This window comes from Rutidosis leptorrhynchoides, chromosome 5, assembly GCF_046630445.1.
Source record: "Rutidosis leptorrhynchoides isolate AG116_Rl617_1_P2 chromosome 5, CSIRO_AGI_Rlap_v1, whole genome shotgun sequence".
NCBI classification, from domain to species: Eukaryota; Viridiplantae; Streptophyta; class Magnoliopsida; order Asterales; family Asteraceae; genus Rutidosis; species Rutidosis leptorrhynchoides.
In genome coordinates, this window is record NC_092337.1 from 65,964,231 (window position 1) to 66,036,319 (window position 72,089).

Below are 72,089 nucleotides of genomic sequence, written 5' to 3' on the forward strand. Positions count from 1 at the left end.
AATCTCTGCCGTGATATCGTTAATTGCTGAGGTATAAGATGCAAACTTAGTTATTATGAATAGCGCTACTGAGAGTGACGTCTCTAGTCAGTTGACCGTTGGTCTTTGACTACATAATAATGATTCAACGACATGAATAACAAGTGTCACTGGGTAACTTTGTTTAGTTGCGATATTACAAACATCAACTCTTTTGATTGATATATTTGGTATTAATCAACTTTAAACTGAAATCTTGTGGTCTAATGCTATACTGAACTATTGATTTATGATAAACCTATGAACTCACTCAACCTCGTGTTGACTTTTTAAGCATGTTTATTCTCAGGTACTTAAATATTGCTTTCGCTGTATATCTACTGCTTTGATGATGATTGCTTGCTATGCTTGGAGTCTTCATTACATATCATATCAATTAAAGATGTTTAATGCTCTAAATACAATGTAATCTATTTATCTTTCACTGCAAAACTTAATAAAACGTCTCATATAGAGTCGTTCTCGTTTATACAACTGTGATTTGATATAATTAGTCACAAATACCCAGGCCCTATTTGGGGGTGTGACAGCATCAGTTTCTTTCATGGCTAAGAAGTGTGCAGATTTGGTAAGACGGTCAATAATAACCCAGATGGTATCGTATCCGCCCACCGTCTTTGGTAGTTTCGTAATGAAGTCCATTGTCATCCTTTCCCACTTCCATTGCGGGATTTCTGGTTGCTGAAGTAATCCAGATGGCCTTTGATGTTCGGCCTTAACTTTCGAGCAAGTTAAACACTTCCCAACATAAGTAGCAACATCCTTCTTGAGATTAGGCCACCAATACTACTCCTTGAGATCGTGGTACATCTTACCGGCTCCTGGATGAATCGAATATCTTGACTTGTGGGCTTCGTCTAGAATGAGGCTTCATAAATCCCCATAACTAGGCACCCAGATTCTTTCGGCAAAGTACCGGAGTCCAGTCTCCTTAACCTCGAATCGAGAGACGAGAATGTTCAAATGTTCATGAGAAATATTCTCCTCTTTGAGAGCCTCATCTTGGGCTACTCGGATTTGGCCATTGAGATTTGAATGAATGGTGATGTTCAAGGCTCGGACACAAAGAGGTACCATTCTTTCTTTTCAGCTCAAAGCATCGGCTACAACATTTGCCTTGCCAGGATGGTAACGAAGTTCACAATCATAATCGTTCAGCGTCTCGATCCATCGTCACTGTCTCATGTTCAGTTGCTTCTGATCAAAGATGTGTTGGAGGCTTTTGTGGTCGGTGAAGATGGTACTCTTTGTTCCATACAAATAGTGTCTCCATAGTTTGAACGCAAAGACAACGGTCCTTAAAAACATATTGGAACCCTTTATTACTAAGGAAAATGGTCCTTAAAAACATATTTGGGACCCTTTATTACGACCGATAAATATACAAGGAGTGGAGCGCAGAACGAGTTTATTTGCGGTGACAGATGAGGATAGTAGAGGCAGCAGAAAACACGAAGATGAGTGTAGTTAAGTATTTGTTTGTAGAGACGGGTATTAGGTATGCCATGATCAATGGCCGAAGACGGGAGAATATTAAGTAAATGAGCGGCCATGTGAAGAGCTTGCACCCAATATATTGGTGGTAGATGTGCTTGGAAAAGCAGGGTGCGAATTAGGTTATTGATGATACGGAGCATGCATTGGACTTGCCATTTTGTTGAGAGGTGTAAGGACAAGAGACGCGGAATTGAATGCCGTTAGTTAGGAGAAGTTAATGATAGGCGATGTTGTCAAATTCGCTACCGTTATCACTTTTGAAAGCTTTAATTTCTTGTTCAAACTGAGTTTTTACAAAGGTGCGGAATTGTGCAAATTTTGTGATTGCATCAGATTTATAGTGTAACGGAAATACCCAAACATAGTGCGTATAATGATCTAGAAAAATAATATAATATTCTAAACCTCTAATGCTAAAAACAGTAGAAGTCCATAAATCAGAGTGAATAATATCAAAATGTGCATTAACATTATCACTAGAAACATAAAAAGGAAGACATGTTTGCCAAGTTGAAATGCATGACACAAAACAGGAAATGCAGTTTTATTACAAATAATGTCTTTATTCGAAAGAAGTCTACAAAAAATATCATAGCTTGGATGTCCAAGTCATTGATGCCAGGTTACGGAACTGGTGAGAAAAGCATGCGGAGGAGAGTGCGGGGAAGAAGGCATGATAGGGTAGAGATCTCTAGTGATATCACATCTGAAAGAAGACGGCGCGTCAGATGATCCTTCACTAGAAAAATCAAAGGATCAAATTCAACAGGTACAATATTATCGTGAATAAATTGACGAACATAAATACTACCAACAATAATATATATAGAGATATATTCGATTCCATTCGATTCGTTGAAGTTTCTAGTTATTAGAAACTTGCTTTTTCGGAAACTAATAATAATACAAAAAAAAATACATATTTACATACCACAACTATTAGAAAGTTGTTTTGGCTCTATTTATTGAGGCAACACCAAGCGTCGATTAAGTGGCGTCTTGACTGCCGCTTTGAGCGTAAATTGATTTTCAGGCAGACTTTTAAACCTATGAAAATCTGATTCTACTATTTCCATGACGTCTTAATTTTGTTTTGCTATTTTTTATTTTAAAAAAAAATTCTTAGTTTTTGGCCGGACGTCCACTCGAAAGCAATTTCTTTATCCGCAAAATAAAGAGAGAGATGACTTTCTCTACTTTTGAGATCACTCTTGGTGGAGAAAGGACTTGTTTTTATTCTCGGTTAGGGGAATGATTGTCTACATCCAACCTCTCCCATACACCACTCGGATGGTATTGGGTTTTGTTGTTGTGTAACTATAAACTGATAGCTACGCACGTTACAAACATTGTTTTTGAACATTGCATAATCGAACATATTACCGAATACAATATGTGAACCAACAATAGAACTACTAACACTTGCAACATAAATCTCCAAACTAAAAAAAAGACATCACCAATATCATATTATTCGACATAAACATTCATATCAGTAAATCAAACCACTTAATTAACTATTAAGAGCACCTATGAACTCCTCATCGCATTCAAGATCCATCATACATTCAGGCAAAAGACAAACTTCAACATCCATGCTCCCACCTCCTTCTCGACCCGGATACAACGTCATCTTCCCGTCACCTTTGTTAACGAACCCACTTCGGGCCGCAACCGCTTTCCCCAACCCGAATTCACACCCATACATATCAAACCTTGGCGAACTCCCAAAATGTACCGCATTTGAAAATATCTGCCCACTCATTTTATGCACCACCGGGTTCTCAACCCATGACCCGATCCACTTTTTCACTGATTCATCATCGTAATTTTTAACCATTTCATGCAATTTCAAAGCTGCCCATCCAAGATCATGAGTCAGCAGATCCTCCACAGTCACTTTTTCCATCACCGTACCAATTAGATTACCAAAATAGTCATGGGGTAAAGGTGGGTCCATTTTACGCCTGTTATTAACAAGAAGTCTACACACAGTTTCACTGTTTCGTCCTTGTCGTCTCGCACGTGTAACGCACCTCCATATAAGTGCGCACACTGCTTGTAAACTTGAAATTTCGTTCATATTGGATTCAATATTTGCTTTCTCTTTCAGTCTTGAAACCGAACCCGATGAAAAATGGAAGAACCTCTCTTTAACTTGTGTACGATGTTTGAAACGTTCGATGAACTGATCTTCATGTGTATACGGAATACTTGCAATCGGGTCGGATCCTTCGTGGACCCTTTGTTTGATTACCGGAGGACGCGATATAAAACAACCATCTTGATCTTTGGATCTAAATATTTCACTCCAAGTAGCCATGAAATGCCAAAAAGACGTACCGTCTGCTACCAAATGGTTAACCGAGCCACCGATGAAGATTCCATCGGTCAGCTCGGTTACCTGAATTGACAACAAAGGTAACGTATGACCATCATAGTTTATAGCATCATTAAGATCGAAAAACGAATGAACAAGTAAAGGTACTTCCACAGGGTTAAGTACATCGGATAAATTAGCGTCTGATTTGGCGTATACAAATTTGACACCGGGGATGTTTTCGGGGTCTATGTAGATAACAGAAGATGGTGGACTTTGTTGTTTTTGAGTGGCTAAACGGGCTGCGAGTGGATAAAAATGTGTGAGGGTCATAGACAGTGTGTGCTGAAGTTTGACCAAGAAATCAGTTATCGAAAAATGTAGATTTTCGGAAGGTGATGGTTTAGCGAAAAGGAGACCTTTTTGGCTGTAGTTGATGTTGAGGTAAGCGAGCTCAAAGGGTGTGAAGTAGATTATTGGTTTGTTTGCATCTGGTGAAAGATCATGTAATGGTTTCACTAAGCATTCCGATATAAGGTTTACCGACGGGGAAGTCGTCCGAGATAAATTTAGGAAACTTATTGTTAGACTGGAACAATTTGGATCATAATGGCTCACCATCATCATTTCCTTATTTAAGAGATTTGTATAGCTGTGCAGAGTGCTCCAACGGCTAGGTCTTCATATTGAATACCTTCCATATTTGTTTAGGCTCCTCTCCATAATTAGGATTGTAATCCCTGTATAAATAGCTAGCTTCTCCTTGTAACAAAACACACAATCAATATACAAAAGCTTTATACAATCATCTATATACAATTCTGTTTTGTCTCAATATGGCATCAGAGCTAGTGTAGTGATCTTGATCAAACTACACTTTCTGCTTCAATCATTTGCCTTTTTTTTCTGATTCAAATTAGCTACCATGTCTGATGGAGACGGCAGCTACCAATCAACCAATGATTTGGCTAGTCAATTGACTAGTTTTCTGAAAACCAACATGTTCCAGCAACCAAAACTTTCAGACACCTTGAAAATAAGTTTAAGTCTGAATAGTTCAAATTATGCCCTGTGGTCAAGGATGATTAAGGTTGCCATTGGAGGAAAATCCAAGGCCCTCCTCAATCATCTAACAACCAACCCACCAGAAACTACAGATGAAAAATATGAACAATGGGAGCAGGAAGACCTGATTGTGTTTTCTTGGCTCATTCAGAACATTGAACCAAACTTAGCAAGCAATCTCACTGAATTCCAAACTGCAAAAATGCTATGGGATGCACTGGTAACAACATACAGCTCTGGAAGGGACAAGTTGCAGACTTTTGATCTCCATGTCAGAGCAAATGAAATCAAGCAATCCGGTAAGTCAATCGAAGACCTCTAGATCAGTTTACAGGGTATATGGGGGGAAATTGAAAGAAGAGACCCAAACCCAATGAAATGCTCAATTGATATTGTCACTTATAACAAACTTAGATCCGAACAGAAACTATTTCAATTTTTAAATGCCTTGGATCATAAACATGACAATATCAAAAGAGAAATGCTTAGAATCGATCCATTACCCACTGCCGAAGAAGCATATGCTGCTGTCCGAAAAGAGAGTGCACACCAAAGCATATTTGGTGCTAAATCTGATGCTCCTTCCCACTCCGGCGTCGCAACCGGACTTGTAGCTTCAAAATCAAAAGAATCTGACGGGTTTGGGCTAGTTTCGAAAAACCAACTCCGGTCAGACTATTCTAAGTCATCATCCCGGGATAAAGATCACCTCGAATGTACCAAGTGTGGTATGAAACGTCATACGAAAGAACAATGCTTCAAGGTGATTGGATACCCAGAGTGGTGGAACAACGGACACAAAAAAGGGAAAGCAGCAGTGGCGGCGGCTACCGGAGGTAACCAATCGGCCAACAACTCCGGCGCCACCGCTAGTGGTGGATTTGGATTACTTGCGGCTGAGCAACCTTCATCGACTGAAGGTGAAGGTATGAATGATCGAGGGTTTTTTAACCCTAAATCAGGTACCAATTTTTCTATTACCCCCCTCAAGAACCTGGTTTGTGATAAATTCCCCCAAAACTTGTTAAATAATAATAATAATAATAATAATAATAATAATAATAATAATAATAATAATAATAATAATAATAATAATAATAATAATAATAATAATAATAATAATAATAATAATAATAATTTTTGTAAATTAGACACCACGTTTAAAAACAAATCTAAAAATAAACCTTTTTTGCAAAAAGAACTCTTAAATAATTTTTCTAACGTAAACTGTGTTTCAAATAAAATTAAAAGTGATGAATGGATCATTGATTGTGGTGCAACCGATACCATGACCTTTGATAAAAATGATATTTGCCTAAAATCAAAACCGAACAAAGATAAAATTAAAACTGCTAATGGTGGGGTAATTCAGGTTAAAGGGGGAGGAATGAATGAAATATCACCAACGTTGAAACTAAACAATTGTTTATATGTTCCTGCCCTCTCACACAAATTACTATCTGTTAGCCATGTCACAAAGGAACTTAATTGCACCGTATTATTACACCCGACCTTTTGTATCTTACAGGACCTCAGAACGGGGGAAATAATTGGTCGTGGTACTGAGCGAGATAGGTTAAACTACATTGAAGAGGTGATCCAAAATGGTACTGTTATGATAGCTCATGGGACACCTAACCGACAAGCTTGGCTATGGCATAGAAGTTTAGGTCATCCTTCCGCTAGTTATCTAAGTATTTTATTTCCTAGTTTATTTTCTTCAAATAAAACGCTTCAGTGCGAAACTTGTATTTTGTCAAAAAGCCATCAGAATTCTTTTAAAACTAGTAATACGAAAACTGAACGTCCTTTTGCCTTGATTCATTCTGATGTTTGGGGGCCAGCAAAGGTTAATGGGGGACATAATTTTCGATATTTCCTATTATTTATTGATGATTGTACCCGTATGACATGGACTTATTTTCTTACAAACAAATCCGAAGTCTTTAATAAATTTACTTCTTTTTATACCATGGTTCAAACTCAATTTAATTGTAACATACAAGTCCTAAGATCCGACAATGGGGGGGAATTCGTTAACACCCAAATGAAACAATTCTGCCAAGAAAATGGTATTATCCATCAGACCTCTTGCCCTCATACCTCCCAACAAAATGGGGTCGCTGAAAGGAAAAATCGTATCCTTTTAGAAATAACACGGGCTTTAATGATCGAGTCTAATGTTCCAAAATCTTTCTGGCCGGAAGCTCTTGCCACGGCAACTTATCTCGTGAATAGACTTCCAACCAGAGCCCTTGACCTAAAAAACCCCCCTTCAAGCCCTAACCAAATTTTATAAACCACCGTCAAATTTGACCCTCCAACCTCGGGTTTTTGGGTGCTCTGTGTTTGTTCATATACCTAAAACAGAACGATCCAAACTTGACCCTTGTGCTAAAAAAATGTGTTTTTGTCGGTTATGGGGTCAACCAGAAGGGGTATATTTGTTATAGCCCTAAAAAACGGCACATGTTCACTACCATGAACTGTGATTTTCTTGAGACTGAATACTTCTACACTACCCAACACACGAGTCAGGGGGAGACTGAGTCAAATGACACTGTGAGTTGGCTAGATATACCTTCATCAGAAGAAGTTAATAACAGTACCAAATCTCAGTATGATCCACCCGTCAGTACCACCTCTGAAAGTCCTCCCGATAACACTGGAAATACTGAGGTAAGTACCAAATCTTCTGAAACTGATTCTACTAATCATGAAAATCAAGAGAATGTTTCAGAACAGGAAACCAATACAGGTCAGCATGAATCAAACGGGCCTGAACAACAATCTGAATCTCAACAACAATCTGAATCTGAGCAAACAAACCAACAGCCCGAGCCTGAACAACCATATATGCTACCCCCGAGAGCAAATAGGGGAATTCCTCCAAAACGATATGATCCAGATCGAGAAGCCCTCCGGTCAAGGTACCCAATGGCAAATATTGCTAAAGGAAATCTATCAAAAGAAGCAAAAACTTTCACTTCCGCGATATACTCTGAAGAAATCCCAACAACAGTAGAACAAGCCCTAAAATCAAAGAAATGGAAGGAAGCAATGGAAACATAAATGAAAGCTCTAAAGACAAATAACAATTGGGAAAAATGCATCCTTCCAAACTCAAAGAAACCTGTTGGATGTCGTTGGGTGTTCACAATTAAACATAAAGCAGACGGTATAGTTGAAAGATACAAAGCTCGTCTCGTAGCTAAGGGATATACTCAAACTTATGGAGTCGATTACTCTGAAACTTTCTCACCCGTAGCCAAAATTGATACTATCAGAGTTTTATTCTCTGTTGCTGCAAATAAAGATTGGCCTCTCTATCAATTTGATGTAAAAAATGCCTTCTTACATGGAGAACTCAAAGAGGAAGTCTACATGGAAGCACCTCCTGGTTTCACGTCAGACTTCAAAAACAGGGAAGTTTGTCGCCTTAAAAAATCTCTATATGGACTAAAACAATCCCCGAGGGCTTGGTTTGGGCGCTTTACTTTAGCAATAAAAAATTATGGTTTTAAACAAAGTAACTCCGATCACACATTATTTCTTAAACGAAGAAACAATTTAATCATTGTCTCCTCATCTATGTAGACGATATGATCATAACAGGAAATGATAAAGAAGAAATTTTTAAACTAAAAAACAATTTATTTAAAGAGTTTTAAATGAAAGATTTAGGGAGACTTAAATATTTCTTGGGGATTGAAGTACTACGCTCTCAACAAGGGATCTTTATATGCCAAAAGAAATATGTTCTTGATCTCCTTGCTGAAACAGGAATGGTCGACTGCAAGCCTGCCGACACTCCTATGATTCCAAATCAAAGGTTGTACATGGAAGAAGATGCTAAACCCGCTGACAGAACTCAATATCAAAAAATTGTGGGAAAACTTATCTATCTTGCTCACACTCGTCCAGACATAGCACATGCTGTGGGAGTGGTGAGTCAATTCATGCACCAACCTCAACGTCATCATATGGATGCAGTTTGGAGAATTATCAAGTATTTAAAAGGAACAGCAGGACACAGAGTTTTATTTACAAAGAACAATAACCTTGAAACCCAAGTTTATACAGATGCTGGCTACGGAGGAGAAAAAGGAGATAGAAGGTCTACATCAGGATATTTTACCCTTGTTGGAGGAAATCTTGTCACATGGAAAAGTAAGAAGCAAAAGGTAGTCGCTCTCTCAAGTGCCGAAGCCGAATTTAGAGGTATTGCTAAAGGCGTAACTGAGGCCTTATGGATCCGGAAACTTTTAACAGAAATTGGCTTCCCACTCAAAAAATCTATCAAGATCTTCTACAACAACGAAGCCGCAATAGCTATCTCAGAAAATCCTGTCCAACATGACCGAACCAAACACGTTGAGATAGACAGGCATTTCATTAAAGAAAAACTTGAAGCCGAAATCATATCTCTTCCATCTGTCAGATCAGAGGGCCAGTTAGCAGACATCTTAACCAAATCAGTCAATGGAAGAGCATTCCATGAAGTTCTCATCAAGTTGAATATTGGGAATCCCACTATTCAACGAGCGGGGGAGTGTTAGACTGGAACAATTTGGATCAGAATGGCTCACCATCATCATTTCCTTATTTAAGAGATTTGTATAGATGTGCAGAGTGCTCCAACAGCTAGGTCTTCATATTGAATACCTTCCATATTTGTTTAGGCTCCTCTCCATAATTAGGATTGTAATCCCTGTATAAATAGCTAGCTTCTCCTTGTAACAAAACACACAATCAATATACAAAAGCTTTATACAATCATCTATATACAATTCTGTTTTGTCTCAATACTTATAATTTGACTAAATTATTAAGAACTGTATGGCTTTAGTTGCTCAACATCACAATCATATAAGACTTGTCAAGTCCAATATGTTCAGCGTTACAAAAATAAAATACTATTAATAATGTATGGAGTAATATGGGTACTATATATATATTTTAAAATTGGGGAAGTCATATTCTTCGTGATGTAGGTGTTAGAATTCGTCATTCATGTACCAAAAAAAAATAAGTGATTTAAATCAATTACTAACTCACCAACTGTTATGACAATTTGCGTAGCGCACTCATACCAGCGGAAGCTAGAATATAATTTGTTTGAGACAAACTTGCGAGAAATAATAGAAAGCAAATAAAGTAACTGATAACATGAAGATTTAACGTGGTTCGGCAAACCCTGCCTACATCCACCCCAAGAGTCTCCTTTATTCTTATAATATAAAAGAACCCGGTACAAGAAAAAGTACACTATGAGTTAAACCCAAACCCAAGCCCCTTAGATTTTAGTATAAAATCTAAGTTTCTCGTACAATCTTTTACACTCCTTACAAGAATAAAACTCTCAACCTCACAAATACACACTCTTCGTTGATATTATCGATCAACTGTGTTTTTCCTTTTGTGATCTTATTTTGTGGATGCCTTATGCTCTTCTCAGCTCCATCTATTTATAGTAATTCTTTGACATGTGAAATCACATGTATGAAAACAATCTTACAAATATAGCCTAACTATTCCTTCTTTGACTTGTTAATTTGTTCATGCACAAAATGTGAGTCACCCATTGTGGGCTACCGTCCAACAATCTCCACCTTGATGAACATTTATCTTCGTCACCGAAAATACTAACACCAAGTACTTTCACCGTTGGCCTCCGTTATCACCACTGCACACACCTTGAATCACCTCGGTCCTGAACTTGATTCAAATGAAACGGCCAATAATCATGTGCAACTGACCCTGTCAACTTACCTAGTTGACATTGGAGAGGAGTCTCGAATCACCTCTCCCTTAGTAGGATTTTCCTTCTCACTATCGTCTAACTCGATCAAACATGTCGTCACATGTTCCTGATCAATTTCCCGTGTGCACAGTTTCCAAACCTTCAAGACACGAGTACATTTGGTACTCGCCACCAGATGATATAAACCCTCATACTTCTCTCCCTTCATCAGGAACTTCTTGCCACGTGTGATTTTCATAACTCCACCTACGGCCGAATAGCTGTATCCTTGAGAATCCAACTGGCTTAAGGAAATTAGATTCTTACACATCTTTGGTGCGTACGCCACACCACCAAAAGTGTAAGCAGCTCCGTGAAATAATTTTATTTTCACCATGCCAACACCCTCAACATCACATGTTGAACCATCACCTAAAGTCAGCACCCCCGCTTTCTTTAATATTAGCTTATCAAAATAAGCTTTCTTGGAACACACATGCATCGTACAACCAGAATCTAAAATCCATTCATCTTGAGCAGAAGTAGAACTTTTGGAGACTGTGAGAACATCTCCCAAATTAACCGATTCATTAACTACTACCGCAGCCGATGAACCCCCAGATTTATCTTCACCATTCTTCCAGAGTGGACAATCCTTCTTATAGTGACCCCACTCTTGACATTTGAAGCACTGGATACCCTTCATGCTGTAGTGACCCGAACTTTTCCATGTTTATATATATTAATTGAGATTGATATTTACATGACTAAATGTTTCCAACGTGTTAAGCAATCAAACTTGTAAAGACTTAATTAAATGAAATAAGTTTCATATAGACAATTGATCACCCAAGTTGACCGGCGATTCACGAACGTTACAAATTTGTAAAAACTATATGTTGTGGTATATATAGACATATATATATGGTTCACATGAGATTATGATGAGTAAGTATCTCACTAAGTATATTAACAATGTGTGATATACATAAGAAATGAGATTACTAAGTTAAGAAACTCGAAATGATATATATAACGATTATCGTTATGATAAACGGATTAGAAGTTATAATCAATTGAATTTTCGATATTTTTATTAAAAATGATTATTATTATCGTCGTTTTTTATCGTCATTCTAGTTTTATCTTATTATTATCATTATTATTATCTTTATCAATAAAAGGGATTTATCATTAAAAATTGTTATTTTTTTTATTATTACTATCGTTATTATCGTTAAAGTTATAATTAGTATTATTATTATTATCCAATTATTATTATTATTATTATTATTATTATTATTATTATTATTATTATTATTATTATTATTAGTATTATTATTATTATTATTATCACTATTAATATATATATATCATTATTTAAAAATAGTTATTGTTATTGTTATTATTATTATTACTATATTATCATTAAGATAATTATTAGTATTATCGTTAATAATGTTATAGTAACTATCATTATTAATATAAGTGTAATTAAAACAAATATTTGTAACACCTAATTATTTTGATTACTATTATTATCATTATTATGAACACGATATAAAAGACGATTAAAAGCTATTAAACGAAACGATTAGGAAATAATGAGTAAGAGTATCATGATGAAATTAAAATATTATAAGATATTGATTTTGATAAAATTATCGTTCTTATTATTTTTATCATTACTATTATTATTAAAAGTATCGTTAGTATTAAAACTATCATTTTAACAAAAATTATCATTTTAATAGAAATGTCATTGTTACTATAAAATATCATTATTATTATTATTTTAAATAGAATTATTATTTTAAAGATAATATTAAAAATTATCGTAAATATTAAAGTTATCATAATTAGAATTATCGTTTTATCATAATGTCATCTTAGTAATTATAAATATTGATATTTTTATAATAATAATTATTATTACAAAATAATATAACTTTTACTTACTATCATTATAGATATTATTTTATCAAATAAATATGTGATACAAACATATTTTACTACGTGTAATAACTTACTTTAATGATACCTATCATATTATCTTTATGATATTAAATGAACCCTATAAATTTTATTACTTAATATATATAAAAGTATATTTTATTACATAAATTTAATATAAAATTTTATTTATTAATAAATAAATTATATTATTACTCTAATAAATCTTTTAAAAATATAAAACGACGATATTTAAACTATATATTAATCATGTATAGATTTTTGGAAATTATTTTGAGTCAAATTTACTTTTGTTGACTTTTGCATATTAGTCTCGAGCATTAGGATTGTGGTACACTATGACTTGACCTAATTTATTAGACAAATATTGACCAACACATAATTATATATAATTAATTTAGGTTCGTGAATCCGAGGCCAACCTTGCACTTGTTCAATGACGTTATATGTATTTTTACTACGAAATACAGTATGGTGAGTTTCATTTGCCTTTTTACCCTTTATATTTTTGGGCTGAGAATACATGCGAAATTTTTTATAACTGTTTTACGAAATGGACACAAGTAATTGAAACTACATTCTATGGTTGAATTATCGAAATCGAATATGCCTCTTTTTATTAAGTCTGGTAATCTAAGAATTAGGGAACAGACACCCTAATTGACGAGAATCCTAAAGATAGATCTATTGGGCCTAACAAACCCCATCCAAAGTACCAGATGCTTTAGTACTTCGAAATTTAAATCATGTCCGAAGGAGGATCCCGGAATGATAGGGGATATTCTTATATGTATCTAGTTAATGTCGGTTACCAGGTGTTCACCATATGAATGATTATTTTTGTCTTTATGCATGGGACGTATATTTATGAGAACTGAAAATGAAATTCTTGTGGTCTATTAAAATAATGGAAATAAATGATTATGATAAACTAATGAACTCACCAACCTTTTGGTTGACATTTTAAAGCATGTTTATTCTCAGGTGTTAAAGAAATCTTCCGCTGTGCATTTGCTCATTTTAAAGATATTACTTGGAGTCTTTCATAGCATATTTCAAAAAACGTTGCATTCGAGTCATTGAGTTCATCAAAGATTATTATTAAATCAATTTATAGTTGGATAGTGGATATTATGAAATGGTATGCATGCCTATCAATTTTCAATGTAAAGAAAGTTTGTCTTTTAAAAACTAATGCAATGTTTGTAAAATGTATCATATAGAGGTCAAATACCTCGCAATGTAATCAACTATTGTGAATCGTTTATAATATATATGAACGGGTCCTTTCAGTATATACATGTTGTGTTTTGATATGTATTCTTACACTTTTGAAAGACTTTAAGACACATATCAAAGTACTTCTACTTGACAAAAATGCTTACAATTACATCCTCGTTCAGTTTCATCAATAATTCTACTCGTATGCATCCGTATTCGTACTCGTACAATACACAGCTTTTAGATGTATGTACTATTGGTATATACACTCTAATGATCAGCTCTTAGCAGCCTATGTGAGTCACCTAACACATGTGGGAACTATCATTTGGCAACTAGCATGAAATATCTCATAAAATTATAAATATATTAGTAATCATTCATGACTTATTTACATGAAAACAAAATTACATATCCTTTATATCTAATCCATATACCAACGACCAAAAACACCTGCAAACACTTTCATTCTTTAATTTTCTTCATCTAATTGATCTCTCTCAAGTTCCATCTTCAAGTTCTAAGTGTTCTTCATAAATTCCATAAGTATAGTTTCATAAAAATCAAGAATACTTCCAAGTTTGCAAGTCTACTTCCAAGCTTTCTAATCCATTCCAAGTAATCATCTAAGATCAAGGAACCTTTGTTATTTACAGTAGGTTATCTTTCTAATTCAAGGTAATATTCATATTTAAACTTTGATTCAATTTCTACAACTATAACAATCTTATTTCAAGTGAAAATCTTACTTGAACTGTTTTCGTGTCATGATTCTGCTTCAAGAACTTTCAAGCCATCCAAGGATCCTTTGAAGCTAGATCCATTTTTCTCATTTCCAGTAGGTTTATCCAGAAAACTTGAGGTAGTAATGATGTTCATAACATCATTCGATTCATACATATAAAGCTATCTTATTCGAAGGTTTAAACTTGTAATCACTAGAACATAGTTTAGTTAATTCTAAACTTGTTCACAAACAAAAGTTAATCCTTCAAACTTGACTTTTAAAATCAACTAAACACATGTTCTATATCTATATGATATGCTAACTTAATGATTTAAAACCTAGAAACACGATGAACACCATAAAATAGGATATACGCCGTCGTAGTGAAACCGGGGGCTGTTTTGGTTTGGATAATTAAAAACTATGATAAACTTTGATTTAAAAGTTGTTCTTCTGGGAAAATTATTTTTCATATGAACATGAAACTATATCCAAAAATCTTGGTTAAACTCAAAGTGAAATTATGTTTTTCAAAATGGTCATCAAGATGTCGTTCTTTCGACGAAAATGACTACCTCTTTAGTAATTGACATGTAACTTAAATTTCCTACTATAAACCTATACTTTTTCTGTTTGAATTCTTAAATTAGAGTTCAATATGAAACCATAGCAATTTGATTCACTCAAAACGGATTTAAAATGAAGAAGTTATGGGTAAAACAAGATTGGATATTTTTGATCTTTTTAGCTACGGGAAATGTTTAACAAATCTATACAAATCATATCCTAGCTAACTTATATTGTATTATATATGTATTCTAATATATTATGTAATCTTGGGATACCATAGACACGTATGCAAATGTTTTGACATATCATATCGACCCATGTATATATATTATTTGGAACAACCATAGACACTCTATATGCAGTAATGTTGGAGTTAGCTATATAGGGTTGAGGTTGATTCCAAAAATATATATACTTTGAGTTGTGATCTATCTTGAGATGTGTATACACTGAGTCGTGGATTGATTCAAGATAATATATATATCGATTTATTTCTGTACATCTAACTGTGGACAACTAGTTGTAGGTTATTAACGAGGACAGCTGACTTAATACACTCAAATCTTTAAAACATAATAAAAATGGTTGTAATTATATTTTGATGATACTTTGATATATATGTACATATTTGTATAGGTTCGTGAATCGATTCGTGGCCAAGTCTTATTTCCGAGGAAGGAAATATCTGTGAAAGTGAGTTATAGTCCCACTTTTAAAATCTAATATTTTTGGGATGAGAATACATGCAGGTTTTATAAATGATTTACAAAATAGACACAAGTACGTGAAACTACATTCTATGGTTGAATTATCGAAATCGAATATGCCCCTTTTTATTAAGTCTGGTAATCTAAGAATTAGGGAACAGACACCCTAATTGACGTGAATCCTAAAGATAGATCTATTGGGCCTAACAAACCCCATCCAAAGTACCGGATGCTTTAGTACTTCGAAATTTATATCATATCCGAAGGGTGTCCCGGAATGATGGGGATATTCTTATATATGCATCTTGTTAATGTCGGTTACCAGGTGTTCACCATATGAATAATTTTTATCTCTATGTATGGGATGTGTATTGAAATATGAAATCTTGTGGTCTATTGTTACGATTTGATATATATAGGTTAAACCTATAACTCACCAACATTTTCGTTGATGTTTAAAGCATGTTTATTCTCAGGTGAATACTAAGAGCTTTCGCCGTTGCATACTAAAATAAGGACAAGATTTGGAGTCCATGTTTGTATGATATTGTGTAAAAAACTGCATTCAAGAAACATATGTCGATGTAATATATTTCTATTGTAAACCATTATGTAATGGTCATGTGTAAACAGTATATTTTAGATTATCATTATTTGATAATCTACTTAATGCTTTTAAAACCTTTATTGATAAAATAAAGGTTATGGTTGTTTTAAAAATGAATGCAGTCTTTGAAAAACGTCTCATATAGAGGTCAAAATCTCGCAACGAAATCAATTAATATGGAACGTTTATAATCAATATGAACGGGACATTTCAGTTGGTATCAGAGCGTTGGTCTTAGAGAACCATAAAATTTGCATTAGTGTGTCTTATCGAGTTTGTTAGGATGCATTAGTGAGTCTGGACTTCGACCGTGTTTTCTTTAAAAATGATTGCTTAACATTTTTGTTGGAAACTATATATTATTAACATGTAAATATTATGTGATATATTAATCTCTTAACATGTTTGATATTGTGTGATAGATGTCTACCTCTAACACAAATCTCATTGCCTCACCTAATAATAACGAAGAGTTGAATATATATTGGCAAGATTCACAAGTTCCCGAAGAACCGGAAGAAGAGGAAACGAAACCGGAAGAAGAGGAACCGGAAGAAGAGGAACCAGAAGAAGAGGAACCGGAAGAAGAAGAGGTTCCGGAAAATGATTTTTTATATGAACATGAAACTATATCCAAAAATCTTGGTTAAACTCAAAGTGAAAGTATGTTTTTCAAAATGATCATCAAGATGTCGTTCTTTCGACGAAAATGACTACCTCTTTAGTAATTGACATGTAACTTAAATTTCCTACTATAAACCTATACTTTTTCTGTTTGGATTCTTAAATTATAGTTCAATATGAAACCATAGCAATTTGATTCACTCAAAACGAATTTAAAATGAAGAAGTTATGGGTAAAACAAGATTGGATATTTTTGATCTTTTTAGCTACGGGAAATGTTTAACAAACCTATACAAATCATATCCTAGCTAACGTATATTGTATTATACATGTATTCTAATATATTATGTAATCTTGGGATACCATAGACACGTATGCAAATGTTTTGACATATCATATAGACCCATGATATATATTATTTGGAACAACCATAGACACTCTATATGCAGTAATGTTGGAGTTAGCTATAAAGGGTTGAGGTTGATTCCAAAAATATATATACTTTGAGTTGTGATCTAGCCTGAGACGTGTATACACTGGGTCATGGATTGATTCACGATAATATATATCGATTTATTTCTGTACATCTAACTGTGGACAACTAGTTGTAGGTTATTAACGAGGACAGCTGACTTAATACACTCAAATCTTTAAAACATAATAAAAATGGTTGTAATTATATTTTGATGATACTTTGATATATATGTACATATTTGTATAGGTTCGTGAATCGATCCGAGGCCAAGTCTTATTTCCGAGGAAGGAAATATCTGTGAAAGTGAGTTATAGTCCCACTTTTAAAATCTAATATTTTTGGGATGAGAATACATGCAGGTTTTATAAATGATTTACAAAATAGACATAAGTACGTGAAACTACATTCTATGGTTGAATTATCGAAATCGAATATGCCCCTTTTTATTAAGTCTGGTAATCTAAGAATTAGGGAACAGACACCCTAATTGACGCGAATCCTAAAGATAGATCTATTGGGCCTAAAAAACCCCATCCAAAGTACCGGATGCTTTAGTACTTCAAAATTTATATCATATCGGAAGGGTGTCCCGGAATGATGGGGATATTCTTATATATGCATCTTGTTAATTTCGGTTACCAGGTGTTCACCATATGAATGATTTTTATCTCTATGTATGGGATGTGTATTGAAATATGAAATCTTGTGGTCTATTGTTACGATTTGATATATATAGGTTAAATCTATAACTCACCAACATTTTTGTTGACGTTTAAAGCATGTTTATTCTCAGGTGAATACTAAGAGCTTCCGCTGTTGCATACTAAAATAAGGACAAGATTTGGAGTTCATGTTTGTATGATATTGTGTAAAAAAAACTGCATTCAAGAAACATATGTCGATGTAATATATTTCTATTGTAAACCATTATGTAATGGTCGTGTGTAAACAGTATATTTTAGATTATCATTATTTGATAATCTGCTTAATGCTTTTAAAACCTTTATTGATAAAATAAAGGTTATGGTTGTTTTAAAAATGAATGCAGTCTTTGAAAAACGTCTCATATAGAGGTCAAAACCTCGCAACGAAATCAATTAATATGGAACGTTTATAATCAATATGAACGGGACATTTCACATGCCGTCTCCTAATTTAGACCTACTCTTATCTCTAAATCTCTTCGCGGCAAACCTTCCCCTTCCATGACCAACCATAGCAAACTCATGCTCAAAATGGTCATCAGATCTTCGTTTCTTATCCTGAGATAAGAGTGCCGGTACTACCTCCTCCGTCTTTACAGTAGCCTTTCCGTAAAGAACAGTAGTAACCAAAGTATCATACGAACTGGGAAGAGAGGTAAGAAGAATAAGGGCCTTATCTTCTTCCTCAATATTAACCTCAACTTTTGCAAGTTGATCCACCAGACCATTAAACACGTTCATGTGTTCAATGATATTCCCGCCATCCTCCATCTTCAATCGATAAAGATCACGCTTCAAGTTTAGCTTTGTGGTCATATTCTTCCCGAGATATAACTTCTCGAGGGCCATTCACAACCCCGTCGCGGTTGTCTCGCCACTGAAATTATTAATGATCTTATCACTGATGGATAGGCGAATGGTACTGACACATCTTTCCTCGATGTCATTCCAATCGTCATCCGTCATCTTTTCTGACTTGCCGTCCTTTTTACCCTTCAACGACTTTGCCAAGCCCTGCTGAACCAGGACATCCTTCACCCTTGCTTGCTACAAGGTGAAATTCCCGATTCCATCAAATGGCTCCACTTTAAACTGCATACCGCTATTTCCCGCCATCTCCAAACAAAAAAATATCTGATAAACCTGGATACGCTCTGATATCACTTGTTATGACAATTTACCTAGCGCACCCACACCAGCGGAAGCGAGGATATAATTTGTTTTAGACAAACTTGCGAGAAATAATAGAAAGCAAATAAAGTAACTGATAACACGACGATTTAACTTGGTTCGGCAAACCCTGCCTACATCCACCCCAAGAGTCTCCTTTATTCTTATAATATAAAAGAACCCGGTACAAGAAAAAGTACACTATGAGTTAAACCCAAACCCAAGCCCCTTAGATTTTAGTATAAAATCTAAGTTTCTCGTACAATCTTTTACACTCCTTACAAGAATAAAAGTCTCAACCTCACAAATACACACTCTCCGTTGATATTATCGATCAACTGTGTTTTTCCTTTTGTGATCTTATTTTGTGGATGCCTTATGCTCTTCTCAGCTCCATCTATTTATAGTATTTCTTTGACATGTGAAATCACATGTATGAAAAGAATCTTACAAATATAGCCTAACTATTCCTTCTTTGACTTGTTAATTTGATCATGCACAAAATGTGAGTCACTCATTGTGGGCTACCGTCCAACACAAACGATAAACGAATTAAGTAAAACATAAAAGTAATAAGAGTAAACAATAACGACAAAAGGGCTTAATGTGGTTATAACCCAACTTCAAATACGGAATTAGTCCACAAGCACAAATCAGAGATTTTTTACCAATTAATTTTGTACACACGATTATAGGTTACATGGGGTTATATTTATAGTGGAAAACAAGTTAGACTTACAAGAGGAAAAGGAATCCTAGTCGCATTCCAACTTCATGCGCCTGGCACTTTTTCGCGACCGTAGCTTCTACCCTCACGATCGTGAGGCTTGTCAAGTAAGAACTCAAATTCACTAGCTGCATCTTCGTGACTATAATTGCACCCCTCGAGGTTGCGATCCCTGACCAGTTTCGAATTCTTCTTCTAGTTTAACTCGACTTGGCATTTCAACAATCTCTCACTCGAAGAAGACTTTAAACAATCCCATACCGATCTTCAATCGAAAATTCATCTCAACTGTGAATTATGTTTATACAACCCATAACCACCCCGGATTAGCTAATTAACAACTTCTTTTGATACCACCAGATGAGACACCCGAATCACGCTGCACTTCCATCGTTATGCTACAATGGAAGGAAGTCTTTCGACTTAAAAAAATACCGATGAGCAATAATCCAATTATAACGACCCTCATTTTTCCATTCTATACTTTTCCTTATTAAATGCCCAACAATATAATAAAACTTAACAATTAAACATTAATTAACGGTTGTTAAGTATTAAGAATTATAAATTATATTAATTAACTTTATACATTAATTGACAAGTTAATAAAAGACGAAAATAATAAGTTAATTAATTTTCGTGAACAAAAGGTAATAAATTAAAGTTTAAAGTATATAACTTAATTAATCTTAAAACAAGTTTAGGGATTATTTAAGCTAATTTAAAGTGCAAGGACTAAAACGAAAAAATCCCAAAACTCCTCCCTTGATAATGCCTAGCCGGAAAAAATATATATATGAAATGTCCAAAATACCCCTCCCAATTTTCAGCTCCCATGACCCCCATTACTTCATCTCCAAGTCCAACTTGTTCCCTAAGTAAACCTAACCCTAACCCTAATTCTAGAATTTTCCTAGCACTCCTATAAATAGAGGCCTAAGCTAAACCTTTTCTTTGTACCAAATCTCATTCACAAATCTCTCTCCCAAATCTCTCTCCCTTCTCTCTTGTTTTCGGCTAAATAAATCGAAACCATCACCACCACCATCGAAATCCACCACCACCACCTTCAAGTTCTTCAAGTGATCTTCAAGTCGTTCTTCGCGTTCTTCAAAGTTCTTCATAGATCTTCAAAGGTGTTCATCAATCTTCAAGGTTTTGATCTTCATCTTCAAAGTGTTTCATCTTTTCTTTGTTAATCATCTTCGAATCTTCAAGGTATAACATAAACCCTAAAACTTATTTACATAATCTTTGATCTTTGTTTTAAATTCATGTTCATGATACAATCTTGATTAATTCATAAACATATACATTATATACATGTACACACATAGATTTATATATACATGAAAAAGAAAAAAGAAAAAAAAATTTAATATGTATGTATGTGTATCGACCGAAAAAAAAGGGGGGAAGGAGTGTTTGATCTTTAAACTCTAGATAAATGTTAGAAGATTGGTTTGTGTTTAATTAAGGAAACAAAATAAATACATATATACATATACATATTCGATATATATATATACATATAAAAAAATATTTTTATATACATACATATATATATATATACGGTTTATATATATGAAAAAATAAAAATACTATATATATATACATATACACGATTTATATATACATATACATATTAAAATATTAAAACCTTAACTAATTAAACCTAACCCTAATTTATTAAACCCCAATTTAATAAAACCCTAATACATTAATTAAACCCTAATCATTTATTACTAAACTCTAATGTTAAATATTACTTTAATTATCTAAAACCCAAATACTATTATATAATACTAACACCTATACACTTATGTTATTACTAACACATATAATATACTACTACTTATATTATATTATATTATACGATTACGTTAGTCATTCACGATAACGTGTGATTACTCGAACGTCAACGCTACTTAAGGCCTAGGGTGATCCTTGGTACCACTATGGGACGCTTGTGGATTACGAATGCCAAACTTAGATTTTGGTCAAGAAATCCTGGGCCAACCGGTAACAATTGGTCATTCCGGTGACTCGGCGGTGGAATAGATGTTTGAGTATGGTGCACAATATCAAACCCGACTATAGTAATCATACACCTAGTTATCTTCACACTTAAATGGTGGTAGACTTATTAAGGACAACTCACTAGTGTTCGACACTAACGTACTAAAAATGGAAACTACTAAAAATGGAAACTACTAAAAGTAGAAACTTACTAGGAATGGAACTTAGTAAAATGAAGTATACTTAAAACACTTGCATACTTAAAATTAAATTTGGGCAAAATACTTAACTACTCTTAAATGTCATTAGGTTGACTTTCTGCTCATCCATTCAAACTTTCTATTCCGAGGAATAACGATCTCTCTCTACTTACTAAGGTGAACTCATAGCCCCACTCTTTATTGCTAGCAAATTTATTTAACTTAATTGGGGGTGTGATAAATTGGTATCAGAGCATAACCAGGCTGTTATAGAGAACCAGGATTGCATCTTTATGTGTGCCTTACTTGCTAGCTAGGGTGCCTTAGCAATCTAGGAAACTATAACCTTTCCTGCCTTAGACTTAAAGCACTTAGGATTGCCTTATAATCTTAACACTTATGCTTTACTAAACTTGACTCAAAGATTCCAATCAAAGTCTCTTTCCTAATGTTAGGATGTCAAACTCAAGCATTAATTAACCAAACAAAATGACTCTCTTCAAACCTTCTGAAGAAATGGCTCGCTTTAAACCTACCACTGAAGTAGGTGTTGGACACTCTTCAACTTCGAGACGAGTCCAAAGCCCACCTTATGGTCTTGGTGGTTCTCCCTCACCAAACTATAGTCCGAATACTTTACCTAAGTCTCCCGACTACTACCCAACCCCAAGAATTGAAGACAAGGGGAAGCGCCCTGCTGATTTAAACGAAGATGGCCCGTCTAAGAAAAGAGCTCGATCTCCTTCTTACGATAACCATGATGCCATGTGTGAAATCATGAATCTGCGAACAACTACCGAGAAGAACTTCGATGGTTTGCTTGGCCATGTTACAAGAATTGAGGCTCGAATGGATGAAACGGACCTAGTGATCAAGAAACTTTTGGAGGAGAATGCGGAGTTAAAGAAAGAGATAAAGTTGGTGAAGTATGAGGAAGAACGTAACACCCGTTGGGGAAAGCAATCACTTGATCATCTCAAGGAGAATGTTGATTTCTTGTTGGATATGGAAAGAAATCGAGTCAACAAGCAGCTTGCTCTAAAGGGGTACGATAACAACGCAGTCAACAGCCTCGTTACTAACCTCTATGATAACCTCGAGTATCTCTATGAGATGCAAAAGGCGAGGAACGAGAAAGTTGATGAGTTTATGAAGAAGGTTGAGGACGAGAAGAAGAAATATGAAGATTACTTCAATCTTAATATTTCCTAGATTATTTTTCCAATTCCTTGTCTATGTAAAGGCTATGCCTTAAAGTATTTCTATTTCCAAATCGTGTATTAAAAAGGCTTATTTAATGCCTTGTTCTAATAATATAAAGTGTTCTATTAATATCATGTGATATCAATGCTTTATTTTATTCATACTTATAATTGCCCAAACTTATAACTTGTCACCTTACCAAACTTATGTTCACTTCTATGTAGTGACATCATGGTTCGTCCAGCTGCACCTACTGTTAACAACATCGTATTAACCACTGAACAATTCCAACAGTTGCTTGCTGCCGCCCAAGGCAACGCTCAAGCTAATAATGTTAATCCTCAACCGAAACCTTATTTTTACAAGGACTTTACAAACTGCCACCTTCCCGCTTTCAAGGAAAATGAAGAGGCTGTCGAACTAGTTCGATGGTTCGAGAAGTTAGAGTCCATCTTCTGTATTTGCAACTGTGAGGATAATGATCGGGTCAAATATGCCACTAGCTCATTAGCTGGCAATGCTTTGACTTGGTGGACTGCTCATGCTAAGTCCGTGGGAATTGACAATTCTAATGCAAAATCATGGGACGAACTCAAAAGCATGATGGTTAATAAATTCTGTCCGAGAAGTCAAGTTCAAAAACTTGAAGCCGAGTTCTGGGAACTCAAGGTGAAGGGTATCGATATTGAGAGCTATACCAATCGTTTTGTTGAGCTTTCTACTTTGTGTCCCGAGATGTTTCCTACCGAAGCAAGAAGAATTGAAAGGTATATTGAAGGTCTCCCTGAGGATGTTCAAGGGAATGTTATCGCTGCCGAGAAGGTTACTCTTGATGCTGTGATTCTCATGGCACAAAATCTGATGTTGGCCAAGAGAAGAAGGGCGTCGGGTAATAAGCAGGTTGACACTAAGAGCAATGAAGGTAAAAGGAAGTTTGAGCCATCTCAAGGTTCAACTCAGAATGTTAGTAAGAAGCCGGCGGATAGTACAAGGATGAATTATAAGGGCACTTATCCTTTTTGTATTCGTTGTGAAAGGCATCACCCAGGGCGGTGTACTGCTACTTGTACGTTGTGTAAGAAAGTGGGACACGTTGCTAAGACGTGTAAGACACCTCCAAAGGATAAACCTATTGTTCCTGTCAAAGCTCCTCCTACTTGTTACACTTGTGGAGAAAAGGGACACATTAGTCCAAATTGTCCTAAGAAGAAATATAATCCCGCTAATGGAGCCAATACTACTGCTGCAAAGGGTCGTGCGTTTGTTCTTACTGCTGCTGAAGCCCGAGATGAAGATGAGGTCATCACGGGTACGTATCTTGTCAATAATTGTTATGCAACTATTTTATTCGATACGGGTGCCGATAAAAGTTACGGTCTAGTGAATTTTGTACCCTATTTACTGAAAAGCCTCAACCCTTATAAACTAAATGATTAGTAGAAGTAGCCAATGGAAAGATCATGAAAGTCGATAAAATCTATAAAAACTGCAACCTAATCTTAGCCAATAAAGAATTTAAGATAGACCTTTTGCCGGTCGAGCTCGGAAGTTTTGATGTCGTAGTTGGAATGGATTGGCTACATCCATTACATGCTGCAATCTTGTGTTTTGATAAAACCGTTAACATTCCGTTAGGAAATGGAGAGACTCTAGCCATTCAAGGCGACAAGAGTGGTTCTAATCTCAACATTATCTCCTATATTAAAACCCGCAAATACCTTATGAAAGGTTATCCAGCTATTCTAGCCCACGTTAAGATGATTGAATCAAAAGAGAAGTGTATTGAAGATGTACCAGTGGTTAAAGACTTTCCCGATGTGTTTCCCGAAGATCTTCCTGGTCTTCCACCTCCTCGGCAAGTCGAATTTCAAATTGATTTAGCTATCGGTGCTGCTCCTATTGCTAAAGCGCCATACCGTTTAGCACCGTCTGAAATGAAGGAATTATCCAACCAACTCCAAGAACTATTGGATAAAGGTTTCATTCATCCAAGCTCGTGCCCATGGGGAGCTCATATTCTATTCGTTAAGAAGAAGGACGGTACGTTGAGGATGTGCATTGATTACCACGAACTCAACAAGCTTACTATCAAGAACCGTTACCCGTTGCCGCGTATTGATGATCTATTTGACCAACTTCAAGGGTCAAGTGTTTATTCAAAGATTGATTTGAGGTCCGATTATCACCAACTCAAAGTCAAGGAATCCGACATTCCTAAGACTACTTTTCGCACTCGTTATGGGCACTATGAATTCTGTTTCATGCCTTTTGGTTTGACTAACGCTCCTACGGTGTTCATGGATCTTATGAATCGTGTTTGCAAGTCGTATCTTGACAAATTTGTCATTATGTTCATTGATGACATCTTGATCTACTCCAAGAGTGAGAAAGAACATGAGCAGCATTTGCGTATGATTCTTGAACTCTTACGGAAGGAACAACTCTACGCTAAATTTTCTAAGTGCGAGTTTTGGCTCAAAACCGTACAATTTCTTGGACATGTTGTTGATAGTAACGGAATACATGTCGATCCAGCTAAGATTACCACTATTCAAAACTGGGAGATACCAAAGACTACAAAGCATATTCGTCAATTTTTGGGACTTGCCGGTTATTATCGAAGGTTCATAAAAGATTTTTCTCTTCTTGCTAAACCCCTTACGAAGTTAACTCACAAAGGGAAGAAGTTTGAGTGGTTCGAAGAACAGGAATCTGCTTTCAAGGTTCTGAAGGATAAATTGACCACAGCTCCGATTCTCTCTTTACCTGAAGGTACTGACGACTTTGTTGTTTACTGTGATGCCTCAAAGCAAGGCTTTGGTTGTGTTTTAATGCAACGTGAAAAGGTTATTGCCTACGCATCTAGACAGTTGAAGAAACACGAGGAGAACTATATAACACATGACCTAGAGTTAGGTGTCGTGGTATTCGCATTAAAGATATGGAGACATTATCTATATGGTACTAAGTTTACGATGTACACTGACCATAAAAGTCTTCAACACATCTTTGATCAAAAACAGTTGAATATGAGGCAAAGCCGATGGCTCGAGCTATTGAACGATTATCACTGTGAGCTGAAATATCATCCTAGCAAGGCGAATGTAGTTGTCGATGCCCTTAGTCGAAAAGACGATGTTAAACATGTTCGTGCTTTGAACCTGAAAATCAAATCGAATCTTATATCACAAATCTGTGAAGCTCAACTTGAAGCTATCAAACCAACACTTATCGAAGGTGAAGGACCTATAGGTTTTGAGAACTAACTCCAAGTGAAAGCTAATGGTACATGGTACTTTGGCAACAGAATTTGGGTCCCTCACTTCGGTAATCTCCGTGAACTAGTCTTGGATGAAGCTCATAAGACTAGGTACTCTATTCATCCCGGTTCCAGTAAGATGTATCACGATGTGAAGGAATTCTACTGGCGGCCTAACATGAAAGTCGACATTTCTACTTATGTTAGTAAGTGTCTCACTTGTCTGAAAGTCAAGGCTGAACATCAAAAGCCTTCTGGTCTGTTGACACAACCCGATATTCTGCAGTGGAAGTGGGAATGCATCACTATGGACTTCGTTACTAAGTTACCTAAGACTTCGAACGGTAACGATACTATTTGGGTCATAGTTGATCGTCTTACTAAATCTGCACATTTCATACTGATCGAGGAAACTGATAAGATGGAGAAATTATCACAGCTTTACATTAAAGAAATTGTCTCATGTCATGGAGTTCCTATCTCGATTATTTCTTATCGCGACGATCGATTCGTTTCTAGATTCTGGAAAACTTTAAAATCTGCTCTTGGAACTCAACTCGATATGAGTACAACCTATCATCCGCAAACTGATGGTCAAAGTGAACGAACTATTCAAACCTTGGAAGATATGCTACGTGCTTGTGTAATCGATTTCGGCAAAGGATGGGATATACATCTACCTTTGCTTGAATTTTCTTACAACAACAGTTATCACTCTATCATTAAAGTTGCACCTTTTGAAGCTTTATATGGCCGGAAATGTAGATCCCCTTTGTGTTGGGATGAAATCGAGGACAGACATTTAACTGGTCCTGAAATTATTCATGAAACTACCGAAAAGATCGTCCAGATTAAGCAACGATTAGAAACTTCCCGTAGCTGACAAAAGAGCTATGCCAATAGAAAGCGAAAGGACATAGAATACCAAGTTGGAGATAAAGTCATGTTTAAATTATCCCCTTGGAAAGGTGTTGTCCGTTTCGGTAAACGAAGCAAACTCAGTCCACGATATGTTGGACCTTTCACAGTCACTCAAAGAGTCGGTCCCGTGGCGTACCGATTAGAACTACCAACTGAACTTAGCCAAGTACATGATGTGTTTCATGTCTCGAATCTTAAAAGGTGTCTTGCTGATGACACACTTGTTATTCCTCTGGATGATATTCGCATTGATGAGCAAATGCACTTCGTTGAAGAACCTATAGAAATCATGGAAGGAGAGGTCAAACAAACGCGTAAAAGCAACATACCTATCGTTAAAGTCCGTTGGAATTCGCGTAGAGGCCCCGAATATACCTGGGAATGCAAAGACCACATGATACAGAAATATCCCCATCTCTTCTCAACTGCTGATGCAAACGAGGAATCTACCTAAAACTTCGGGACGAAGTTTTCAATAACGGGGAGGTACTATAACGACCCTCATTTTTCCATTTTATACTTTTCCTTATTAAATGCCCAACAATATAATAAAACTTAACAATTAAACTTTAATTAACGGTTGTTAAGTATTGAGAATTATAAATTATATTAATTAACTTTATACATTAATTGGCAAGTTAATGAAAGACGGAAATAATAAGTTAATTAATTTTCGTGAACAAAAGGTAATAAATTAAAGTTTAAAGTACTACCTCCGTCCCAATTAGATAGTCATGTTTTTCCATTTTGGGATGTCCCATATTAATAGTCCACTTCCATAAATAGAAAGGAAAGAGGATATATTTGATTGGTGGATCTGGAGAGAGAAAATATTTCATTGGTGGATAAATGAAGTTAGTGGAATTTCCTAAAACTGTGTGCCATTTTGTCTGTGGACTATTAAATTGGGATGTGTAGTGACCCGAACTTTTCCATATTTATATATATTAATTGAGATTGATATTTACATGACTAAATGTTTCCAATGTGTTAAGCAATCAAACTTGTTAAGACTTGATTAAATGAAATAAGTTTCATATAGACAATTGATCACCCAAGTTGACCGGCGATTCACGAGCGTTACAAAATTGTAAAAACTACATGTTGTGGCATATATAGACATATATATATGGTTGACATGAGATTATGATGAGTAAGTATCTCACTAAGTATATTAACAATGTGTGATATATATAAGAAATGAGATTACTAAGTTAAGAAACTCGAAATGATATATATAACGATTATCGTTATGATAACGTCTACTAAATATTTATGTATCATATTAAGATATTGATACACTATATTTAACATGATAAAATGATATTTAAATATATCATTAAGTGTGTTAACAATGAACTACATATGTAAAAACAAGACTACTAACTAAAGAATTACGAAACGAGACTTATATGTAACGATTATCGTTGTAACGATATTTTAATGTATATATCATATTAAGAGATATTCATACATCATAATATCATGATAATATAATAATTTAACATCTCATTTGATATAATAAACATTGGATTAACAACATTAATTGAGATCGTTAACTTAAAGGTTTCAAAACAACACTACATGTAACGACTAACGAAGACTTAACGACTCCATTAGAATGTATATACATGTTGTGTTTTGATATGTATTCTTACACTTTTGAAAGACTTCAAGACACATATCAAAGTACTTCTACTTAACAAAAATGCTTACAATTACATCCTCATTTAGTTTCATCAACAATTCTACTCGTATGCACCCGTATTCGTACTCGTACAATACACAGCTTTTAGATGTATGTACTATTGGTATATACACTCCAATGATCAGCTCTTAGCAGCCCATGTGAGCCACCTAACACATGTGGGAACCATCATATGGAAACTAGCATGAAATATCTCATAAAATTACAAGAATATTAGTAATCATTCATGAATTATTTACATGAAAACAAAATTACATATCCTTTATATCTAATCCATATACCAACGACCAAAAACACCTACAAATACTTTCATTCTTCAATTTTCTTCATCTAATTGATCTCTCTCAAGTTCCATCTTCAAGTTCTAAGTGTCCTTCATAAATTCCATAAGTATAGTTTCATAAAAATCAAGAATACTTCCAAGTTTGCAAGTCTACTTCCAAGCTTTCTAATTCATTCCAAGTAATCATCTAAGATCAAGGAACCTTTGTTATTTATAGTAGGTTATCTTTCTAATTCAAGGTAATATTCATATTCAAACTTTGATTCAATTTCTACAACTATAACAATCTTATTTCGAGTGAAAATCTTACTTGAACTGTTTTCGTGTCATGATTCTGCTTCAAGAACTTTCAAGCCATCCAAGGATCCTTTGAAGCTAGATCCATTTTTCTCATTTCCAGTAGTTTTATCCAGAAAACTTGAGGTAGTAATGATGTTCATAACATCATTCGATTCATACATATAAAGCTATCTTATTCGAAGGTTTAAACTTGTAATCACTAGAACATAGTTTAGTTAATTCTAAACTTGTTCGCAAACAAAAGATAATCCTTATAACTTGACTTTTAAAATCAACTAAACACATGTTCTATATCTATATGATATGCTAACTTAATGATTTAAAACCTGGAAACACGATGAACACCATAAAATCGGATATACACCGTCGTAGTGAAACCTGGGGCTGTTTTGGTTTGGATAATTAAAAACTATGATAAACTTTGATTTAAAAGTTGTTATTCTAGGAAAATGATTTTTCATATGAACATGAAACTATATCCAAAAATCTTGGTTAAACTCAAAGTGAAAGTATGTTTTTCAAAATGGTCATCAAGATGCCGTTCTTTCGACGGAAATGACTACCTCTTTAGTAATTGACATGTAACTTAAATTTCCGACTATAAACCTATACTTTTTATGTTTGGATTCTTAAATTAGAGTTCAATATGAAACCATAGCAATTTGATTCACTCAAAACGAATTTCAATATGAAACCATAGCAATTTGATTCACTCAAAACGAATTTAAAATGAAGAAGTTATGGGTAAAACAAGATTGGATATTTTTGATCTTTTTAGCTACGGGAAATGTTTAAAAAATCTATACAAATCATATCCTAGCTAACTTATATTGTATTATACATGTATTCTAATATATTATGTAATCTTGGGATACCATAGACACGTATGCAAATGTTTTGACATATCATATCGACCCATGTATATATATTATTTGGAACAACCATAGACACTCTATATGCAGTAATGTTGGAGTTACCTATACAGGGTTGAGGTTGATTCCAAAAATATATATACTTTGAGTTGTGATTTAGCCTGAGACGTGTATACACTGGGTCGTGGATTGATTCAAGATAATATATATCAATTTATTTCTGTACATCTAACTGTGGACAACTAGTTGTAGGTTATTAACGAGGACAGCTGACTTAATACACTCAAATCTTTAAAACATAATAAAAATGGTTGTAATTATATTTTGATCATACTTTGATATATATGTACATATTTGTATAGATTCGTGAATCGATCCGTGGCCAAGTCTTATTTCCGAGGAAGGAAATATCTGTGAAAGTGAGTTATAGTCCCACTTTTAAAATCTAATATTTTTGAGATGAGAATACATGCAGGTTTTATAAAAGATTTACAAAATAGACACAAGTACGTGAAACTACATTCTATGGTTGAATTATCGAAATCGAATATGCCCCTTTTTATTAAGTCTGGTAATCTAAGAATTAGGGAACAGACACCCTAATTGACGCGAATCCTAAAGATAGATCTATTGGGCCTAACAAACCCCATCCAAAGTACCGGATGCTTTAGTACTTCGAAATTTATATCATATCCGAAGGGTGTCCAGGAATAATGGGGATATTCTTATATATGCATCTTGTTAATGTCGGTTACCAGGTGTTCACCATATGAATGATTTTTATCTCTATGTATGGGATGTGTATTGAAATATGAAATCTTGTGGTCTATTGTTACGATTTGATATATATAGGTTAAACCTATAACTCACCAACATTTTTGTTGACGTTTAAAGCATGTTTATTCTCAGGTGAATACTAAGAGCTTCCGCTGTTGCATACTAAAATAAGGACAAGATTTCGAGTCCATGTTTGTATGATATTGTGTAAAAAAAACTGCATTCAAGAAACATATGTCGATGTAATATATTTCTATTGTAAATCATTATGTAATGGTCGTGTGTAAACAGTATATTTTAGATTATCATTATTTGATAATCTACGTAATGTTTTTAAAACCTTTATTCATAAAATAAAGGTTATGGTTGTTTTAAAAATGAATGCAGTCTTTGAAAAACGTCTCATATAGAGGTCAAAACCTCGCAACGAAATCAATTAATATAGAACGTTTATAATCAATATGAACGGGACATTTCAGGACGGAGGGAGTATATAACTTAATTAATCTTAAAACAAGTTTAGGGATTATTTAAGCTAATTTAAAGTGTAAGGACTAAAACGAAAAAATCCCAAAACTCCTCCCTTGATAATGCCTAGCCGGAAATTTTTTTTTTATGAAATGTCCAAAATACCCCTCCCAATTTTCGGCTCCCATGACCCCCATTACTTCCTCTCCAAGTCCAACTTGTTCCCTAAGTAAACCTAACCCTAACCCTAATTCTAGAATTTTCCTAGCACTCCTATAAATAGAGGCCTAAGCTAAACCTTTTCTTTGTACCAAATCTCATTCACAAATCTCTCTCCCAAATCTCTCTCCCCTCTCTCTCTTGTTTTCGGCCAAACAAACCGAAACCATCAACACCACCATCGAAATCCACCACCACCACCTTCAAGTTCTTCAAGTGATCTTCAAGTCGTTCTTCAAGTCGTTCTTCGCGTTCTTCAAAGTTCTTCATAGATCTTCAAAGGTGTTCATCAATCTTCAAGGTTTTGATCTTCATCTTCAAAGTGTTTCATCTTTTCTTTGTTAATCATCTTCGAATCTTCAAGGTATAACATAAACCCTAAAACTTATTTACATAATCTTTGATCTTTGTTTTAAATTCATGTTCATGATACAATCTTGATTAATTCATAAACATATACATTATATACATGTACACACATAGATTTATATATACATGAAAAAAGAAAAAAAAAATTAATATGTATGTATGTTATCGACCGAAAAAAAGGGGGGGGGGAGTGTTTGATCTTTAAACCCTAGATAAATGTTAGAAGATTGGTTTGTGTTTAATTAAGGAAACAAAATAAATACATATATACATATACATATTCGATATATATATATATATATATATATATATACATGTAAAAAAATATTTTTATATACATACATATATATATATAGTTTATATATATGAAAAATAAAAATATATATATATATATATATATATATATATATATATACATATACACGATTTATATATACATATACATATTAAAATATTAAAACCCTAACTAATTAAACCTAACCCTAATTTATTAAACCCTAGTTTAATAAAACCCTAATACATTAATTAAACCCTAATCATTTATTACTAAACTCTAATGTTAAATATTTCTTTAATTAACTAAAACCCTAATACTATTATATAATACTAACACCTATACACTTATATTATTACTAACACATATAATATACTACTACTTATATTATATTATACGATTACGTTAGTCATTCACGATAACGTGTGGTTACTCGAACGTCAACGCTACTTAAGGCCTAGGGTGATCCTTGGTACCACTATTGGACGCTTGTGGATTACGAATGCCAAACTTAGATTTTGGTCAAGAAATCCTGGGCCAACCGGTAACAATTGGTCATTCTGGTGACTCGGCGGTGGAATAGATGTTTGAGTATGGTGCACAATGTCAAACCCTACTATAGTAATCATACACCTAGTTATCTTCACACTTAATAGGTGGTAGACTTATTAAGGACAACTCACTAGTGTTCGACACTAACTTACTAAAAATGGAAACTACTAAAAATGGAAACTACTAAAAATGGAAACTACTAAAAGTAGAAACTTACTAGGAATGGAACTTAGTAAAACGAACTATACTTAAAACACTTGCATACTTAAACTTAAATTTGGGTAAAACACTTAACTACTCTTAAATGTCATTAGGTTGACTTTCTGCTCATCCATCCAAACTTTCTATTCCGAGGAATAACGATCTCTCTCTACTTACTAAGGTGAACTCATAGCCCCACTCTTTATTGTTAGCAAATTTATTTAACTTAATTGGGAGTGTGATACCAATCTCTTAGTTATTAGCATGGGTCATCTCGGTTTCTTCACCACCAACTTCTTAAACCAGAAGATATCTTCTTCCACTAGAAGAACCATTGAAGTATGTGAAACTTCAATTAAAAGATTATACAGGAAGCTACAACGCCTCACTTATCACTATAGACACATCCAAACCTGTCATTGACATGTCAATGATCATCCGTACAATTTACCCAATATATCATCTATGATATTCCTTCACAACAATTAGAAAACCCCAACAGAGGCCTTCATAGACTCCTCATCAAGGTACCCAGTGAGAACGCAATCACCATCTCAAAATTTAAGACCTTTTCCAACTTCCCGCTTTCACGCTAGTACACTTACCTCTGCATAGCTATGAATTTCACAAACCCCATCTTCTCACCTAACCACGCTCTCACTGTACAAGTAATATTTAAAATCGCGGCTACTCGAGAAGAAACTTAGTTCGTACCACCAGTCAGTCGCAAATTACTTTGCCATTGCAGAGTAAAATAAGTATTTGAAGCCCTAGTGTTATCCAGAATCATTGCACTAATCTTGAGAACATTGGTGAACAACGTCGCAAAACCATCTCTATAACTCCACTAGTCGTCAAACTCTCAATAGCTCGATAAATTTCGTCAGTTACCAAAATCACATTAAGTTCCTGACACCCTCAACAATTCTAGAACGATCAAGTTCCGGGACTTATGCGGATTATCCGCATGCATATTCCTAGCATCTTGAAATATCCGATCAATTATTTGGTCATCCCTTTTCAAACCACGCATCAAACCCGGAAAATTTATTCCAAATCCACAAAAAAAAAAAAAAAATTTAAAAAAATCGATAAATGAATATCCAACGGTCCGATCATCATTAAATTTTTTTACCTCTCTTAGATTCGTATGTGTAGCACCTACGGTCCAAATTTCAGATCGACCCAACGGTAGACGAACTGATAATGATTTTTCTCTCAAAACTGCGCAATCATATATCCCAATTGAGTAGTCCGATCACTACCAAATCTTGACCGTTTTTATATTTACATGTCTAGAAGCTATAGTAAAAATATCAAAGTGATCTAACAGTTAACGATCCCGCTATGTATTTCCTATCACAGCTACGCCATAACCTCCGAAATTAGAAAATCTCAATCATAACAAAACCTATCGATCCGACCCCTGCTTCGTTACCGCTGCGAACCACCACAATAACCTATTCTAAATCATAGATCAATTTTAATAGATTACCTCATGAGTATATTGACATACCCGAGAGTTCTTCGCTATCTCCTAACTAAGCCATTGGATCTCGATACATATTGCACAAACTCTAAACACGTCGCCCGACCTTCAAACCTTGAACTCTTCTACCACTTAAGAATTGTATGGCTTTAATTGCTCAACATTGCAATCATATATGACTGGTTAAGTCTCATATAATCCGCGTTACAAGAATAAAATGATAATGTAGGGTGTAGTACATTTTAAAATTGGGGAAGTCATATTTGTTTGGCTAGGGTCGCCCGAATATTGTTATATTTCGATGGTCCTATTGGCGATGTGAGAGTGACGAAGACGACTCTTGGTGGAAAGACTTGTTTATGTATTGGAAAAGGTTGTGAGGAGTCGTGCTTAGTGGCATGGAATAAAATCCATCGTCACAAGGCAGGCTGTCGTCTTCCTTGTGAGTTAATGATCCCACGATTGTTTTAGGCGACGACAAACTCGAAGAAAAAAGAAAAGAAGAAGAACCCAGGCCGGGTGTGAGTAATTTTTTTTGTTTTGCACGATCAAAAAGATGACGAAGTGTTTAGGATTCAGGCGGTCTGATTAGTGTGGTTAGGTGATCATGGGATCTTTTACCAGTTTTTTCAACACCGTAATGAAGGACTTTAAGGGTCAGAAATTTGAATCACGATTGATTAATGTCAAGCCAAAAGATATACCGAAGAAGATGAAGAAGATGCACGAGTATGAGTTGAGAAAATTCAACATCGACGACATTTGATTTTGTTACTTGAGTGGAGTCTTCTTTATTTGTTTTTTGAATTGGGTTCGAGGGCGCTGAACCGATCACTTAGGTTTATTCGGGTTTTGACGGGTTAGATTAAGGTCTCTCTTTGTTGTCCTAGTAATGGTTTGAATTTGTTTTCCTGTTTTATGTAGTTGCAATGCTTGTATCGGTTTTGTGGGGTTATTCGGACTCCTAGTTTAATTGGTTGTTTTTTTTAGTTTGAACTCGATTTTCCTCCCCTTTGTATGTTTGTTTGTAGGCCTTCATTTGTTTCACTTGATGAACTAAGCAACCTTGAATCCTGCATTCTCCTCCACTTTTCAATGAAGAAGATTCATGGTCATGGCATGATAACTCAAATGGAAAATTCACGGTTGCTAAATTCTCGAAATTATTGGATGCTCAATTGCTTAGATTTGACTAGCGCTTACTTTCTTTTAAATGGTTAGCTTGTGTTCCTAAAAAGGTTAACTTATTTATATGGAGGATGATATCAAATGGTCTTCCAACTTAGGATAACTTAGTCAATCGAAGAGTTAATCCAGATTCATCCTTATGTCCACTTTTCTCATCATCGGATGAGTCTTAGGATCATCTTTTCACCACCTATAGACAATCGGCAACAATTTGGAGAGGGGTCATTAACTTGTGGAATCTTAATACAACTCCCCCTAATGGTATTTTGATACGAGCATGGATGGTAACAATTGCAAGAGTTGGCACGTGTGAAGTGGGGGGATTATCCCACGTTTACTAAGTCAGCAAACTACTTCCATATTTATTCCCATGATCTATCATGTTACAAACATGTACCATGTTCCTTGTTTATTATTTAGTGTTATTTGTTAGTCACATGATGTTTAGTAACCGTGCCTAGTATTTACAGTTTCCTCTACTAGTAGTTTAGGTTAGTTTATTACTATAAATATGTACCTAGCTTTTGCTTTAATGTTATGAATGAAAAAGTGGTTTTGAACCAAAGTCTCTTCTTAGTCTATATTCTTGGGAGATTGACCATCTCGAATCGGTCCCTATGATTGGAGTTAGCGGTCGACTCGAATAGACCGTATCATATTTTAAATGCAATCAGTGTCGGTAACTTTCAAATGAAATCGGATTTGCTAACTAAAATTTTTCTGGAAACGAGATACATTTTATTATAGATCATATGGTCTTGAAGCAATAGGATCATTCATTGGCCATTGTAGAAGAGAGGAACGGTTTTGAAGGAAGACGTATTGACTCACATCAAGGTGATATCCCATCAGTGGATCACAAATAGGAGTAAGAAGGTGAACATTGATATTCAACAATGGAAGAAAGTGAAGGGATTTGTATGAAATTTCATAAAACTATTTAGCAGCGGAAGCATGTACAACAATTTTTAAACCTTTCAAAAACTCTCCACCAAGGATCCAATTGCATGTTGTTAAGAAAACTAAATAATAAATAGTGAGTTTAAAGAATACAACCTTTGAAGACTTTGAACTTGAGAAGTTATGAATGCTAAGAATTTAGGAACCAAAGTAGCCTCCCTCTATCGGTAATCCACACGAAAGCAAACTCCAATATCAACCGGATGCTAGTCCTTCACAACCCTTGAAAACAGGTATAAGAAACAACCTTTCTTATTTCTTATTTTAAAACTATATTGTTCTATTAGTAACTCTTCCAAACTTAAAAGAAAACTTAGAATATATTGTAAGTAACTCTTTTGATAATACTTGCAAATGTGTGTTTTCTAACTCTTATGATAATGTACGTATGTTCTCATACATTTAAAGAAACACACAAACAAGTCATTATGAAAAGCAATGCATAATCATTTCACTTTAATCATGAAAGGCAACAAGTCATCATGAAAGACATTCTTTCATCATTTTATTTTACTTGTATTCTTACATAATGTAATGTAAAGTATATCCATGCATGACCTACCAACTAGTTAATAATATACAAACAATTTTACAAAACTATTGTATATACTTAGTTAATAAGATGGAAACAAGTAAGTAATATACTTGTTACTTACACACATACATGTTTATATATTTCTATGCATTCTCATACAATTGTAGTATTATTATTTCTATTAAATACCAATCTCACAACATGAATAATAAGGTTGTAATATACGAATCATATTCAAATATGTAATTGATATTTATTTGCTCATTGTGTGTGACCCTTTAGGTTCAAACGTCATTAGTAGTATAGACATAAGTTGTGTCTTGGGCATTAATAACCAACAATCTCCCACTTGCACAAGATTCGACATACGTCAACACAGACAGTGGTAAACGTCTAGCAACATGCCACTGCCCCTAACAACACTTGAAATTGTATCATTCCGAGCATCCATTGATTCTTAAGTTTAAACTTCAAATCAATATATAGGTAAGGTATCAGTTATCCCTTTGTTACTGACATCACGTTGAGCATGAGACATGGATAGTAATCAATCTCATATTTAGCTCATACATTATGTTACTCGATCAAGATTGAAAGTGATAAAACAAACACCATTGGATACATCAATATAGTTTGAGCGTGGCCACGCATCTTAATCAATTCAAATCATCGAGGGCCCCATAGATGTCAATCTCTCATCCAGATGAGAGGAACAAATCCCGTCTAGACTACACACGTCTCTCATGTGTCTCATATTATACTTAACAATAGCTTTTATGATTGCCTGGCTAAAGAAAAATGTTTGACTATGTTAAAGTATAACAATCCTCACACTTAAGACCCAATATGTATCTACGGTCTAAGGATATAAAGATATTACCATTTTCAAGAATCACTTATGACATCGATCCATGAAGTGATCTTGAAAGCGGGTCATGTCCAATGTTTATTCTTCAATAAACATAGGTGAATTTGGTTGCAACTCCCTTGCTCTACTTTCATCTTAAAGAAAGTCAACCAACTTATTCACATTAGTCTTAACTCACAACTATTCCCATAGTTGTGATCGACTATGGACGTTTTTGAATAACGGGGTTATTCAAGGATTTAAACATACTAATAAAGAACACAATAATTATTAATGAGTATGATTATCTCCAAATACATCATATCATTTAATATAAATGTTGCATAAATGTTCCAAAATATCATAATACTAAATTACAAATCATTCCAATCATTAACATTACGAAGCCCTATGCACCGAGCATGACCCTCGTGTTTTGATTGTGCCAAAGCCATTGTAAAAGGATCAGCAAGGTTTTGATATGTGTGAACTTTGCGAATACAAACATCTCCGTTTCCCACTATGTGACGTATATAGTGGAATCTCCTAAGGATATGTTTGGTGCTGTGATGCGATCTAGGTTCTTTTTCTTGAGCAATAGCACCATTGTTGTCGCAAAATATTTCTATGGGGTCTTCTATGCTTGGCATCACCCCTAAATCAGCAATGAACTTTTTCATCCACGCAGCCTCTTGTGCTACCTCTGATGCAGCAATGTATTCAGCTTCTGTAGTAGATTGTGCAACTACTTTCTGCTTAGAACTTTTCCAAGTTATAGCTCCTCCATTCAAGATAAAGACATATCCAGATTGTGATCGTGAATCATCTCTATCAGTTTGGAAGCTAGCATCTGTGTAACACTTTACAGTAAGATCTTCTTCTACACCACCGTAAATCAAGAACATATCTTTAGTCCTTCTCAAGTACTTTAGGATGTTCTTGACAGCCATCCAGTGGCTTTCACCTGGATTTTGTTGGTATCTACTCGTCATGCTCAAAGCATACGATACGTCTGGTCTTGTGCATAACATGGCATACATAATGGATCCAATTGCAGAAGCATATGGAGTTCCATTCATTCATCTAAGCTCATCATTTGTGCTAGGACTTTGAGACTTGCTCAATATTGTACCATGTGACATTGGCAAAAATCCGCGTTTGGAATCTTGCATCTTGAATCGTTTTAGAATCTTTTCAATATATGCACTTTGGCTCAAGCCGATTAGTCGCTTTAATCTATCTCTATGAATTTTTATTCCTAGAATATAAGCAGTATCGCCAAGGTCTTTCATTTGAAAACACTTCCCAAGCCAAGACTTTACCTTTTGTAAAGTTGGAATGTCATTTCCAATAAGTAGTATATCATCTACATATAAGATTAAAAATACTACTATGCTCCCACTAGCCCTTTTGTAAACACATGGATCATCTTCATTTTGAATAAAATCAAACTCTTTTATTTTCTCGTCAAAATGAAGATTTCAGCTTCTAGATGCTTGCTTTAATCCGTAAATGGCTCTTTTAAGCTTACACACTTTATTAGGATACTTAGGATTTACAAAACCTTCTGGTTGTTCCATATAGACATCTTCACTTAAGTGTCCATTAAGGAATGCAGTTTTGACATCCATTTGCCATATCTCATAGTCATAATATGCGGCTATGGCAATGAGTATTCTAATTGATTTTAGCATGGCTACTGGAGAGAAAGTTTCGTCATAGTCAATACCATGAGTTTGAGTGAAACCTTTCACAACTAGTCTTGCCTTAAATGTATGTACATTTCCGTCCATATCGGTTTTCTTCTTGAAAATCCATTTGCTCCCAACAGCCTTGCTGTCAGGAGGTAGATCAACTAAGTCCCATACTTCGTTGTCATACATGGACTGCATCTCATCATTCATGGCTTCATGCCATTTCTTAGATTCAGGATCTAATATAGCATCTTTGTAGTTAGTGGGCTCACTTTGATCCACTAAGAAAATGTCGTCATATCTTTGGGGACTATGACGAGGTCTACTAGATCTACGAATGTCTTGGGTTACTTCAGGTTCCTGGGCAACCAATTGTTCAGGTTCTTCAATAATTTGTTGATAGCTAGTGCCAACCTCAGGTGTGATATTTTGTGGTTCTTGAATTTCTTCAAGTTCTACATTACTCCCACTTGCTTTATTTAATAGAAACTCCTTTTCTAGAAAAGTAGCGTGTATAGAAACAAACACTTTGTTCTCGGTAGGATTGTAGAAATAATATCCCATAGAATCCTTTGGGTATCCCATAAAAATGCATTTGATAGATCTGGGATCAAGTTTGTTGTAAGTTTCTTGTCGAACATGAGCTTCGCAACCCCAAACTTTCAAATAAGATAAATTTGGAACCTTTCCATGCCATAACTCATATGGTGTCTTATTTACCTTTTTGGTTGGTACCATATTTAGTATGCGAGCAGCAGATAATAAGGCATAGGTCCAGAAAGATGGAGGAAGTGAAGTATGATTTATCATAGATCGAACCATATCAAGTAGGGTTCGATTCCTCCTCTCAGAAACACCATTATGTTGTGGTGTTCCGGGTGGAGTGCGTTGTGAAATAATTCCACAATTCTTTAGATGATCATCAAACTCTTGACACAAGTACTCACCTCCTCGATCCGATCGAAGAACCTTTTTCGTTTTGCCTAGCTGATTTTGAACCTCATTTTAAAACACTTTGAACGTTTCAAATGCCTCATGTTTATGTTTCAATAAGTAAACATAACCAAATCTACTGAAATCATCAGTAAATGTAATGCAGTATCTTTCACCATTTCTTGACATAGTTCTAAAAGGACCGCATACATCAGAATGTATAAGTCCCAAAAGATCCTTTGCTCTTTCTCTGGAACCGGAGAAAGGTGCCTTTGTCATCTTCCCGCTTAGACAAGATTCACATACATCAAATGACTCAGAGTTAGTTGATTTTAAAATTCCATCAGATTGGAGTTTGGTTATGCGTTTCTTGTTTATGTGACCAAGACGACAATGCCATAGATAAGTTTGATTCAAGTCACACTTGGATCTTTTGGTGTTTATGTTATACATAGAACTATTATTGGATGAATCTTGTATGTCAACTTCATATATGCCATTGTGAGGGCGTGCCTCAAAATAAAAAACATCTTTCTTGAAAACTGAAATATTACCATTAGGAAAAGCATACGAGTAATCAGATTCATACAAACGTGCAGCTGAAATAATGTTCCTAGTTAGACTAGGGACATAATAACAATTATTTAATATTAAATACAGGCCATTTGGTAACAAAAGTTCATAAGTGCCTATTGCTACGACCGCAACATGTGCTCCGTTGCCAACATGCAATACCAAATCGCCTGGTTTTAGCTGCTTAATCTTTCTTAGTCCCTGCACATTATTACAAATATGAGTTCCACAACCAGTATCAAATACCCATGAATTACTAGAGAAAGCAAATAGTTCTATCATATAGATACCTGAGGTGCTAGCATTGCTAGCCTTTGTCTTCTTCAGCTCTGCAAGGTAAGTCGGGCAGTTTCGCTTCCAATGACCAATTTCTCCACAATGGAAACAAGTGGCATCTTTGGCAGGTTTTTCTTTCTTCTTGACATAATCCTTTGGGACAAACTTTTTGCCTTTGTAGTTGCCTTGACTCTTAGGTTTGCCTTTACCTTTGCCTTTGGCTTGTGGTGTAGTGACCCGAACTTTTCCATGTTTATATATATTAATTGAGATTGATATTTACATCATTAAATGTTTCCAACATGTTAAGCAATAAAACTTGTTAAGACTTGATTAATTGAAATATGTTTCATATAGACAATTGACCACCCAAGTTGACCGGTGATTCACGAACGTTAAAACTTGTAAAAACTATATGATGACATATATATGGATATATATATAGTTAACATGATACTATGATAAGTAAACATATCATTAAGTATATTAACAATGAAATACATATGTCAAAACAAGACTACTAACTTAATGATTTTTAAACGAGACATATATGTAACGATTATCGTTGTAAATACATTTAAAGTATATATATATCATATTAAGAGATATTCATACATGATAATATCATGATAATATAATAATTTAAAATCTCATTTGATATTATAAACATTGGTTTAACAACATTTAACAAGATCGTTAACCTAAAGGTTTCAAAACAACACTTACATGTAACGATTAACGATGACTTAACGACTCAGTTAAAATGTATATACATGTAGTGTTTTAATATGTATTTATACACTTTTGAAAGACTTCAATACAATTATCAAAATACTTCTACTTAACAAAAATGCTTACAATTACATCCTCGTTCAGTTTCATCAACAATTCTACTCGTATGCACCCGTATTCGTACTCGTACAATATACAGCTTTTAGATGTATGTACTATTGGTATATACACTCCAATGAGCAGCTCTTAGCAGCCCATGTGAGTCACCTAACACATTTGGGAACCATCATTTGGCAACTAGCAAGAAATATCTCATAAAATTACAAAAATATGAGTAATCATTCATGACTTATTTACATGAAAACAAAATTACATATCCTTTATATCTAATCCATACACCAACGACCAAAAACACCTAAAAACACTTTAATTCTTCAATTTTATTCATCTAATTGATCTCTCTCAAGTTCTATCTTCAAGTTCTAAGTGTTCTTCATAAATTTCAAAAGTTCTAGTTTCATAAAATCAAGAATACTTTCAAGTTTGCTAGCTCACTTCCAATCTTGTAAGGTGATCATCCAACCTCAAGAAATCTTTGTTTCTTACAGTAGGTTATAATTCTAATACAAGGTAATAATCATATTCAAACTTTGGTTCAATTTCTATAACTATAACAATCTTATTTCAAGTGATGATCTTACTTGAACTTTTTTTCGTGTCATGATTCTGCTTCAAGAACTTCGAGCCATCCAAGGATCCGTTGAAGCTAGATCCATTTTTCTCTTTTCCAGTAGGTTTATCCAAGGAACTTAAGGTAGTAATGATGTTCATAACATTATTCGATTCATACATATAAAGCTATCTTATTCGAAGGTTTAAACTTGTAATCACTAGAACATAGTTTAGTTAATTCTAAACTTGTTCGCAAATAAAAGTTAATCCTTCTAACTTGACTTTTAAAATCAACTAAACACATGTTCTATATCTATATGATATGCTAACTTAATGATTTAAAACCTGGAAACACGAAAAACACCGTAAAACCAGATTTACGCCGTCGTAGTAACACCGCGGGCTGTTTTGGGTTAGTTAATTAAAAACTATGATAAACTTTGATTTAAAAGTTGTTATTCTGAGAAAATGATTTTTATTATGAACATGAAACTATATCCAAAAATTATGGTTAAACTCAAAGTGGAAGTATGTTTTCTAAAATGGTCATCTAGACGTCGTTCTTTCGACTGAAATGACTACCTTTACAAAAACAACCTGTAACTTATTTTTCCGACTATAAACCTATACATTTCTGTTTAGATTCATAAAATATAGTTCAAAATGAAACCATAGCAATTTGATTCACTCAAAACGGATTTAAAATGAAGAAGTTATGGGTAAAACAAGATTGGATAATTTTTCTCATTTTAGCTACGTGAAAATTGGTAACAAATCTATTCCAACCATAACTTAATCAACTTGTATTGTATATTATGTAATCTTGAGATACCATAGACACGTATACAATGTTTCGACCTATCATGTCGACACATCTATATATATTTCGGAACAACCATAGACACTCTATATGTGAATGTTGGAGTTAGCTATACAGGGTTGAGGTTGATTCCAAAATATATATAATTTGAGTTGTGATCAATACTGAGATACGTATACACTGGGTCGTGGATTTATTCAAGATAATATTTATCGATTTATTTCTGTACATCTAACTGTGGACAACTAGTTGTAGGTTACTAACGAGGACAGCTGACTTAATAAACTTAAAACATCAAAATATATTAAAAGTGTTGTAAATATATTTTGAACATACTTTGATATATATGTATTTATTGTTATAGGTTCGTGAATCAACCAGTGGCCAAGTCTTACTTCCCGACGAAGTAAAAATCTGTGAAAGTGAGTTATAGTCCCACTTTTAAAATCTAATATTTTTGGGATGAGAATACATGCAGGTTTTATAAATGATTTACAAAATAGACACAAGTACGTGAAACTACATTCTATGGTTGAATTATCGAAATCGAATATGCCCCTTTTTATTAAGTCTGGTAATCTAAGAATTAGGGAACAGACACCCTAATTGACGCGAATCCTAAAGATAGATCTATCGGGCCCAACAAGCCCCATCCAAAGTACCGGATGCTTTAGTACTTCGAAATTTATATCATATCCGAAGGGTGTCCCGGAATGATGGAGATATTCTTATATATGCATCTTGTTAATGTCGGTTACCAGGCGTTCACCATATGAATGATTTTTATCTCTATGTATGGGATGTGTATTGAAATATGAAATCTTGTGGTCTATTATTATGATTTGATATATATAGGTTAAACCTATAACTCACCAACATTTTTGTTGACGTTTTAAGCATGTTTATTCTCAGGTGATTATTAAGAGCTTCCGCTGTCGCATACTTAAATAAGGACGAGATTTGGAGTCCATGCTTGTATGATATTGTGTTAAAACTGCATTCAAGAAACTTATTTTGTTGTAACATATTTGTATTGTAAACCATTATGTAATGGTCGCGTGTAAACATGATATTTTAGATTATCATTATTTGATAATCTACGTAAAGCTTTTTAAAACCTTTATCTATGAAATAAAGGTTATGGTTTGTTTTAAAAATGAATGCAGTCTTTGAAAAATGTCTCATATAGAGGTCAAAACCTCGCAACGAAATCAATTAATATGGAACGTTTTTAATCAATAAGAACGGGACATTTCAGTTGGTATCCGAGCGTTGGTCTTAGAGAACCAGAATTTTGCATTAGTGTGTCTTATCGAGTTTGTTAGGATGCATTAGTGAGTCTGGACTTCGACCGTGTTTACTTGAAAAATGATTGCTTAACAAATTTTGTTGGAAACTATATATTTTTAACATGTGAATATTATGTGATATATTAATCTCTTAACGTGTTTGATATTATGTGATAGATGTCTACCTCTAGAACAAGTCCCATTGACTCACCTAATAATAATGAAGAGTCAAATGTAAATTGGAATGATTCGTGGACTGATTCACAAGTTCCCGAAGAGGAACCGGAAGAAGAGTCGGAACCGGAAGAAGAATCAGAACCGGAAGAAGAATCGGAACCGGAAGAAGAAATAGAACTGGTGGGGGAAATAATAAAACGGTTAAGTAAAAGAAAATCCTCAACCAACCGACCAAGGTTAATTATGGTCAATGGTGTTTCCGCCAAGGAAGCAAAATATTGGGAGGATTACCAATTCTCCGATGAATCGGATTCCGACGAGAATTCCGATGATGTTATAGAAATTACCCCAACTGAATTTAAAAGGGCAAAAGAAAATAATAAGGGAAAGGGCATAAAAATAGAGAAATCTAATTCCAACCCCGATGAACTTTATATGTATCGTCAACCCCCGAAGTCCTTAAGTTGTAACAATGACCCGGGAACCTCTAAACCACCAGGTTTTTCTAAACCAATGTGGAAAATTACGGCTCGTATTAGGGGAACATCATATATCCCTAGAAACTTGGCAAAACGAACCAAAACCGAAGAAGAAGAAACAAGCGAGTCGGAATAAGATAGTTGTATTCGTGTGGTGTAATATATGTAATATAGTGTGCTTATGCTTTATGATATATGTAAAAATTGCTTGTATTAATAAGTATTTTTTTTATGAATCTAACTCTTGTCTATTTTACAGTTTAAAAACACAAAATGGATAGACAACCCAATATTTTAAGAGACCTACCCGGAGACATGATTGATGAAATCTTGTCTAGAGTCGGTCAGAATTCCTCGGCACAACTATTTAAGGCGAGATCAGTTTGTAAGACATTCGAAGAACGTTCCAAGAATGTCTTGGTTTATAAGAGACTTTCTTTTGAAAGATGGGGGATATCACATTGGGAAACCCATAAGTTACGATGTGTTTACTTTGACGCATATATTGCGGGAAACCCAAATGCTATTTTACGCAACGGGTTAAGAAATTATTTTGACTCAATATATCCGAATATTGGAGTTCGTGATTTAGAAAAAGCGGCTAACATGCAACATAAAGAAGCATGTTATGCTTACGGATTAGTAATGTTCGCTTCTCACCAATGTGAGAACAAGAACATCGGGTTACAACTATTAAACAAAACGTTCCACAAGTGACGGAGTCGGTAATTGGGGTAATAAATGAGGTTTTTAGATTATTACGGGACTGTTGGACATTACGTAACCCTCGTCCCTTTAACGACGTTACAACACGCTGTCTTATCAACGGCCATAACGGTTATGTTGCACAAGACCAAGGATGGGAAGTAGTCCTAGTAAAACCAGAATGCATGACTTGTTTCTGGACGTATGAATTACGTGTCTTTATTGCCTTTGCTGAACGACTTGTGTACTAGCTAGAATTATCTTCACAACTATCTTGTATCAAAGTTATTGTGTGCTATATTTCATGCTTTATGTAAAATAAGCGGTATTGTAAGTTTGTAAAATATTGTATAAATGTTTGAACGCGAAATATTATTATAATCAGTTTTTCATATAGAATTGTAGTAGTTGAATTGTATATTAGCTACTAAGTATGAACTTAACGGGTAGGTACTACCCGAATTTAAACTTATAAAACGCTAATATGAAGAAAAAGCTTTTATAAATAAGTTCATATTATGCTACGAAATACTATTAACTACTCTTAATATTCTGTATGATTAACTTGTTCCATTGGACTATTTTGAAGGAAATGGCACTGACTACTCGACACACCGTGAATATGAATGAAGAGGAATTCCGTACTTTTCTAGCTTCAAACATAGCCGCAGTACAGGCTGCGCTACATACCAACAATAACCTTGGATCTAGCAGTACAGGAAATCGTGTAGGATGCACCTACAAAGAATTCACTGCCTGCAAACCTTTGGAATTTGATGGAACCGAAGGACCGATCGGATTGAAACGGTGGACCGAGAAGGTCGAATCGGTGTTTGCCATAAGTAAGTGTACTGAAGAGGACAAAATGAAGTACGCTACGCATACCTTCACAGGTTCTGCGTTAACATGGTGGAATACCTATCTAGAGCAAGTGGGACAAGACGATGCGTACGCACTACCGTGGTCAGAATTCAAGCACTTGATGAACGAAAAGTACCGTCCCAGAACCGAGGTCAATAAGCTCAAGACAGAACTTAGAGGGTTACGAACCCAAGGATTTGATATTACCACGTATGAAAGACGATTCACAGAATTGTGCCTATTGTGTCCGGGAGCGTTCGAAGATGAGGAAGAGAATATCGACGCGTTTGTGAAAGGATTACCAGAAAGAATCCAAGAAGATATAAGTTCACACGAGCCCGCCTCCATACAACAAGCATGTAGAATGGCTCACAAACTAGTGAACCAGATTGAAGAAAGAATTAAAGAACAGACTGCTGAAGAGGCCAATGTGAAGCAAGTCAAAAGAAAGTGGTAGGAAAACGGTGATAAGAATCACCAATACAACAACAACAACAACAACAACAACAACAGCAACTACAACAATCATCCCAACAACAATAATAACCGCAACAACAACAACAATCAGAAGCAGCTATGCCAAAGGTGTGAAAAGAATCACTCGGGGTTCTGCACCAAATTTTGCAACAAGTGTAAAAGAAATGGTCATAGCGCGGCGAAGTGTGAGGTCTACGGACCAGGGGTTAATAGAACGAAAGGAACAAATGGTGTCGGAACGAGTAATGGCGGAGCAAGTAGTGTCGGAGCAAGTTATGCCAATGTAGTTTGTTATAAATGTGGAAAACTGGGCCACATTATTAGAAATTGCCCGAACCAGGAGAACACGAATGGACAAGGCCGCGGAAGAGTTTTCAATATTAATGCGGCAGAGGCACAAGAAGACCCGGAGCTTGTTACGGGTACGTTTCTTATTGACAATAAATCTGCTTACGTTTTATTTGATTCGGGTGCGGATAGAAGCTATATGAGTAGAGATTTTTGTGCTAAATTAAGTTGTCCATTGACGCCTTTGGATAGTAAATTTTTACTCGAATTAGCAAATGGTAAATTAATTTCAGCAGATAATATATGTCGGAATCGAGAAATTAAACTGGTTAGCGAAACATTTAAGATTGATTTGATACCAGTAGAGTTAGGGAGTTTTGATGTGATAATCGGTATGGACTGGTTGAAAGAAGTGAAAGCAGAGATCGTTTGTTACAAAAATGCAATTCGCATTATACGAGAAAAAGGAAAACCCTTAATGGTGTACGGAGAAAAGGGCAACACGAAGCTACATCTTATTAGTAATTTGAAGGCACAAAAACTAATAAGAAAAGGTTGCTATGCTGTTCTAGCACACGTCGAGAAAGTACAAACTGAAGAAAAGAGCATCAATGATGTTCCCATTGCAAAAGAATTTCCCGATGTATTTCCGAAAGAATTACCGGGATTACCCCCACATCGATCCGTAGAATTTCAAATAGATCTTGTACCAGGAGCTGCACCAATAGCTCGTGCTCCTTACAGACTCGCACCCAACGAGATGAAAGAACTGCAAAGCTAATTACAAGAACTTTTAGAGCGTGGTTTCATTCGACCAAGCACATCACCGTGGGGAGCTCCTGTTTTGTTTGTCAAGAAGAAAGATGGTACATTCAGGTTGTGTATCGACTACCGAGAGTTGAACAAACTTACCATCAAGAACCGCTACCCACTACCGAGAATCGATGACTTATTTGATCAACTACAAGGCTCGTCTGTTTATTCAAAGATTGACTTACGTTCCGGGTATCATCAAATGCGGGTGAAAGAAGATGATATTCCAAAGACTGCTTTCAGAACACGTTACGGTCATTACGAGTTTATGGTCATGCCGTTTGGTTTAACTAATGCACCAGCTGTGTTCATGGACCTTATGAACCGAGTGTGTGGACCATACCTTGACAAGTTTGTCATTGTTTTCATTGATGACATACTTATTTACTCAAAGAATGACCAAGAACACGGTGAACATTTGAGAAAGGTGTTAGAAGTATTGAGGAAGGAAGAATTGTACGCTAAGTTTTCAAAGTGTGCATTTTGGTTGGAAGAAGTTCAATTCCTCGGTCACATAGTGAACAAAGAAGGTATTAAGGTGGATCCGGCAAAGATAGAAACTGTTGAAAAGTGGGAAACCCCGAAAACTCCGAAACACATACGCCAGTTTTTAGGACTAGCTGGTTACTACAAAAGGTTCATCCAAGACTTTTCCAGAATAGCAAAACCCTTGACTGCATTAACGCATAAAGGGAAGAAATTTGAATGGAAGGATGAACAAGAGAAAGCGTTTCAGTTATTGAAGAAAAAGCTAACTACGGCACCTATATTGTCATTGCCTGAAGGGAATGATGATTTTGTGATTTATTGTGACGCATCAAAGCAAGGTCTCGGTTGTGTATTAATGCAACGAACGAAGGTGATTGCTTATGCCTCTAGACAATTGAAGATTCACGAGCAAAATTATACGACGCATGATTTAGAATTAGGCGCGGTTGTTTTTGCATTAAAGACTTGGAGGCACTACTTATATGGGGTCAAAAGTATTATATATACCGACCACAAAAGTCTTCAACACATATTTAATCAGAAACAACTGAATATGAGGCAGCATAGGTGGATTGAATTGTTGAATGATTACGACTTTGAGATTCGTTACCACCCGGGGAAGGCAAATGTGGTAGCCGATGCCTTGAGCAGGAAGGACAGAGAACCCATTCGAGTAAAATCTATGAATATAATGATTCATAATAACCTTACTACTCAAATAAAGGAGGCGCAACAAGGAGTTTTAAAAGAGGGAAATTTAAAGGATGAAATACCCAAAGGATCGGAGAAGCATCTTAATATTCGGGAAGACGGAACCCGGTATAGGGCTGAAAGGATTTGGGTACCAAAATTTGGAGATATGAGAGAAATGGTACTTAGAGAAGCTCATAAAACCAGATACTCAATACATCCTGGAACGGGGAAGATGTACAAGGATCTCAAGAAACATTTTTGGTGGCCGGGTATGAAAGCCGATGTTGCTAAATACGTAGGAGAATGTTTGACGTGTTCTAAGGTCAAAGCTGAGCATCAGAAACCATCAGGTCTACTTCAACAATCCAAAATCCCGGAATGGAAATGGGAAAACATTACCATGGATTTCATCACTAAATTGCCAAGGACTGCAAGTGGTTTTGATACTATTTGGGTAATAGTTGATCGTCTCACCAAATCAGCACACTTCCTACTAATAAGAGAAGATGACAAGATGGAGAAGTTAGCACGACTGTATTTGAAGGAAGTCGTCTCCAGACATGGAATACCAATCTCTATTATCTCTGATAGGGATGGTAGATTTATTTCAAGATTCTGGCAGACATTACAGCAAGCATTAGGAACTCGTCTAGACATGAGTACTGCCTATCATCCACAAACTGATGGGCAGAGCGAAAGGATGATACAAACGCTTGAAGACATGCTACGAGCATGTGTTATTGATTTCGGAAACAGTTGGGATCGACATCTACCGTTAGCAGAATTTTCCTACAATAACAGCTACCATTCAAGCATTGAGATGGCGCCGTTTGAAGCACTTTATGGTAGAAAGTGCAGGTCTCCGATTTGTTGGAGTGAAGTGGGGGATAGACAGATTACGGGTCCGGAGATTATACAAGAAACTACCGAGAAGATCATCCAAATTCAACAACGGTTGAAAACCGCCCAAAGTCGACAAAAGAGCTACGCTGACATTAAAAGAAAAGATATAGAATTTGAAATTGGAGAGATGGTCATGCTTAAAGTTGCACCTTGGAAGGGCGTTGTTCGATTTGGTAAACGAGGGAAATTAAATCCAAGGTATATTGGACCATTCAAGATTATTGATCGTGTCGGACCAGTAGCTTACCGACTTGAGTTACCTCAACAACTCGCGGCTGTACATAACACTTTCCACGTATCGAATTTGAAAAAATGTTTTGCTAAAGAAGATCTCACTATTCCGTTAGATGAAATCCAAATCAACGAAAAACTTCAATTCATCGAAGAACCCGTCGAAATAATAGATCGTGAGGTTAAAAGACTTAAGCAAAACAAGATACCAATTGTTAAGGTTCGATGGAATGCTCGTAGAGGACCCGAGTTCACCTGGGAGCGTGAAGATCAGATGAAGAAGAAATATCCGCATCTATTTCCAGAAGATTCGCCAACACCTTCAACAGCTTAAAATTTCGGGACGAAATTTATTTAACGGGTAGGTACTGTAGTGACCCGAACTTTTCCATGTTTATATATATTAATTGAGATTGATATTTACATCATTAAATGTTTCCAATATGTTAAGCAATAAAACTTGTTAAGACTTGATTAATTGAAATATGTTTCATATAGACAATTGACCACCCAAGTTGACCGGTGATTCACGAATGTTAAAACTTGTAAAAACTATATGATGACATATATATGGATATATATATAGTTAACATGATACTATGATATGTAAACATATCATTAAGTATATTAAAAATGAACTACATATGTCAAAACAAGACTACTAACTTAATGATTTTTAAACGAGACATATATGTAACGATTATCGTTGTAAATACATTTAAAGTATATATATATATATATCATATTAAGAGATATTCATACATGATAATATCATGATAATATAATAATTTAAAATCTCATTTGATATTATAAACATTGGTTTAACAACATTTAACAAGATCGTTAACCTAAAGGTTTCAAAACAACACTTACATGTAACGATTAACGATGACTTAACGACTCAGTTAAAATGTATATACATGTAGTGTTTTAATATGTATTTATACACTTTTTAAAGACTTCAATACACTTATCAAAATACTTCTACTTAACAAAAATGCTTACAATTACATCCTCGTTCAGTTTCATCAACAATTCTACTCGTATGCACCCGTATTCGTACTCGTACAATACACAGCTTTTAGATGTATGTACTATTGGTATATATACTCCAATGATCAGCTCTTAGTAGCCCATGTGAGTCACCTAACACATTTGGGAACCATCATTTGGCAACTAGCAAGAAATATCTCATAAAATTACAAAAATATGAGTAATCATTCATGACTTATTTACATGAAAACAAAATTACATATCCTTTATATCTAATCCATACACCAACGACCAAAAACACCTACAAATACTTTCATTCTTCAATTTTCTTCATCTAATTGATCTCTCTCAAGTTCTATCTTCAAGTTCTAAGTGTTCATCATAAATTTCAAAAGTTCTAGTTTCATAAAATCAAGAATACTTTCAAGTTTGCTAGCTCACTTCCAATCTTGTAAGGTGATCATCCAACCTCAAGAAATCTTTGTTTCTTACAGTAGGTTATCATTCTAATACAAGGTAATAATCATATTCAAACTTTGGTTCAATTTCTATAACTATAACAATCTTATTTCAAGTGATGATCTTACTTGAACTTGTTTTCGTGTCATGATTCTGCTTCAAGAACTTCGAGCCATCCAAGGATCCGTTGAAGCTAGATCCATTTTTCTCTTTTCCAGTAGGTTTATCCAAGGAACTTAAGGTAGTAATGATGTTCATAACATCATTCGATTCATACATATAAAGCTATCTTATTCGAAGGTTTAAACTTGTAATCACTAGAACATAGTTTAGTTAATTCTAAACTTGTTCGCAAATAAAAGTTAATCCTTCTAACTTGACTTTTAAAATCAACTAAACACATGTTCTATATCTATATGATATGCTAACTTAATGATTTAAAACCTGGAAACACGAAAAACACCGTAAAACCAGATTTAAGCCGTCGTAGTAACACCGCGGGCTGTTTTGGGTTAGTTAATTAAAAACTATGATAAACTTTGATTTAAAAGTTGTTATTCTGAGAAAATGATTTTTATTATGAACATAAAACTATATCCAAAAATTATGGTTAAACTCAAAGTGGAAGTATGTTTTCTAAAATGGTCATCTAGACGTCGTTCTTTCGACTGAAATGACTACCTTTACAAAAACGACTTGTAACTTATTTTTCCGACTATAAACCTATACATTTCTGTTTATATTCATAAAATATAGTTCAAAATGAAACCATAGCAATTTGATTCACTCAAAACGGATTTAAAATGAAGAAGTTATGGGTAAAACAAGATTGGATAATTTTTCTCATTTTAGCTACGTGAAAATTGGTAACAAATCTATTCCAACCATAACTTAATCAACTTGTATTGTATATTATGTAATCTTGAGATACCATAGACACGTATACAATGTTTCGACCTATCATGTCGACACATCTATATATATTTCGGAACAACCATAGACACTCTATATGTGAATGTTGGAGTTAGCTATACAGGGTTGAGGTTGATTCCAAAATATATATAATTTGAGTTGTGATCAATACTGAGATACGTATACACTGGGTCGTGGATTGATTCAAGAATATTTATCGATTTATTTCTGTACATCTAACTGTGGACAACTAGTTGTAGGTTACTAACGAGGACAGCTGACTTAATAAACTTAAAACATCAAAATATATTAAAAGTGTTGTAAATATATTTTGAACATACTTTGATATATATGTATATATTGTTATAGGTTCGTGAATCAACCAGTGGCCAAGTCTTACTTCCCGACGAAGTAAAAATCTGTGAAAGTGAGTTATAGTCCCACTTTTAAAATCTAATATTTTTGGGATGAGAATACATGCAGGTTTTATAAATGATTTACAAAATAGACACAAGTACGTGAAACTACATTCTATGGTTGAATTATCAAAATCGAATATGCCCCTTTTTATTAAGTCTGGTAATCTAAGAATTAGGGAACAGACACCCTAATTGACGCGAATCCTAAAGATAGATCTATCGGTCCCAACAAGCCCCATCCAAAGTACCAGATGCTTTAGTACTTCGAAATTTATATCATATCCGAAGGGTGTCCCGGAATGATGGGGATATTCTTATATATGCATCTTGTTAATGTCGGTTACCAGGTGTTCACCATATGAATGATTTTTATCTCTATGTATGGGATGTGTATTGAAATATGAAATCTTGTGGTCTATTATTATGATTTGATATATATAGGTTAAACCTATAACTCACCAACATTTTTGTTGACGTTTTAAGCATGTTTATTCTCAGGTGATTATTAAGAGCTTCCGCTGTCGCATTCTTAAATAAGGACGAGATTTGGAGTCCATGCTTGTATGATATTGTGTTAAAACTGCATTCAAGAAACTTATTTTGTTGTAACATATTTGTATTGTAAACCATTATGTAATGGTCGCGTGTAAACATGATATTTTAGATTATCATTATTTGATAATCTACGTAAAGCTTTTTAAAACCTTTATCTATGAAATAAAGGTTATGGTTTGTTTTAAAAATGAATGCAGTCTTTGAAAAATGTCTCATATAGAGGTCAAAACCTCGCAACGAAATCAATTAATATGGAACGTTTTTAATCAATAAGAACGGGACATTTCATGTGGCTTCTTGATTTTTCCTTCATGAATCATGAGGACTTCAGAGGTTTTGGATGGAATATTCTTCTCAGCAGTCTTAAGCATTAAATGCAACTCCGAGATAGATTTCTCTAAATTGTTCATATTGTAGTTCAAGACGAACTGGTCATATGACTTTGGTAGTGAGTTGAGGATCAAGTCTATTGCCAACTCAGGACCAATGGAAGATCCAAGCCTCTCAAGTTGATCTATATAGCTCTTCATTTTCAAAATATAAGAGCTTACAGATGTCCCCTCTGCCATCTTGCATGCGTGTAACGCTCTGACAGTTTCAAAGCGTTGTTGCCTAGCTTGTTGTTGGAACATTTCCTTTAGCTGCTTAAGCATCTCAAAGGCATCATGATGTTCCAGGTCCTTTTGCAAGTTTGGAATCATGGTGGCTAACATGAGGCATGCTACCTCTGTGGAGTCATCCGTGTGCTTAGTCCAAGCATCTCGGATGCTCTTAGTGGCATTAGCAGGGGGTTCCTCGGGAACGGGTCCATCAAGTATATACGACTTCTTTTTGACTTTGAAAACAATTCTTAAATTACGATACCAGTCTAAGAAGTTCGTATCATTGAGTTTTTCCTTCTCTAAGATAGATCTTAGAGAAAGGTGGTGAACGGGTGTAGTTGCATTGGGTGACATCTACAAAATTAACAAAGTTCTTTTAGTATTTTAATATTTGATCCTTTAATAATTAATTACCCTAACTTTCTTATGAAAAATTAATTTATTAAAGGCTAGAATCCAAGTTACATTTAACCTTGAGTGGTTGGCTGATGCTCTCTCCACTAAGTTTAAATCAATCAAGGTAGGTAGCAATTACCAATTGCAAGTCTAATACAATTTCTATATCTTATTGGAATCCTTAACAACAATTGTCAACTGGTATGTTTAATCCCATCTATGCCTTAGGCCTCTTGTGTTTGGCTGATGCTCTCTCCACAAGAAGCACCAATTAAGTTGTCCTATTTAAAAACTATGATGTTAAGCCCAAGACTGTCATGGGAATCGTGAAACACCATCTCAGTAATCATAAGACGACCGTGGTGGCTGGCTGATGCTCTCTCCACAACGACGTATAAGTGACAAGCGAGTGTCTTAAAAAGGATGGCATAAACTTACATTTTAAAGGGATTTTGTGTTTTGTATTATTTCAATTTGACAAAACATTTCGTATAATAATTGTTGCATGCATTCAACAATATATTATACGTATACTTTAGATAAAATCATATTTTATATGTTGGTCTTGAGTTTATAAAATCTCTATTTTAGTCACTCACGGAGTGTCCAATTTTAAACTAATATCCTATATTAATATGTATATATTGAGCGCGCTAACTTAAGACCAATTTTAGTTTCTAATAAAACTCATTTTATTTAAAACTTTATACAAGAGTTTGGTTTAAATTTATTAAATTCATAATTTATTAAAAATTCATAATTTTAATGTCAATTTTTGAGCTTTATGTAAAAACTCCTTTTTATTAAAACTCATTTTATACTTTTATGAAAAACCATTTTCAAAATTATATATAAATTTACCAAACTCTGATTTGTTAAAAAAAAAATATTTTTCTAGCATGCAAATATCCTATATTCAATCATGCAACATACAAACATAAACACAACAATTAATAGGTGCATAGTCAAGCCTTTTCCTAATCGGTTTTCGTGAGCCAAACGAAGGGACCGGGTCAATCTAAGGACATAACAAATATCCATGCTCCATTGTGATGTCTTGAAGCTCCCACTTGCCTATTCAACATTTGGTGTTGCAAATGACTCCAAAATTGCTTAGAATTCCACCTTGAATTTTCTTCATGTCTTGTTACATTTTCATAGATAAAATATACAAGTCTACACTAGTACTTTTACATCTCAAAAATAAACAAAACATGAAAAAATAAAATTATTACAAACCATTATAAATGAAAGAATAATTTACAACCCAATCGAATTTCAACACAACCAAACATCACAAAATGGTCTAAAGGCTTTCTATGCACCATGCAACTTAATATATCAACTAGTATATATATAGAAACTTCTACAACCATACATGCATGTAAAATGAATGGTTGTAGCAAATAAAATAACTAAGTTGCATTTTAGAAATCTACAACTTTCCCTTTTTAGAAAAAGTTGTTCATTTCTAATAATAAGAACAAGTTCTTATTGTGTATAACATAAGTTTCTTAACACATGCAAAAGCGGCTCTTGATACCACTGAAGGGATTTGTATGAAATTTCATAAAACTATTTAGCAGCGGAAGCATGTACAACAATTTTTAAACCTTTCAAAAACTCCCCACCAAGGATCCAATTGCATATTGTTAAGAAAACTAAATAATAAATAGTGAGTTTAAAGACTACAACCTTTGAAGACTTTGAACTTGAGAAGTTATGGATGCTAAGAATTTAGGAACCAAAGTAGCCTTCCTCTATCAGTAATCCACACGAAAGCAAACTCCAATATCAACCGGATGCTAGTCCTTCACAACCCTTGAAAACAGGTATAAGAAACAACCTTTCTTATTTCTTATTTTAAAACTATATTGTTCTATTAGTAACTCTTCCAAACTTGAAAGAAAACTTAGAATATATTGTAAGTAACTCTTTTGATAATACTTACAAATGTGTGTTTTCTAACTCTTATGATAATGTACATATGTTCTCATACATTTAAAGAAACACACAAACAAGTAATTATGAAAAGCAATGCATAATCATTTCACTTTAATCATGAAAGGCAACAAGTCATCATGAAATACATTCATTCATCATTTTACTTTACTTGTATTCTTACATAATGTAATGTAAAGTATATCCATGCATGACCTACCAACTAGTTAATAATATACAAATAATTTTACAAAACTATTGTATATACTTAGTTAATAAGATGGAAACAAGTAAGTAATATACTTGTTACTTACACACATACATGTTTATATATTTGTATGCATTCTCATACAATTGTAGTATTATTATTTCTATTAAATAACAATCTCACAACATGAATAATAAGGTTGAAATATACGAATCATATTCAAATATGTAATTGATATTTATTTGCTCATTGTGTGTGACCCTTTAGGTTCAAACGTCATTAGTAGTATAGACATAAGTTGTGTCTTGGGCATTAATAACCAACAGAAAGACCCTACGAACATAAATCTCCAATAGTAAATTAGGCGAGCGAGTCATAAACATGGAGAAATTTAAGAGGAATTGGTGTATAATGGTGTAATTGGTTGCTTTATGCTTTCAAGGTTTATATTGTATATTTGTAATCAGGTCTACTCCTTGTGAACCAAGACGTCCATGTAACAACCTTGGTGTATTGGTGAATTAATAAGATTAGCCTTTAAAAAAAGAGTGAAATAGGATAGAAAGTAGATAATGTTTTTGTTATCAATACTTTTCGCTCATATTTAAATGGACCAAAAGAGAAATTTATATATTTATGTTAATATCATTTCTAATCATCCTATTATCTTATAACCAACACAATTTTTATTGCACGCAACATGGAATAATGAAAAAAAATTAACCAAGTTGTTTTCTCTACTTTTTTTCTAGTGTTAAAAATATTAATATGTATAAAACCAAAAATTAAATACTAGCTAGTTGTTATATTGACTAGTTTAATACCCGCGAATTCGCGGGATTAAGACATAAAATATTTTTATGTGATGCTTAAGTATATCAATTATATATTGAATGATGAATAAATTCATGTAACATAGTAGGTTAAAAAGGGTTGTATTCAAATGTAATTTAAAGATAAAGGAAGGGTGGTACCTGACACACTAGAAGAACAAAAGATTTGTCATCCACTATGTTTTTGTTTTTGATGCTATCAACATACTATTTCATAGGTACTTCATTTCTCTCAAACAAAAATTTCATCACTTTTACCTGTAAAATACACCTAATTTAGTAGGATACAAAAAATGATTTGCTACAACACTAACTTAGTATTTGATTATCAACTAAACAAATTTTGAAATATACGTTACAACTTGCAGTCAAGTTAGTATCCCGACTGATGTGGCTGCTACTTGCATACATTTAAGAAGATTGTACATTTGCTAAGGAGGTCCTTTAAATAGTGTTAGTTTATAAGAAATAAAGATTGTATTGATCGGTTTATTGATTATGAGCTTGAATTGATACAAGATTAATTTCTATGAAAAATACAAGTATGATTTATAAACTCAAAGATCCTAACAGCTATTTCTAAAAGGAGTTAGGCTCCAATATGCCTTTTGGAACCACTCTTATTTTATAGGAAATATGTTTGTGAAGTAGCCTTTGTATCCGTTAGAATGTGGCTGCCAATGTGTTCTTGTGATCATCTAAATTAGGAAGTGATGAAGAGACCTTTCTTCTGATCCTAAAGTCCACTCTCCATAAAAGGTAAATTATACTTTTATGTTTCAGTATTCTGACACTCCCCCTCAAGTTGAATAGTGGGGTTTCTGATATTCAACTTGAAGAGAACTTCGCTGAAGAGTCTTCCATTGACTGACTTGGTGAGGATGTCGGCTAGCTGGTCTTCTGATCTGATTGATGGTAAAGAAATGATTTCATCATCTAACTTTTCTCTGATAAAGTGTCTATCCACTTCAACATGTTTTGTTCGATCATGTTGAACTGGATTTTATGAGATTGCGATTGTTGCTTCATTATCTCAGAGGATTTGAATAGCTTCTTTTAGAGGGAATCCTATTTCTGTCAAGAGTTTTCGAATCCATAAAGCTTTCACCAATCCCTTTGCGATTCCTCTAAATTCTGATTCAGCACTCGATAAGGAAACGACCTTTTGTTTCTTACTCTTCCACGCAACTAAGTTTCCTCCAACTATTGAGAAGAAGCCTGAAGTTGATCGTCTATCTCCTTTTTCTCCAGCCCAACTTGCATCCGTATAAACTTGTGCTTTAAGATGCCCATTCTTTTTGAATAGAACTCCATTGCCTGCTGTTTTCTTTAAGTATCTGATGATCCTCATTACAGCCTCCATATGGTGAACCTGTGGTTGATGCATAAACTGGCTCACAACTCCAACTGCATGTGCTATATCTGGCCGAGTGTGAGCAAGATAGATGAGTTTTCCCACCATCCTTTGGTATTTCCCTTTGTCAGCAAGATCAGCTTCATCTTCCATATATAACTTTTGGTTTGAAATCATTGGAGTATCAGCTGGTTTGCAATCAATCATACCTGTTTCTGCAAGAAAATCAAGGACATACTTCTTTTGACAGATAAATATTCCCTGTTGGGATCTTAACACCTCAATCCCCAAAAAATATTTAAGTCTTCCCAAGTCTTTCATTTCAAATTCGTTAAATAAGTTCACTTTTAAGTTAGAAATCTCCTCTTTATCATTTTCTGTTGTTATCATATCATCAACATAAATGATTAAACATGTAATCAAATTTCCTTTTCGTTTAAAGAAGAGAGTATGATCCGAGTTACTTTGTTTGAAATCGTATTTTTTCATAAATAAAGTAAATCTCCCAAACCAAGCCCGTGGGGATTGTTTTAACCCATATAAAGCCTTTTTAAGTCGACAAACTTTCCTGTTTTTGAAGTTGTCACTGAATCTCGGTGGTGCTTCTATATAGACTTCTTCCTTTAATTCGCCATGTAGAAAAGCATTCTTCACATCAAATTGGTGAAGTGGTCAATATTCATTTGTAGCGATAGAAAAGAGAACTCTAATGGTATCAATTTTCGCAACTGGTGAGAAGGTTTCGGAGTAATCGATCCCATATGTCTGAGTGTACCCTTTCGCAACCAGTCAAGCTTTATATCTTTCAATAGTTCCATCTGGTTTATATTTTATTGTAAATACCCATCGACATCCCACTAGTTTTTTCCCTTGAGTCAAGACACATTTTTTCCACGTGTCATTATCATTCAAGGCTTTCATTTCAACTTCCATTGCTTTGTTCCAGTTTTTTGATTTTAGAGCTTGTTCAACGGAAGTTGGAATATTTTCAGAGTAAATTGCGGAATTAAACTGGTGAGCTTCTTTAGACAGATTTCCCTGTGCTATATTAGCCATAGGATATCTGGATCTTTGTGCTTCTTTTTCAGGTGAGTATCGTTTGGGTGGGACACCTCTATTAACTTTTTGAGGTAGGACATATCGTTGGGTGGTTTCATCGAAATTTATGTCATTTTGTGCCTCATGTTTTTGATGTTCATTGTTCGAGGAGGTTTCAGTAGTCTCATGATTTTGTGGGATAGTTTCTGTGGGTTCATGGTCTTGTGTTGGTTGTGTTGGCTCGGAATTTAGTGTTGGAGTTTGTATAGGTTCGGGGTTTTGTGTTGGCTCGGGCTCTCGTGTTTGAGGTGGTTCAGGGTTTTGTGTTTGAGGTATTTGATGTGGAACCCATGTCATCCAACTGAGAGTGTCATTACTTTCATTCTCCCCCTCACTCGTGAGTTGGGTATTTTTGTAAAAGTATTCAGTTTCAACAAAATCACAGTTCATTGTAGTAAAAACGTGACATCTTTTGGGACTGTAACACCGATATCCTTTTTGGTTTATTCCATAGCCAACCATGACACATTTTTCCGCACATGGATCTAGTTTGGTACGCTCATGTTTTGGAATATGGACGAACACCGAGCACCCAAATATTCGAAGTTCAATGCTAAATGAAGTCAGAAGGGTATGGAATTGGGAAAGCGTATCTTTAGGGGTTTTTATGCCCAAAACCTTAGTAGGTAAATGGTTAATAAGATAGGTAGCGGAAGCAAGAGCTTCGGGCCAAAAACTCTTCGGAACTTTGGATTCAATTAATAATGCTCTTGTCATTTCTAAAAGTAGTCAATTTTTCGTTCGGCTACGCCATTTTGCTCAGGAGTATGAGCACACGAGGTTTGATGAATAATTCCATTATTTTCGCAAAAAGATTTCATTGATGAGTTTACAAACTCACCCCCATTATCTGATCTTAACATTTGTATGTTTTTATTAAATTGGGTTTGAACCATTTTATAAAAGTGAAAAAAATTTTCAAACACTTCCGATTTGTGAGTTAAAAAATAAATTCAGGTCATGCGTGAATGGTCATCAATAAATAGGACAAAATATCGGAAGTTTTTCCCTCCAGTGACCGGTGCAGGACCCCAAACATCCGAATGGATTAAAGCAAAAGGAACATCTTTTCTTGTATTACTAGGTTTAAAACTACTTCGGTGGCTTTTAGCCAAAATACAAGTTTCACAATTTAAAGTAACGTTTGATGAAAAAAGACTCGAAAATAAAGCATGTAAGTATCCGGCAGATGGGTGACCCAACCTCCTATGCCATAACCAAGCTTCCCTTGTAGGTGTTCCGTGAGCAAGCATCACGATACCTTGTTGGGTTACTTCGTTCACATAGTACAACCTGCCCCGTTCGGTGCCACGTCCAATAATCACCCCAGTTCGAATATCTTGAAGGATACAAAACGTGGGATGTAGTAAAACGGAACAATTTAACTCTTTTGTAACGTGACTAACGGATAAAAGTTTGTATGACAAAGTTGGAATATATAAACAATTAGATAAGTTCATAGTCGGAGTAATTTCAATTTCCCCCCCCCCCCCCCCCTTCCACTTGTACAACCCCTCCATTAGCCGTTTGAATTTTAGTAACCCGAGGTTTTGATTGAGCATAAAAATAGGATTTTTCAAAACTCATGGTGTGGGTAGCACCACAATCAAAAATCCATTCGTTATTCTTAACGTCATTTGAAATCATATTAGCTTTTTCGATAGAACCTAAGTTATTAGTTAAATTTATATTTTTAAAATTTTGGTCCTCAAAAACATTAAACTTTTGGGCCTGATCTTGTTGGGTCTTATCAGAATAATTTAAGTTGGCCCTTTTAATAAAACAAGATGGATTTTGGGCTTTACCTTCTAATAACCCTTGTTCTAGCCCAACACTACAAATAGTGTTGTTATTTAATCCATGTATCCAGCCCACCCTTGTGGGTTTTTCAAATTTTGGCCCACTAACATCCATATCCTTATTATAATGTGGCCTAACCCTCCCTTTGACCGGTTTCTTTAAGGATGCACGAGTGTTTATGATTTGTACATGGGTTCTTGTACCTACTTTATCACGTGTACATGGGTTCCTGAACCTGTCATTTTCCAAGGATGACAGGTCCTCTATGTTCATCAATCTCTTCGGTACCCCCAAATATCTTACAGGTAACACAAGAATTTACTTTATCATTGGTATTATCCCCAAATTGTTTCCTATCTCTACTCGACAAAGAAGATTGAACAGAGGGTTTTATATCCCGAATTTTTTCTTTTAAATTTGTCGATTGAGGTGTTTTTGATTGAAGATAGGGGTTTAATCTCCCTTCTTCAATCGTTTGCAAACATTGGAAGCGATTTGGGTGATTAAAAGAAACCTGCTTTGTCGATTTTTTCGGTTATAAGTCACTATAGGGTTTGTGGGTTTTACCCTCACCCAATTGGTAGATTTTTTTAATTTGGGATTTTCCCTTTCAAATTGAGGCAAGTATGTGAAATTTGAGGTACCTTTTTTATATCTCTGAGATGATTTTGAGCAGCTGTTGCAGGTAACCTCATGGTGGCCGCCGGTTGCCTTTACTCCTGTCATCTCATGTCTGCTGTGCTTCTGTTTATTCCACCATTTGGGATAATCGATAAGCTCGAAACACTATACGATTTCCCACAGTAAACACAACTCAATGGTTGTGTTGATTGATGGTGATTTGTAACAGTGTTTTCTGTTTTGGCAATGGTTTGTGTTTGACAGAGAACATCAAGGTACGTTCTTTCATCTTGCTTGGGGCCGCCGTCCAAACTTGACATGGCAGCTTGGTTTGAGCTACCGTCACTTTTGGACATGGTAGCTTCACCTTTGGTAAATGATTGAGCCATAAATGAGAATCTTGATGACTTGATCAATGGATCGATTCCTTCAGCTCTGATACCATGTTAGTTTATAAGAAATAAAGATTGTATTGATCGGTTTATTGATTATGAGCTTGAATTGATACAAGATTAATTTCTATGAAAAATACAAGTATGATTTATAAACTCAAAGATCCTAACAGCTATTTCTAAAAGGAGTTAGGCTCCAATATGCCTTTTGGAACCACTCTTATTTTATAGGAAATATGTTTGTGAAGTAGCCTTTGTATCCGTTAGAATGTGGCTGCCAATGTGTTCTTGTGATCATTTAAATTAGGAAGTGATGAAGAGACCTTTCTTCTGATCCTAAAGTCCACTCTCCATAAAAGGTAAATTATACTTTTTTTTTCTTTTTTTTTCTGACAAATAGAAGTAATGATTGCGATCCATCCATGTGTATAATTACATAAAAAAAAGCATTAAAACAACAATGACAAGATAACTTTTGAACCGTTTAGCATATGGTTATTTGGTACATTCAACTATATAGTCCGCCGATCATCAAGATACTTTACTATTAATAAATTATCTTCCCAAATCAATGTCGAATTTAAAATCTTATGTTGAATTTCCAAATAAATCTAAACCACAACATAGATTAATATATTTAATGAGATAGTGTAACACTTTAAATAATATATACCAGTTACACATTATCTCTTCTTTTCCAACCTAGTAGAAAAGTCTAGATATCAATAATCTTGTAAGAATTATCATAGATATCAATTACCATTCAGTATGTTTGACGTGAAAATCCTGAATAACAACATAATTATATACCCGCTAAAACATAATAAGGTGTTATAAAAAAAATATTCATATAGTAACGAACCATTAGTCAATAAAGTAGCGTGACTTCATACAGTGATTGTTTGTAGATAACGTGAAGGTCAGATCAAGTGATCAACGACCTTTTGAAGTTTACAATGTACCTGTTATAAAAAAAAATTCAACTGAAGCAAACTTTCACATAACCATTTGACCCATTAAAAGGTGATCTTGTCGTGATCATATAATTATCAATTGCGTAATTTTTCTTTGACCGACCTGTTTAATATGTTGAAGGCATCTTCAATTGGCCAGCAAAACTATAAATAAGAATACATTATACTAATAAATTAAATCAAGTGATAAAAATAGGGGAACCCTAACCTTGTTATGTCGTTGATCATAAGGGAGATGAACATAGTTCCAATAAACAAATGATATATCTGATAGTTACAGAATTGCTTTCAGTTAGGATTCTTTCCGTTGAAATTAATCGGTAGAAAATCATAAAATTGAAGCAATATCATTCAAAACCTAACTGATGGAGATTCATACCATTCAAAACCCCAATTAGTTGAGATCCGTACCATTCAAAGATTCATAATCAAGCAGCCAATCGGTATTTTAGGGTTTATGAATTAAAAAGATGATGACGGCGATGATGGTAGAATTTTGAATATAGGAAGAAAAATATGATAGTTAATATATTATGCATCAATTATGATGTAAAACTTATATAACATTCAACAAAAGTAACATTAAACGGTTAACATTTGGGGTTAGTTTTAAAGTGTAACCGACGATGAGATTTTGGATCTGTATGTTTTATGTTCGTTTGAATTTAAGTTGATAAGTTGTTCGTTAGAAATACGATATGTGTAGGGGCAAGATAGTAATAGTCTCTACATGTTAGTAGGAAAGAGACAAATTTAAGGTAAGATAAATCTGGACCGTTCGATCTTGTAAAATATGGCTATCCTAGGGTGGAGATTATCTCCTGAAAGGATCTTTTTGAAATCTAAACTAATATGCACTGTGCTTACAAATCAATTTAATTCAACAATTGCAAATTGCAAATGATATAATTGTAATAAAATTTTATTTCACTTATATTCATTTATTTTTTAATTATTTTTTAACTTGAAAATACATGTATCTTTGTCTATAATATATTTTTTCATCATTTTCCTCTTTTCCTTTTTCCATCTCATTCATTTGCACATAAAAACTCAAAAGCACAAAATAATTCAACATTCAACGTTGAACTACTCAATTAAAGGTTAATCAAACACAACGTAAGTTGATAACCAAATGGACTGAGATTAGTAAAGTATAACGGATGAGAAAAATAATGCGAGTAACTCACAGGGAATAAACCGTAACGTCTAACAAACCATAAGGACTAGTTGTGTAATTTTCTTTCTTCAGAATAAGTGGCTTGTCAAACAAGTTTTCTACAGAATCCATCCATCCATCCGTCAGTCCATAAAATCAACACTTGTAACCAAACACTCCTACAAATTCGCTCCAAACAAATGGAAGAACAAGAAGATGAACATCAACACTCACTAAACCCTAACCCTAATCACAAATCTCCATCACTTCCACCAGGCTGTCAATTTTTTCCATCAGAAAACCAACTCATCTCTCATTACCTCACAATCAAAACCAAAACCAATCACATCAATCCACCCCCTTCTTTAAATCTAATCAAAGAACTCGATCTATACCGTTTCGATCCGTTCGATTTACCCGAATCGGCGTGTTTCGAGTTCGGCCGTGAAGGAAAACGGAAACATTGGTACTGTTTTGCGATTATGCCTAGGGTTAAGAGAGGAAGAGGTGAGAAACGTAGAGCTGGTAGTGGATTTTGGAAACGAAGTGGTTCGGTTAAGGATATAGTAGGTGCGGGTGTACAGGGCGTTGTGGTGGGGACGCGCAAGTGTTTTGTGTTTTATTTAGGTGATTCGGTTAAAACTTGTGTCAGGACTAAGTGGATTATGTATGAATATGCCTTAATTGAACAAAAAATGGTACTGTGCTAAATTGTATTATTTATGGTTTTCATTTGATTAATTTTGTGTTCATCTTCCAGTTGTGTTGCTGCATTTATATTGACTGTATATTTGTAGTTAACGTATGTTCATTTTAGTTTCTTTTAGGGTTATTTAGGTTAAAGTCAGTTGATTTATTTCGTTTGTTTGGATTAGTATCTATTAGGTTCAAATAGGCCAGTTTGTTTATGTTATTTTGAATAAATTTCTTGAGACCTCTGCTAATTTGTATTAAAACTTAGGGTTAAAGGTATAAATACGCTATATACTTTCACTTTTGTTCTAATTTAGGCTATATGCCTAAAAAAATACCGGTGTAGCTCACATACTTTCAAAAAGTGTTCTAATGTAGGCTATTACTGACCGTTTGCACGTTTACCTTCTGAACCGGTAAAATCATTTTTTTAACATTTTTTTTTTTAAATTTTATATGGCTACAAATAGGTCATATACTTTCATTTGTGTTTCGATGTAGACTATATACAAAATGATTTGTTCCAATGTATCACTAAGTACATTCTTCACAAAGATGCCACAACAACTCATTTTTCTTTTATCCGGTTAACAAGTTCGGTGTGTTCATATTAGCACACTTTTTTAAAAGTATATAGGCTACATTGGTATTATATTGGGTATATAGCTTACATTGGAACAAAAGTGAAAGTATATAGCGTACTTATAGCTTTAACCCTAAAACTTATAGTCAGACATGAAAACTGTTTTCTTTAATGAATATCCCCAAAGACTGCAAAACAGAGGGAGTGAAATGCTGTTTGTTGGTCTTTCACACTCCATTACATATACAACAACAACAACGAAACCCAATACCACATGCGTGGTGTATGAGGGAGATGAGATGTAGACAATCCTTCCCCTATCCGAGAATAGAAAAAAAGTAGAGAAAGTCATCCTTCTCTCTATTCGACGGATAAAGAGATTGCTTACCAGTGGACCTCCGGCCAAATAGTAGGAAAATTTTTTTTTTTTTTTTAGCTGTTATGTTTTTAATATGTGCTTTACTAATTTTGTTCATTGTTGAATTGTTGATTAACTATTAATGTTTGTTTCAGGCTGAGGCTTCTTATGTGCTGTGCCGAGTGTTTGCCAAATCTCAACACCAATGCAACAAATTGGATAATCATCCGAAGTTTTGTAGCAAGCATGCAAAAACAGTTCGTCATATTGGTATTCAATGTGATGACACACTCATGAATGGAAGTAGGATGGTTAAGGAGAGTTCTATTGATTGTGCTGAAAATAGTGATGTGAATAGACTTGTTACTTCAAGTGATAACATTTTTTATCTGCCAACTGCGGTGCAGGTAACTTGTAATCTTAATTTTATCCGTCAAAAGTTATATTATTACTATTATGATATTATTAAGGGTGTGTTTGTTTACTTTTTTATTGAATGGTTCAGAATGCTCAGTGCGTTTGTTTCTGACCTATGAATGACATATGATATTGTTGAACCGTTCAAAATTGAAACACTCTATTAACCATTAAGTACATAATCTTTTTGCAATATTATCCTTAAATTATAACAAGAACACTTAACAAACAACTTTATTGAACCTTTTATTCATGTAAATGGTTAGTAATGTAGTTTTACCTCATTCATATTGTTCATTAGAATAATTATTAAACATGTTATTGTCATTCACAACCAAGTTCAATCATAACTTTGAATAATTCAGATTATCATTCAACACTTAATCATTATGTTTTATCAAACGCAGCCTAAATTTCAGAAGGGAATTTTTTTCTTAAAATGTATTTTATTATAATTATAATGTTACACAATCATATTCCAGACTACAAAAAGATTTTCACATTTTTAATATGTGGTAGTTTCAGATGAGCTTAGTATTTTCAATGTTTATGGCTAGCGTGTACTTTGTAGGCCTCTTAAGTTTTCACAGTTAGTTCATGTTGTTTCCAATATCCTTAACCAGTTTGAGTTAGTAACTAAATGTTGTGTTCTCATGTGATACAGAATTAGAATTTAGTTCCCGTATTAAAAACAAATACAAGCTAGGCCGTGTGACCAGAGAACTGTATGGTATGAAATTATTTCCAAGTAACCAAGGTTAAAAATATAACACCGTCGATGATTAAACAAGTGTAATTGTTAATTGAATTTTCCTATAGGTAAGAAATGCCTAAATATAAATAATTACCTTACTGTATGTAGACATTGAAGTTTCACTTCATATGATTGAATCAGGTTGTTAATTATTTATTTGTGGATTTATGCAGGGGAGTACATTTGCCTTCGATGGAGACTTCATCGAACTAAATGATCTTCTATGCCCACTTGAGGATGTCAACTAAATCCAATTGCTTTAAGGGGCTTAATTATAGCCATCCAATTGAATGATTTATTACCTCAGACTATGATGGAAAACCTAGAATGGTTTCATGAAAATATGGACACTTTTCAACTTAAAGTTGACACTATCGTCAGAATGCTAGTCCACCAAGGTATCTGTTTGTTTTGTCTGTGTTATTTTTTCCCCTTGTATTAGTCTTGTATTTGTATTGTATGTCATGTCTTTTGGGTTGGGCATGCAGATTTGCCTTATGGTCTCGACAGGCAATTTCGGAAGAGAGTATAATGATACATGGAAGACTGGCGACGTTGTTGCTAAACCTGTCTGTATCAGATGCTCTACCTGGCTTGTTCCATTATGGCTGTGTGTTGTCGGGTTATCTTTCTGTTTTCCCAAACTCATTCTCTGTAGTTGGTTAGGCTTGTACTGTTTTTAATTATGCCGAGTGTTCTTTTGTGTTGAAGAATTATATATATTTGGTTATCTAAGGAGTTGGATTTCTAAATGGGTTATGTCGTTTATTGTTTACATAATGATCTTGGTAGAGTGCTAATAGGTTTTGCGCCTGCTGTTGTGAGCTGTCCACTTCTTTTTGTATCTTTCTCTTTTTTCAGGTTAATCTCATGATCATTGAAGTCTCGTAAAGTGACTAAAATGAACGTTTTACAGACTCTGGTTTTTGCAGCTCAGCATCTCTTGAAATTTCAGTAGCAGGTAAGTTGACAATGATAAAAAGAAAGGCAACTCAAAATTTGAGCATCTATATCTATATATGATGAAAAACCCACTCAAAGTATTATGGCACTGTTCTTACACCAATCGCGTTTATAAAAATAACATGTTGTACTCGGTCGGTTGACATCGAGGTTTTTCTTTCATATTGAGTCATTAGGCAATAGCTGAATTTTGGCAAACCCATTGCCATTAAAAGCTTTACACTCTGTAGGTAAAACCCTTTTTTGAGTTTTTTATTACGAAAAACGTGAAGGAAACCAATCATTAGAGATGCCCTAAGGTAATTCACTCTCACCTATTACTTAGAGCACTCGGTGTGTGCCATTCTTTTTCGCCGTCACCCCTCACCGACCGCTGGGTCCGATCGTCGATTGACACCGGGCCGGCGTCGATCTCGCCGTCGGTTGCCGAAGTCGTTCAATTTAATCAATTTCAAGGTCCATTTTCTTAATGGTCAACGTCATTTTTTTTTATAAATTATTCTATTTTCTTATTGGTCCACGTCATATTCGACCTTGAAATAGACACCGAATGATACCTCACTTTAATCAATTTCAAGGTCCATTTTCGACCTTGGAATCAACATCGAAAAATGGACACGGACACCTCATACTCTTGGGTGTCTTGATGGATGGCGCCGGGCACGGATCCTATATACCAGCGACATACCCGTCGGATTTTTTGCTCGTTGAGACCCGTTACCCGTCCACGGGTAAAAAAGTTTCGCCCACGTCTGTGACCCGCGGATAATAATAATATACATGGTTAAATTTTTTTTAGAAAAATCAAATAATTTTATTAATTATAAAACTATATGTACAAATTACATGTAAAATGACATGCAAATTAAGCTCGATATGAATCATTAGCTCTTATATTCCAACTTGTTCGATGGCAATGGATGATCCAAACAAGCTTGTGTCTTTTTTATACTCTTGTCAAGTATGTAGTATCTCATGGTTTTTTTTCCTAATGTAAATAAGCTAAAATGTGCCCTGATCGATTTCATCGTTCCTAGTATGTTATCGATACTGTGATTGTACCTTATATCTTATCAATAAAATCATCTATTTGTTTTTTGTTTAAATGTGAAAATTATAATTTTTACTTGTATTGTAATATTTTATCGTTATTTCATTAAAAGTAAAATCATTTAATCTAAAAAGTCTCATGGATTAGCGGACCTGGTTTTACCTGCGACGGGTAGTATGTACCCGCGACCTGTTAACGGGTCCAATTTTTACCCGTACCTGTGCTCACATGTAACATTTAATGATTTTAGCCGGTCATCGCGGATCGGGTACCCTCTAGTCATGGGTTTTTTCTCGCTTCTTGTCATCTTAAGATGCCCCAAGGTAAGATACAATATTGAAGATGATTCGGCACTACTGTAATTGAGCTTCCGCCCAGCCTGCAAATAACAACCTTATAAACAATACCTTAAACTCCATGAAAGACATGGACCATGTCATGAAATAACTCTAACTTGTCTATAGGAGGTTGACACATACACTACATAGAAGTCTTGATTTGTAGTTGATATAACTAGGACTGTGAATAATAATATGGACATGTCCTCAGTGGCAAAGCGTGAATGAAAGTTTTGGGAAGCAAAAATTATTTAAGTGTAAAGTATAAACGGGTTATTTCAGAAGGCGATGAACCCT

General features: G+C 34.6%; 5 protein-coding genes across 6 annotated transcripts; 2 read left to right on the forward strand and 3 right to left on the reverse strand.

Moving 5' to 3' along the window:
• Nucleotides 1–3,049: 3,049 nt before the first annotated feature.
• Nucleotides 3,050–4,483, reverse strand: LOC139848711 (uncharacterized acetyltransferase At3g50280-like). Its single transcript, XM_071838416.1, has one exon. It carries the CDS (start codon nucleotides 4,481–4,483, stop codon nucleotides 3,050–3,052), a length of 1,434 nt encoding a protein of 477 aa, XP_071694517.1.
• A 919-nt stretch (nucleotides 4,484–5,402) lies between these two features.
• Nucleotides 5,403–7,993, forward strand: LOC139848712 (uncharacterized). The gene is made up of 3 exons (XM_071838417.1): nucleotides 5,403–5,883; nucleotides 6,121–6,770; nucleotides 7,292–7,993. The coding sequence occupies exons 1-3, from the start codon at nucleotides 5,403–5,405 to the stop codon at nucleotides 7,991–7,993; spliced, it is 1,833 nt and encodes a 610-aa protein (XP_071694518.1).
• Nucleotides 7,994–39,188: 31,195 nt separating this feature from the next.
• On the reverse strand, nucleotides 39,189–39,893 carry LOC139848713 (secreted RxLR effector protein 161-like). The gene has a single exon (XM_071838418.1). The coding sequence runs from the start codon at nucleotides 39,891–39,893 to the stop codon at nucleotides 39,189–39,191; it is 705 nt and encodes a 234-aa protein (XP_071694519.1).
• A 2,305-nt stretch (nucleotides 39,894–42,198) lies between these two features.
• On the reverse strand, nucleotides 42,199–56,213 carry LOC139848714 (uncharacterized). Its single transcript, XM_071838419.1, has 3 exons — nucleotides 55,535–56,213; nucleotides 42,305–42,532; nucleotides 42,199–42,215 (listed from the first exon to the last, which is right to left on the reverse strand). Exons 1-3 carry the CDS (start codon nucleotides 56,211–56,213, stop codon nucleotides 42,199–42,201), a joined length of 924 nt encoding a protein of 307 aa, XP_071694520.1.
• Nucleotides 56,214–66,791: 10,578 nt separating this feature from the next.
• Nucleotides 66,792–70,205, forward strand: LOC139850295 (NAC domain-containing protein 72-like). Of its 2 annotated transcripts, XR_011759989.1 has the most exons (4): nucleotides 66,792–67,333; nucleotides 68,425–68,676; nucleotides 69,614–69,838; nucleotides 69,929–70,205. XR_011759989.1 is itself a non-coding variant. In XM_071839882.1 (3 exons), exons 1-3 carry the CDS (start codon nucleotides 66,836–66,838, stop codon nucleotides 69,686–69,688), a joined length of 825 nt encoding a protein of 274 aa, XP_071695983.1. In that variant the 5' UTR covers nucleotides 66,792–66,835; the 3' UTR covers nucleotides 69,689–70,205. The 2 variants fall into 2 exon arrangements, 1 of the variants encoding a protein (XP_071695983.1); XM_071839882.1 differs by having other exon boundaries at nucleotides 69,614–70,205.
• The last annotated feature ends 1,884 nt before the right edge of the window (nucleotides 70,206–72,089 follow it).

Excerpts from the sequence above, each read along its gene's own strand:
- LOC139848711 (XM_071838416.1), bottom strand. The coding sequence starts at position 4,483 with ATGATGATGGTGAGCCATTATGATCCAAATTGTTCCAGTCTAACAATA.
- LOC139848712 (XM_071838417.1), top strand. The coding sequence starts at position 5,403 with ATGCTTAGAATCGATCCATTACCCACTGCCGAAGAAGCATATGCTGCT. Across the intron at positions 5,884-6,120 it reads GTTTTTTAACCCTAAATCAG|AACTCTTAAATAATTTTTCT; the intron begins GTACCAATTTTT and ends TTTTGCAAAAAG. Across the intron at positions 6,771-7,291 it reads ATGTTTGGGGGCCAGCAAAG|AACGATCCAAACTTGACCCT; the intron begins GTTAATGGGGGA and ends TACCTAAAACAG.
- LOC139850295 (XM_071839882.1), top strand. The coding sequence starts at position 66,836 with ATGGAAGAACAAGAAGATGAACATCAACACTCACTAAACCCTAACCCT. Across the intron at positions 67,334-68,424 it reads CCTTAATTGAACAAAAAATG|GCTGAGGCTTCTTATGTGCT; the intron begins GTACTGTGCTAA and ends TGTTTGTTTCAG. Across the intron at positions 68,677-69,613 it reads ATCTGCCAACTGCGGTGCAG|GGGAGTACATTTGCCTTCGA; the intron begins GTAACTTGTAAT and ends GGATTTATGCAG.
- LOC139848713 (XM_071838418.1), bottom strand. The coding sequence starts at position 39,893 with ATGAATGGAACTCCATATGCTTCTGCAATTGGATCCATTATGTATGCC.
- LOC139848714 (XM_071838419.1), bottom strand. The coding sequence starts at position 56,213 with ATGTCACCCAATGCAACTACACCCGTTCACCACCTTTCTCTAAGATCT. Across the intron at positions 42,533-55,534 it reads GAAGCCACATGAAATGTCCC|TTCGGGTCACTACACCACAA; the intron begins GTTCTTATTGAT and ends AACATGGAAAAG.